Source organism: Cheilinus undulatus, linkage group 3 (genome assembly GCF_018320785.1).
Source record: "Cheilinus undulatus linkage group 3, ASM1832078v1, whole genome shotgun sequence".
Classification (NCBI taxonomy): Eukaryota; Metazoa; Chordata; class Actinopteri; order Labriformes; family Labridae; genus Cheilinus; species Cheilinus undulatus.
In genome coordinates this window covers 37,155,900-37,214,495 of record NC_054867.1, presented here as the reverse complement: position 1 = coordinate 37,214,495, position 58,596 = coordinate 37,155,900, and the positions used below count along the sequence as shown (strand labels likewise).

The following is a 58,596-nucleotide window of genomic DNA, read 5'->3' as shown; positions in this document are numbered from 1 at the left end:
ACACGAGAAATGACGCTCGATCTGACTCCAAATTCATGGCTGGATTGCAGGAAAATCGCACAGTGTACACCCGGCTTAAAGCTAACAAAGCTATGTATGTTACTTGGATAATGTAGCTTACCTAGCTAACATAGCTGGAGCTAACAAAGCTATGTTAGCTCATGCTATTTATGCTAAAGCTTACTTACCCATGTAGCTAGTGTAGCTACATTAGCTTTTGATACAGTGTGCTTACATTAAAGCCAGCAAGATGGCACAGCACTGTGCTTGAGTGAGTGTACCTGAATCTCCTGTCACAGGCTCACATGCTCTGTCTCTTGCACTCTACTTGGTGTTTCACAACACAAAATTGCAATGTAAATTCACACTGGGACACAGATGTTTCACTGTTATAGATAATATGTGAAAGTAAAAAGGCGTGCTGATGGCACGACTTCATAGTGTTGTTGCAGAACTGCAGCCTGTAAGCAGCTACAGCGTCCGCATCGAGTGTCATATTAATCTGAAGTAAACAGAAGATACTTGTGTCCTACAAAGAGGATAAGTGAAGAAAACCAGTGAAGCCCTTGATATTGCCCTCCACATGTCAACCATGCAGACTGATTGGCAGCAAGTGGGAACCCTTCTCCACTAGTGTTTTAATCAGTTTGTCCCACTACAGCTCAAGCCTCACCTCAAGCTAGCTCTCACTACCCACCATGCCAACATGTAGACATCCTTTACCTTACCTACCATACCACAGAAAAGTGTGTTTCCACAATCGGTGACATTCATGCAGTTTTAGTTAGTTTCAACTGATTTTATATATGTTGGTATATATGCATGGTTTGTTTTTTCCAGCTTAGCCTGACATCATTAACACATTCTTTCATTAATTTAAAAGCATCTTTACTCAAAGGCAGGGGTGCTGCTTGTGGAAATGAACACATCCTTAAGGCGTTTTTTATAAACATGCACTCATCACACATCATCTTCTTTATGACAGTAATTAAATAATTATACTCTAGGATATGGTGTCACTGTTTCAACACTCATTCCTTACACTAAGCTACCTAAACAGTCTTTGTTCACATCCTCCAGATTCCTGATGAGTGATATGTCTGGCTGTTGAAAGTAATCAGGAGATCTTATCAAAAACACATTTACACATGTACAAGACAAAATCAGCAAAGAAACTGGTCATACTGCTTTGTTTGCTGGGGTTGGCAAATCTGCATAAACTACAACCTTGTTCAGAAGTTTTAAAGATGTACCCTTAAAGCAAAAATGTCAAACATGGGGCAGACACTGGAATTAATTTCTGCCCTTTTTCATATATGACATTGAATTAATGGTCTTCATGTTTTACACTAATGGTTGGAAAATAAACATTGTAGCCACATCATTCTGGGGAAATGTGACTAACATTTTCTCATTAGTTTCGCATTCTAGGAAATAAACAATCATTTGATTTAGCAGTGAGAATAATTAGAGGATATTAAAAACAGTTGGAATACTTAATGCTAAATGGAGGACAGGCACCAGGCTATCCTCTGGCACACTCACTTGGAGACAACTTAGAATGGACACTACAATACCTTGAAGTACACCCACTGTGTGTTTAAAAACTAGTCTTTTATTCTCCTGCTTCAGTTTGATTTTTATATCAATACACTCTATTAATTTAAAGGTATTTAACTTTATCTTGTCTAGAAGTGAATGGGACTGTAGATAGCATTGTAACTTTACCCTCTTCAGCTTTAAATATCTTAAAGAACACCTGGCTTTCACTTAAAGCCTACCTCTTTGCCAGTATCAGCTGGTAGTCTTCTTATTCAATAATGATAAGTAACTGTTGTTGCCATCGTTGAAGCCTCAGGTGGGGTAGGAACGTTAGATCATTAAAGATAACATTATAGAACAATTTCTTCTCCATATAGAAAAGAGTAACACTTTATGTAGAGCTCTATCCATCCATCTTTTTCTGCTTACCCGGGGTTGGGTTGCAGTGGCAGCAGGTGAAGTAAGTCAACCCAGCTGTCCCTCTCCCCAGCAACGTTTTCCATTTCTTCCTGAGGGATTCTGAGGCGCTCCCTGGCCAGATGGAATAAATAGTCCCTCAAGCAAGTTCTAGGTCTGCCCTGAGGTCTCCTCTCAGTTGGACGTGCCTGGAAGACCTCCACAGGAAAGCGCCTGTGAGGCATCCTGATCGGATGCCCGAGCCACCTTAACTGGCTCCTTGTGAAGTGAAGGAGTAGCGGCTCTACTCCAAGATCCTTCAACAAGGCAAAAAACTCAGGTTGAGGAGGTGCCAGGTTACCTGACTACAAGCTGTTGTACACTATGGTGTCTGAAAGTTCAACACCAGGTGAGGAGATCTTGATTGTGAAGGATTAGCTGCAGCTGTTACTACCCATGAGTGATGGCAGCTGAATTTAAACTTCAGTGGAAGTGATTAAAGTTTTACTCCAAGAGAATTTCATCTGTGATTTTACTCCAACTCTGGCGGTGGCCGGTAATAAATACACTCAAAAAGGAGTTTTTGAGTAGAATATCTGTAAACTCTGGAAAAATGACTCCCATGAATTTCAAGTAAATGTGGATGGATGGACGGATGGATGGATGGATGGATGGATGGATGGCTGGCTGGCTCACTGGCTGATTTAATAAAATTGGTGCTTTATTTATTTTTATTTGGTGCAGCTCCAGTGACACATGTTGAACCCTTGAACCTCATCACTGAGCTGCCTGCGTCTGTGCAGTGTTAAGGGGGCGCTGTTGAGCACGACCGTCATGGACATTCTGTAAGTGTTTGTTTTGGCAGCGATGTTCCGGAGTGCAGAACTTCTGAAACCTTCTCCATCATGACACAGGCTCAATCACAAGGGGGTTCTTGGGCAGGATCCTGGACTGCCTGTGTTGTTTCATCCTTGACATTGATGCAGTCCTCGAGCTTAAAACAACTCCCCCAATCCCTCATGAATACTGTCCCCCGGGTCTTTTTGGGGCTCCTGAACTTTTAAATCCTGAACTTTGAGCTTTGCTACTAATCCAGTCTGATTCGTTAACTGTTTGTGGAATTTCTTATTGGTTTGGGTTTTCTTTACCTTTTTGTCATCTGTCTTGAGGTTCCTCACCTTTAGCTCATGCTCCTGAATTTCCTTCTGTAGCACCTGATTATTCTTTTCTTTAGCTTCTAATTTAGATATTAGCTCCTTGGTTGTAATGACTGCGATTTGAAGGATAAAAACATTTTATTCTTTGTCTGAAACTTTTATAACTTATTTTTTATCTTCTTAAAATTTTTTTCAGTTATATCTATGACATGTAAATATTTGAGAAAGTTATTGGTTAATAGATCTAAAGTTTTTCTTTTACACTATGTTGTTTTTTAAGAGAGTGTTTTTATAACTGTTGCCAAATAGACAATGCCATTGGTTCTAAAGAGAGTGAATCCTGCTCTGATTGGTCCATAGCACTCCTAAAGTCACTTGAGAAATCATGACTTTTCTCTCTTTATTGTCCTCTGTAGTGATATAAAATTCATAAGCCATGAGCTGTGTCATCCAGCTCTGGAGGCCATAAATATTTAACCCTTTCTCTGCCAGATTTTGACTAATGATTTATTAGAAAAGCATGACGGTGGCAGCTCAGTACGCCTGCTTTGCTTGTGCCTAAAATCCTTATGTTCCAGCTCTGAAGTAATTTGCGTAACCTGACCACTGCTGCTGCATCAGGACTTTTTATTTTTGGAAGCTTAGATGAAAATGAGCCAGAGGCAACGTTAAAACACACACAGCGTGATTTCCCGAGTAACAGATTCAGCAGAAATATAAAGACCGATTCATTTATTTCACTTTAACACTGGTAGTATGTTGACATAGTAAAGCAGTGAATCATACTGAGACTTATTGTGGAGGTCTCAGCGGCTCTCGGAGAACAGTGTGGCGTCATTAAGAGGGGAAAATATTAATGACTGTTTCTTTAAGACCCGGCTCAAGCTCTGCTCTGATGGAAAAAGAAGAAAAACAAAACCGGAATTCTGGAGCTGTGCTGCCGGGCCCACTCTCTTCCTTCCTGTCTGGGGCCCGAGGACACACACGCTCACACATACACAAACACAGACACACGAGCGCTCATGGCAGAGAGAACAGCTCCCTTTACTATGGGCCTCAACCAGACGGCCTGCCAGGGGCTCTAGTGGAGGAGAGGAGGGGCTTAGAGAGTGGGTTCAATAACTGCAAGGCTTGACTTTGTGTGTGTGTTCTGAATTTTTTTTCTTTAAGAGGCCATGTTTTAAACCTTTAAAGAGAAGTGAGGACATTGATTTCTCCAAAGTGAGGCATTTTGGTCTGTCCTTGCTTTAGGTCAGAAATATAAAGCGTTTGCTGGAACATCAAGAATAGTTAAGAAAGTTAAAGGCAAAGTTAAGTCAAGGCTCTGCTGGAATCTTGAAACAGTGAAAAAAGTGAACTCTGGAAAATAAGTCACACTGGTGCATTAAACACAGTCTGTTTTTGGGTCTCTCAGAGGGAAAAAGATTGAAACTGTCTTCCTGAATGATGATTTCCATTGTGTTCTGCAAAGTCCACAACATGACTTTTTTTTGTGACTGTGTAGCTCTTCTACAATTTAATCCCAGTTCCAGAGGCCATGAGTCAATGCAGAATCAGTTTTTGATTCAAACCGATTCAAGGCCAAGGCCACCCATAACGGGGGATAAAGAGGAGAGCTTTCTGGGGCCCATGGTGGTCAGAAAAAACATGGTCTATTGTAAAATTAAACTGTGATATTTTATTTTAACCTGAATAATAACCACTCTTATCAAAACGACACATATTTTTGTATTTATCTATGCCATAGTATAAAGCTTGCTTCAAAATGTAGACCCCTTTTCTTAAAACAGAATTAAAGAGGGTTAAAAGTGGCAAAAGAATAGTCTTGAAGTAGCAAAAATTGTTTTAAAATGGCGAAGGTGGGCAGATGAGGTGGTAAAAGAAGATTCAAACGAGGCAAAATTGCACCAAAAGTGGCAAAAATGGGTCAAAAAGGGCAGACAAAAGGGAAATAGTGGCACAAATTGGTTTAAAGTGGCTAAAATTGGCCAAAAAGATGGTGGTGAGGGGTTACAAGAGGCAAAAATCAATTTAAAGGGGCTAACCCAGGCTGAATAGGTGGTGAAATAGGATCCAAAGTGGCACAAATGAGTTCATGGAGGCAAAAATTAAGTAAATAGTGGCACAGTTTGGTTGAAGGTGAAGGTACAGGCAGAAAAGGTGGAGAGAAAGGGTTACAAGTGGCAAAAATCCATCTATAGTGCCAAAAACTGGTTTAAAGTGGCAAAAATGGGCAGAAAAGGTGGTGAATTAGATTCTACTGTTGCACAAATGGGTCAAAAGAGGAAAACATTGATTAACAGAAGTGTAAAATAAGTACAAAGTGGTAAAAGAGATCTAAAGTGACAAAAATGGCCAGAAAAGGTGGTGAAATAGCATTTAAAAGGGGCAAAAATGGGTTAACAGAGGCAACAAATGGGGTTTTATAATCCACACTGAACTCATCAAACTATGTCTTAATAGTTCCTTGCTTTGTGTGCTGGGGTACAGTCATGTTGGAACAGAAGAGGGCCTTCCCCAAACTGTTGCCACAAAGTTGGAAGCATAGCATTGTCTAAAATGTCTTGCTGAGGCATTCAGTTCGCCCTTCACTGGAGATAAGGCACCTAGCCCAAACCCTGAAAAACAGTTGAAGTTCAGAACTCTTCTGCTATGGAACCAGCAGAGCGGTGGCAACTTTTATGCGCCATGCCCCTTAGCCATCATTGAGACACGTTAATAGATGTTGCCAAATACTTTCGTCCAGAAAGCGAGTTTGCCACCCTAGATTACAGAGTTGGCAATTCAAACGCGATAAGTATCACCTGTGGGCCTATGTGGATGCTGAAATATGGTCTGTTTGCCCTGAAATTTGTACTTTACCAATTACAATCATGGTCGATTTGCATAGGATAAATAACACAGACATCCCATGCAATTATCACTAGCTACAAGAGATCCCCCTGAACTGATTTCTTGATCATCTTCAGAGATGTAGAAAAAAATCTGTGCTGGGTCTTAAACCCCCTGATTAATCTTCAAACCAACAGATATGTTGCTCAAACTGAGCTTCCTGGTTCATATTTCAGGTCTCGCCGGTACCTGAGCTGCAGCCCACTTGCGGTTTGAGTCTGGGATTTATTTGTGATGGTTAAAGTTACGGTTTGAAGCTTCAGGGAATGCATTACGTCAAAGAGAATCCTAGCTGTACCATAGCCGTGCACATTAGAAGGAAAGGAGGAGAAAAAAGTTGGAGCTCAAACCGCTGTAATATGTAGCCCATGTGTGGCCAACAAGCGTGTGCGTAGGAGGGGGATGGTGAGCCGATGAGGAGAACATCTGGATCTGTTTTTCTTGGTGTGCTGTGGTCGCTGCCACTGCTTGCCTGCATGTGTGTTTGAGTGTTTTACTAGTTCAGTGTGTCAGGTTTTTGTTCTCTGCTGCTCCTCTTGGCTCTTTGTCTCCTCACACATTGTGTCTTATTTGGACAGATCTGTGAGAATATAATGATACCTGGTGGTTGTTCTGCTGTGCCGTGTTGTAACAGGTGTCACACTGTTTCTACTTTGGCTGCAGTTTGAAATAAAAAAAACCCTGCTTTTCCCAAAACATCTATTTCCAGCGTGTGTTCTTTAGAAGTGCAGGCTGTTCCAGCGTGTGTTATAATTTGTATTTGGTGAAGCGGTGTAGTGGTCACTGCTCAGTGAGCTGAGGGATGTTTTGTAGTTCTAGGAAAGAGCTAAAAGGTGGTTTGGGCATATGAAGTATACCAGCTTTAAGGAACCACAGTAGAAAAACACAGAGAAACCATGTTCAAGAGTTTCCACTGAGTCACAGCTGAGCAGGTGTACTATAGGTTAACAAGCACAAACAGCCATTTATAAGGGTGGACAAAGCAGTGTCAGGATTCAGTATGAGAGGAAGTGTTAACTGTTTGGAAAGATCATCATTAAACACATAAAGCCTTAAAGAATCTGCATCGCGAGTGTCCAAACCATTGACTGTTTCTAAAAATGGATGCGTCAGTCCTGCCTCCACCTGTTGTACAGAAGTGAAGTCAAAGGACCCCAGGCACAGGCACAATGTGCTGATGATGTCATGATGAGCCAGTCCGCCCAGCATAGAGTGACTACCATAGTGATGTTCCCACCCCTTCACCAACCAAAAATACATATCCAACTATTGATAAATCAGCAAGATTTCAAAGCTCAGTCACGTCTATAAAAGATCGATGTTTTTTTTGTATGAAGCAGATGCTGTAATGGAATGTTTAATGTCTCTCATGTTTCCTCCCCTGCACTTTTACCTCTGCACAGATAATCTGGTGTAAAACACAAAGCCCCATTTGTCTACAGACATGTCACTCATGCAATTTTGCACCCTTATAGCATCATGTCATTTCAAATTTGTTTAAAAACCACGGCTGTACAATGCATAAAGCAGTCAATGCAAAAGTACATTTTTAGCTGGGACTTTAAGAGTCATCAGGACTGATATAAATAACTCATTAACTCTTAAATTTGCAGAAAAATGACTGTGTGGAGAACTGTGTGGAGAACTGTGCAGGACTTTTAGGCATGTTTAGGCCAGAACTTGAGGTAAGTCATGGATGTGCCTAGTAAGTCATATGGTCCAAACATCATAGGCATCATAGTATTTTTTGATGCATCAGTTAATTTGTGTTTACCTTCCTCTAGGAATCACAAAATTCTATTGACTAAATGTAGACGGCAAATATTCCTTTTTCATTTTATTAGTCTTCAAATTCTTGTATGGGTTGTAAAAAAAAAAACCCTAAACTGTTGGCAGAGCATCTGGATGGATGGATCTCTGAGTTGGAAACGGCCAAACAATAAACAGCAGCCTTATGTCCAGAGGTGGAAGTTAAAATAGAAGAAACTTGTTGGAGCCTCAGTTCAACACGTCCTTTTTCAATGATCACTGCTGGATTTGCTTAAACTCCCCTGTGCCTCATTTCCTGCCCCCCCATCTCCCCTCCTCATCCCCCTTTCTCTCCCCTCTCATCACCTCCCACTCCTTCCCCCTCAGAGACTGAGCCCAGCTTGTCGGCAGCGGCTGAGGTTTTGGCGCTCTGTTGCTGCAACCCACGCTTCAGCTTTGGCTCCAAAACCTCCGTCTTTTCCATTCGACCCCAGTGAGCATGTGTGGACATGGAGAAAGGTTTGTTTATTCTCCTGCTGTCAAACAACATTACAGGATAATAATTATATGTATTTTTATATTTTTTTATAAACTGACTGAAATGTTAAATTAAGCTATTTTTTCTTTCCCTCTTATCTGTAGAGACTTCTGTTGATTTTATCACATTCTGCTGCTGTAGATCTCCAGACTTGTAATCCCACAACTCAAGTTAAGTATCTCTTCATTTTAAAAAGAGGTCCTTTAAGTGTAACTGCGTCAGTAGTGTAATCTAAATGCCCCATGTCGGCCCCAAATCACACCTGACCTGCTGTGCCCCCGCTCAGGTAACAAATAAAACCAGCTCACACATGTAGGTGTGCAAGTGTGTATGCTGAGAGTTTGAAAGATGACCTACTTTACGCCAGGCCAACCCGTAAAACAAACCTGCTGATAACTTCAGGAACACCCACCCCCTTCAGAGTCTCACCTCACCTCACACTCACCTGTCTCCTTTAAGGTCATGTTCTGATATACACACCCAAGATTAAGACGTGAAGTACAGCTAATACCTCCTTAAACTTTCAGTTTTTGTTTTTCTAAAACTAATTCATTGTTTAATTCTAAAGAATAAAAAGTGCACACAAAGTACCTGCTGTTTAATGTCTACTAATGTGTGGCAAACAAGAAATTTTTGACTCATGCACAGTTAGATAAACACTTAAAATCAGCTATTCCTCATACATCAGATCAGTGGTTTTTAAATGACATGCCTTCAGGCAAAATCTTGGTGTGTTATGAGAATTTGTAACCATTTTCTAGTAGTATTACTTTGTAATAACTAAAGATACTGTAATATGTGATAAAGAGGCCCCATAAATATGGTGTACCATGAGATTTTGGCTCGAAAACAGGCAACAACTGTACTGGACATTTACTTATTTATTTTTTATGAACTGATTATTTAAATGGATAGTAACACATTTCCTGTCGCTTACCGCTCTGAATTACAACCCCAAAAGTTCCTTAAAAACTGGGATGCAGGGTAAAATGTAAAGAAAAATAGACTGTGATACTTGGGGTGTATGCTAGTTATTTATTCATTCATTGTTGATTAGTAGTTAGTTATCTGTTTGTTAATGGGTAACTAGTAGTTACTCATGTGTTACCTACTTACATTGTAAATGTTGTGTACCTTATCCATTTGTTAAGAAATGTTAACTAGTAGTTAGTTACTCATTCATTAATGGTTAACTAGTGGTTATATATTGGTTAATGGTTAACTAGTAGTCAGTTACTCATTCTTAAATGGTTAAATAGTAGTTAATCATTTTAATGGCTATGTAGTACTGGTGAATGGTTATCTAGTAACTAGTTAGTCATTCATAATGGTTAACTAATAATAGTTATACATGCAGCAATGTAAACTTGAAGGTACTCATTAGTTAATGGTCAACATGTAGTTAGTTACTTTAATATAAACTGGTAGTTATAACCTTCATTTAACTTAACTATGTTTTTACACATTTTTTAAATTTAACTTGTCAGTTACTCATTAATTTGTGGTTAACGCTTAATTAGTGATACATTTGTTACATATTAGCTGTTCAAACAGTAAACATTATCTATTTGTAAAGTGAGTTAACTATTGGTTAATTAATTATTAGTTTGTCATGTGTTACCTACTAACTCTGCAAAATCTATGTTCATTATTGTAGTAAGTGTTGTAAAATGGGATTGAAAAACTGAAAGAAAAAACTAAAAGCTATAGGAACTAGAGTGTGTACAACCTTTTTTTTAAGGGAAACAAATACACATCACACAATCTAGTGTTAGTTTGGTAACTGAAATGGAAACACCAGATTTCATGTCATGATTGACAACTCTTTCAAAAAATTAGGGTCCTCACAAATTTCTCTTCAGGATTAGCAGAGTAGAACAGGACAGGGGAGAGGAAGCACAACACAAACTAACAGTACAATTAATGAACTTTCCATAATTGTGAGTGTTTGCTACAAACCAGCTTGGCTTTAAAAATAAGTGTAGTTTTAATAGAGAGATATTCTGCTTTAAAGTTCTTAAAATGGAAGTAAGAGAAGAGCTGTCCATCTGAATATGCAGCCAGTGATTCAAACCCATGAGAGCTCCCCTACAATCCCAGTAGTAATCAGAAAGAGTGCTCCAAAACTGATTTGATTTACTTAAACATTTAATCACATCATTCAACATTTTATTCACAATTGGATTAACTCCACACAATAAGAGAGTGTATATAAGCATTCATGACATGCTGTTTCACACTTCAACACTCTGTACTGAAGCTGTATTTTATTCATAGACAATATCTGAACTCCCCTCAACATGATTCATAAACTCATTTTTTTACACCCACACATGACAATTACATCCCTAAATCTTGGCATTGGGATCTTTTATTTTTATTTATGTAATGGTGGTAGTTATGAGGTCACTTGTGTAAGCCTCCAAAATTACCAGATTAATGGTGTGTTCATGTGCTGTGAGTCAGCTCCTCCTGGAACAAATAGAAACAGAGATCAGCAAAAGTGAAACTGAGTGATGAGACAGGACAGATTGTTCAAGTGTTATTTGGACACCTTTGACCATCTGTCCTTATGGCACTGCCTGTAAGCTGTCATAGTAATAAAATGGGTGAGGCTGAAGGTGTGTAAGTGTGACAGAGAGCGGTGAGGAGCGGGATAACACTCGATGACTCATCTCTGTGTTTTTTACAATCTCGCCCACATCGGTACAGTGTGTTTACTCTGCAGGTAGATAAGATGGAGCAGGAGGGGAGGTGAAGCTTATAGGTGGCCTTTAAAAAAAAAGAAAAGAATTCTTTAAAGAGGAGTTGAACTGAATTAATGTTGCTTTTGTTGTATTGGTTCAGTGATTTACTAAATACCTGCTTCAACTGGGAACAAAACCATCTGAATGTTTTATTTTGGATCCACTCCAGACTCAGGGAGTTACAGAGGGATTTTGAGGACAGGTTGGTGACTCAGTTTTAGGATTTCAACCATTAACTCAGCATCCTTTTCAGCATCCTTAAACAGTCCCATATTGAACAGTGATTGGAAGCATATTGTGAGGAAAAGCAGAGTACTTGGATTAGACTGGGGGAAAATGTGGATTTAGTAAAATAGTGAGAAAATCCACTGATCACAAGGTAAAATATGCAGAATTTTTGCAATTCTTTTTAAAAAATAACTACCTCTATATTATATAGATTTTTAGTTGAATTCTTTCACTACCAAAAAAAAAGAACAAAAAACACTTTTCAAAGCCAGAAAAACATATCAAGCTTATAGTGTTAGTTCAGGCAGGCCCCAGAGTCAAGCGCCGCCATCACATTGAGATCAGCTGGTCAAACCCTCACCAGTTGACAGCCAGCTGATTTGCTTCTAAGCTTGTGCTTGGTTAATCGCACTCAAGCTGTCCTTTTTAAGCTGCTCTGCAGTTTGCTTTTTGCAACCCTCCTCCACCCCAGCTCCTCCTTCACTCTGCATCTGACTTCAGCAGTGTCATTCTGTTGTCATTGATGCCTGCTCTGCTCTGTTTTTCTGCACTTCTCTCCCTGCCTCAGGCTTTCCTTGTGGGCTCAGGAAAGGCAGGAATGTGTGCTGTTCCTGCTTGATGCTGTCCACAGAGGCTCATGGGCGGGCGGGGGGGGGGGGGGTCCCCAAACAGCTACACTACAAAATATAAATAACAGCAGTAAGTGCAAACCAATAAAGCTAAAGCTGCTCATCAAGAAGAAAATGTTTATGACGTCTCTCTCGGCATGTCTCTACTCGTCTCCTTTTGTTTGTTTAATTGAATGCCCCTTGGCAACAGAACTGACACACTTTTAAGCAGGGGGCCAAATGTGGCACAAGGCCCATTTTTGATTGGCCCGCAGCAAATTCTAGAGATAAAATGAAATATGGCCCATGTTGAAACATGAAGCTTGTGCTTAACTGTATTGTACTTCTTTTTTTCAGCACAGGGCAGTGCTACCATGTTAAATCTGTAAACAAACATTTTGACATGAAGATATCTTGATTAATAGCGTCCTGATGGGTTATCACAGCAAATAGCAGCGCCAATAACTTTTCAGGGTAAGAGCCAGTGGTAGTGAGGGCTAAACGGAGCACCCTAAAATCTGACTGGCTCCCCAAAATCCTAAGCATGACTCTCCATTTGCCCTGTCAGCCATTACCTAGCCATCAGGCATACTCAATCGCTAAGCATGTATTAACTTACATTGGATTAGTCTTAATAACTAAAATCCTCAAGACAAGGAATATGAAAGTGGCCCCACCATCTTAATAAATTTCTGTATGTGGCCCTCTGTGAAAAAAAAGTTTGGACACCCCTGCTTTAAAGTAAGGGTCAACCAATGACTGAGGCTGATATTTGCATTTATCCAGTTATCTGTGTATAAGCATTTTATTTGAGAGATAGATAAAACTGATTAATCATAAAGTGTGCTATTTTGGCTACTTTGTCTCCCTCTCTGGCTTTTGTTTTCACTCTTTTCTCTCACCAAATGTCCCACCCACATGACTATCTGATTGAGTAGATATCATGCGAGTTCTAGCCAATCAACACTGATGCCTGGTTGCCACTGAAACATTGAGAGAATGGCATCACTCCCCATTGTTCTGCTGCTACTGTGCTGCTCGTGCCATTTCTCCTGCTTGGAGAGCTAGTGAGAAACTGGATTTTTCTTCATTTTTTAAAACAAGTTAATGTTACTTTTGCCACATTAAGTAAATTTCATTTACCATGCATAGAAAAGCTATGGGCAAAAATGAGCTTAATACATTATTCAGAGCAGTAATCATTCATCTTGAAAATAGAAACTCAATTGATTGCCTGTGAATATAGGTTGCTATATTGGAAATGCTGACTATTCCAACCCCTGATTTTCACTATTCCAACCCCTGATTTTCACATGCTCAAAATGCACTCTGGAGCAAATCGCACCTTTTCTAGAATATCTTTGCAGTTCTTCTGCATGTGCAGCGGTCTGGATCATGTCAGAAGTGCCACTCTGCTCTGTTTCATTTGATATACAGTCATGTGCATGTGTTTAAGGCATATAGGGCTCTAAAGACAGCATCTGTTTTGGCCTTTTCACCCCTGGTAAAATGTGTGCAGCATGCCAGTGTTTTTTTGCACCCTTGGGATATCCATAACACAACCAGGGGCTTGTGGCAACCCTACAACCTGTGGGACAGTACCCTGGGCTGTACTTACTCACCACATCTGCCTCTCACTCCACCCTAAAGGTGTGGACTTAATTTTTTTCAGCAGAATATTTTCCTGTCCCTGATAATATGAAAAGACATCCAGAGTATGTCCGGGGTTATGTCAATCCTCCGTTCCACCCGATGGTGCCCTAGGGTGGCTTACTCACCACATCTCCACCTGCACCCTTAATTTTTGGCCCAAACATGCCTAAAAGTTCTGTACAGTATGGTTCGGTCTTTTTTTTCCAGCAGAGGCCACATAATTTGATATGAAATCACATCTGAAAACTTCCTGATGTACTCACCCATGGTAGAAACAGAAGTGTTGAAGAATAATATGAGTTTATAGTGACTCTAAATATGGAGACTGTAATCCCAAATCTCCTGTGGACTTTTCAGTAGAGATGGGACAAAGTCATTATTTGCAGGCCACAAGTAAGTCTGAAGTCCTAGATAGGCAAGTCCTGTGTCGAGTTCCTAATCTTTGACTTTTGTGTCCTCAACTAGACATTAGCATTCTTCACCAAATCAGGTAATGTTACTTCTCTGTCTTTTTCAGTTCTAAACACTCCTGACAAGGTTGTAAATACAAGTGCGTGTAATGTCTACTAAGACCTTGGCAGCTACTCTCCTGAGCTTTGAAAAGAACACTTTTTGATAGTAAATGTAGTAAGGCAGCAAACTGACTGTTTTCACCAGTGAATACATTAAAAAATGCTAATTAGCAGTTTCATATCTCTGCATTTTATAAAGAGGTTGGGGATGAAGGATGTTGAGTAACTACTCTCACAGTAATTTATTTTGGATTGAATATTTTTTTCCATTATTATAACTGCAGTACCAAGGAAATTCAGTCCAGATAACCATTTGTTCAAGTTGATTCTCATCAAAGTCACTCAGACAGAAATTCAAGAGAAACAATCTCCCTCATCTCTCTCAGTACAGTTGCCTCCATCTTTTTTTCTCTGTAATGCCAGCCTCTCCATTTCTCTCTGTCTTTCTAGTTTGGTCTTTAATAATGAATTCAACTGAGAGACTTCACTGTGGCTCAGACTTCACAGCGCCAGCACGTGTTTGCCGCTCTTCAATACACACACTGTATAAAAAATACACTTTAAAACACACTCAGAGCCAGGCTTGGACTATCTCTAGGATTGCTGAAAAATTCATAGCAGTCGGTGCTCACACACGTAACAACAGGCTCTTTTTTACTCCTGTGAACACTGAGAGCGCCATCAACTCACCAGACGATCCCATCCCAGATGTTAAAGGCAGATATATTTAAGAAAAGATTCAGGTTTTCACTTTTCTACGAGGAGCATCATTCCAGCACCTCAGCTTGTCTCTGCTTGTTGGTGGAAAGACATGTTCTTATCAAACATCCTTACACGCCTCACCATTGACTGCAGGTTTTAAGATGAACATGATGCCAATCTCATATCCCTGCTATCTTTCTGACATTTCAGATATATTTCACTGGTTTTATTTTCATGATAAATATATATAAAACTATGATGTTTTTTTGGAACATGGCAATCTGGGCTTTGCAACTTACCAGACAAAGTCAGGCCTGTCCATGCAGACTTTTTCCCTTCACTTTGGGGAAAAATAAATGTTGCATGGTGACTGATGTCCTTGTAAATTACACAGCACGGGCTGAATCAATTGATCTTATTAATAGTTCTTAATGTTAATTAATTCAAAAACAGCTTTCTGGGATTAAAGACAGCTTGCATGTGTTTGAATACAGCGTCATTACGGTCACTTTGTCCTTATAGAGTATGGTTGTGTTTAACTAACAATTTCTTATACCTAATCGATTTTTCTCAATTTTATTGAAAAGTACCAAAGTCTGTCATTTTGGTTGTTACTGAAAATGCACCCAAACTATAAACAGTGTAAGGTTATAGCTATATAAGAGGAAAACAAGCTTAGTTTTTTAAACAGCTTTTGCCTCGCAGAGAATAAAACCATTCATAAATAATTGAAATCAGAAAAACATTGTTGACTTGTTGTGTAATCCAGAATAATATAATCCAGCTCAGTACAGACCCCACATTTTAACAAATAGATATTTTTATGCTAGTAATATACATTCAAAGTGGTTCAAATGCCTTTAAAGTTATCATGTTATCATTTATAGACAGATAATAATAAAATGATACACATTTTCTTCGCAAATCTCACATTTGTTCTTTATTGGTGAACAATGGACAAAAAAAGGAGAAACTGAACAGAGAGAGATAAAATGTGTGATCCATTTTCCAGGCCTGTTTTTAATGTGTTGGTGATCGGTGTGTTTGGGGGCAAAAGGAAACAGCAGAGGAAATGCCAGCGTTAGCGTGGGAGAGCAAAGGCTACCTCACTCCATCACTGGGGTGAGTGGGTTTAAACCACAGTCTGCTGTAAGGAGATGAAAACAGGACTAACGTGAAGTGACAAGTTTGTTTTCTCTCATAAATAAGGAATCTATATTATAAATTTAATTATATTGTATTATAAATATAATATATAAATATAGTGTACATATTTTGGAGATTTAGGATGTGTCTAAAGACAAACTATTAATTGGGAAAAAGTCATACAGTCAAAATAAACAGAAGATACTTGTGTCCCAATGACAGGAGAAGTGCTCAGTGGAAAAATAAATCCCTAAATCTCAACTATGTCCCCATGTATTGATGGCTTAGCATTGCCACCTTCAACAGACCCATGCTCAGAACATGTAATCCCCAAGTAGTGACAATGCCCATACTACCTGCCCTACCTCAGGGCCCCTCATAGGCCTCCCAACCCAACTACACAGACTGATGGCCAGGGTTGAAATCTCCCCTCACAGGTGTTTCACCCAAATTCTCAGGGAGTCTGGACAGTAAGCTCCGGCATCCAAGAGCCACCCCTCTGTAAGCTAGCTCTCACCTCTTACCACCCACACAAAGACCAAAACTGATCAAATTTGCACACATTTAAGTTCCAAATAAGTTGGTTTAGTCTTGTGAGCAAAAACTTCAAACCTCCACACAAACTTGAATGAAAAGTAATATGTTAAAATGGGTTTGGTGCTCTTCCAATGACAATGAATGGAAGATTTTTTTCTGAGTACTGGATGTAACCCAGGGTGATTTTCCAGGGATATGGGCAGATTTTCTGGTTCAGAAATGATCCGTTTAATGTTATTCATGGGTAAGAAAGCCCAGAAAAGTCCTCAGTGATCAGATTAATCTCCTATTCACTGTTGGAAGTGAACTTTCCTTTGCATTAGTATGCACAGAAGTGGAAATAATACTTCATACCGTAGATACCATGCATATTTTATTGTATAAGACCCACACAAGACAAAAAAGTTATATGGTTTAAGCTTGAAGCCGTCAGTTTAACACTGCATCAGTGTAGCATGTTAGCCTCTAGTTATTTCCTACAACAACTCCATTCAGGCTGGAAAAATTAAGAAAATTGGTGTAATTTAGTGATTCAGTCTTGCTAAACAAAAAGCATTACATTTGAAGAAATTATTTTGTTTTTATCAGAATGAAGGCAGTGATAACTATCAGGTTGACTTGCAAAGATAACTTATCAGTTCTTCACTTTTTATGACAGATGTGTTCAGAGTTGAGAAGTTAATTTTAGCATATGTAGTGGTAGCAACTCCCAACAATTTCTGAGTAGATTTCTTTATGCAATATTGTTTCCCTTTGTGCTGTTGGACTATTAGTCTGGAGATGTACTTCACATGCGTGAAATCATAATGGCTGCCACACATCTGCATTGGTTGCACAGCCAGCCAGATCTTCCTGGTGTGCTTTCTAGAGGTGGCCCCAAGTGATGCATTTTGCGTACAGCCAGGTATATTTACAGGACTGCTTGTGTTGCAGCTATCTTATACACAAATGCAAGGTGAAACAGCGAGTATACACCGTGTTCCAAATTATTATGCAAATGATATTTTTCTCTGATTTTCCTACATAGTTGGTGCAAATGACAGTCAGCAAAATTTTTAAGTCATCATCCTTTAGAGTAGAATTCAAATGTTATGGAACAAACCTCCCAATGATAACTTTTTTTTAATTAAAAGAACTCAAAATGCAGTGTTCCACATTATTATGCACTACAGAGTTTCAAAGCATTTTATAGGCTGTAAAAAACTGAAAATGGTAATTTGTTGAATTTGCAGCATTTGGAGATCATATTTACTGAAATCAAAGCTATTTCAATCAAAAACATCTTAACAGGCCAAGTTACATGTTAACAAAGGATCCCTTCTTTGATATCACCTTCACAATTCTTGCATCCATTGAACTTGTGAGTTTTTGGAGAGTGTCTGCTTGAATTTCTCTGCAAGATGTCAGAACAGCCTCCCAGAGCTGCTGTTTTGATGTGAACTGCCTCCCACCCTCATAAATCTTTTACTTGAGGGTGCTCCGAAGATTTTCAATAGGGTTGAGGTCAGGGGAGGATGGGGGCCACACCATGAGTCTCTCTCCTTTTTTGCACATAGTAGCCAATGACACTGCTCTTCTTTTGTACCATGGAAGAAAGTGGTAGGTCAGAAACTCTATATACTTTGCCGAGGTCATTTTCAACCTTCAGGGACCCTAAAGGGGCCTACCAGCTCTCTCCCAATGATTCCAGCCCAAAACAGGACTCCGCCCCCTCCTTGCTGACGTTGGGACGTGGTGGCCATCCACCAACCATCCACTATTCCATCCATCTGGACCATCCAGGGTTGCATGGCACTCATCAGTAAACAAGACTGTTTGAAAATGAGTCTTCGTGTATTTCTGGGCCCACTGCAACCGTTTCTGCTCGTGAGCATTGGTTAGGGATGGCCGAATAGTAGGTTTAGGCACGACTGCAAGCATCTGGAGGATCCTACAGCGTGAGGTTCGTGGGACTCCAGAGGCACCAGCAGCTTCAAATACTTGTTTTCTGCTTTGTAATGGCATTTTAGCAGCTGCTCTCTTGATCTGATGAATTTGCCTGGCAGAAACCTTCCCATTATGCCTTTATCTGCACAAACCCATCTGTGCTCTGAATCTGCCACAAATTTCTTCACAGTACAATGATCACGCTTAATTTTTTGTGAAATATCTAATGTTTTCATACCTTGTCCAAGGCATTGCGCTGGCAAACTAATTATCACAGGTGTTTGAGATTGATTTCAGTGATCCAAAGAGCCCTGAGACACAATACCATCCATGAGTTTAGTTGAAAATCAAAAAATTGAATGTTTATGACACTAAAATCGAACTTGCTTAATAATTTGGAATGTGGTGTATCTCCTGCCTTTAAGGCAGAGTATAAGTGGTATAGGTAGAGTTTTGCACTGAAATGTCTATTTTAGTTAAAAATTAAGAACTACTGTGTTTCATATATATTTTCTAGTCTGGGTCCGACATCTCAAAAATGTTGTCAAGTTTTCAAAGCCAGATAAAATGCTTTATTTTAATGATTGTAACAGGATGGGTTGTGTCATGGTGGCTACCATTGGTTGTGAGTTCAGTTGCCCAAACTAACGTTGCAGCCAACTTATATGATGACAATTTTTGTCTGTATATCAATGATATACAGATGATGATGATATAATTGTTTGAATTCATTTTTTCTTCCATTAATCTACACTCAGTACCCCATCATGACAAAGTGAAACAGAATTTTAGATTTTTTTAAAAAATGCAAAATGATTCTCTATAGAAGACCTCAAAGCTGACATTGCATATAAGAGCAAAAACCAAGCCATGAGGTCAAAGGAACTGCCTGCAGAGCTCAGAGACGGGATGTTGAAAGGCACAGATCTGAGCAAAGCTGTATATATATAAAATCTGTTGCACTTAAGGTTCCCAAGAGCACAGTGGCCTCCATAATTCTTAAATGGAAAAAGTTTGGCACCAGCAGGACTCTTCTAGAGCTGGTCATTCAGCCAAACTGAGCAATCAGGGGATAAGTGTCTTAGTAAGAGAGGTGACAACCCAATGGTCACTCCAAAGATCCTGTGTGGAGCTGGGACATAGTACCAGAAGGACAACCATCACTGCAGCCCTCCACTGATCTGGGCTATGTGGCAGAGTTTCTAGATGAGTTTGCAAAAAGGCCCCAAAAGGATTTTCAAACTGTGAGAAACAAGATTCTCTGCTCTGATAAAACCAAGATTGAACTGTTTTGCCTCAATTCTAAAATATGTCTGGAAGAAACAATCACCTGCCAAATACCATCCCAACAGTGAAGCATGGTGGTGGCAGCATCATGCTGTGGGTGTGTTTTTTTGTGTTGCAGGGACAGGGAGATTTGACAGGGTTAAGGGAAAGCTAAAATACAGAAGTGCTCAAGGTTCACCTTCCAACATGAATGTAGATAAATGAGAGAAAAATTGACACATTTTTCTCTCATTTACACAATGGTAGCATCAGATTGCAACATTACAAAATGAATACCTTCTGAATGCACTGTAAGTTTGTCTACTTCTTCACAGTATTAACAGAAGAGCAAAGAAGAACAAAGCTTCCAGCAGGGGAAACAGGCAGCATGCAGCTGAACCTGATTTTTGTGGGGAAATTCATGGGAATTTAGTGTACACTGATCATTCAAAAGTCAGATTTAAGGTCATGCTGTGAGGGAAATGTGAGGGAGTGTTGAGAAAAGACGGACTGATTTTAAAGTCTGACACTCAAATTCTAGGACCAGAATCTCACAGTTGGTTGTCGTGCTGATGCAAAATAAACTCTTCACTAGCGTAATACTATTGCTAATGCTGCTGGTGATAGTAAATCTGATGTTTTGTTTACTACTGGAGAGCAGTCGTAGACGAACACACACAGAGAAGTACACACTCTCTAAGAGACCCTGTTGTTGTCCATGAAGGGAGTGGAAACACAAGAGCCCTAAAGTTTGTGAGTGTGTGCGTGTCTGTTTGTGTACTTTTGAATGCATGTGTCTGTGTTTTGTTAGTGAGTGTGTGTCTGTGCGTAAGTCATTGGAGGGGATAAAGAGTCATTGTCTGCAGCTGGTGCATCCCCCACTCCTCCTCTGTGCAGCTGTGAGGAAATCAAACGCTCCTCTTTTCCCCCTCGCCGCCTCTGTCACAACCTGCTGATGCCTTATTAGGTCATTCATAGGGAGATGTAGTGATGACCCACTGATGCTCTGAGCACTGCGACAGGTTCAGCAGCTCCACCGAGCTCTACATTAGCAGCTTAAATACTGAAATTTGTTTAAAGATGATGTTTAGAAACAGAGGGACAAAATGCTTTAGTAAAATGAAGTGTGAATAATAAAATAATAGAGCATCCAACTATCTATTTTCATGGTCCCTTTCACTGTGAAATGTTGGAGCATTGCACCCAAAGACATGGTGGGGAAAAAAACATCTATCCATAATCAGTCAAATTATTATTTAACCACCAGTTTCAACTCTAATATTCATAATCATTGAATTTCTTATCCAAATGCTCATGAACTGTAACTTTATCCAATGAGTATAGTCTTGTGTTACCTTGAGATGTTTGGACTGCTAAGTTCCTGTGGTCTTCCTCTAAAGTCACGTGGTGTTGCTGCGACATGTCTTACCAGCTGATCTTACACAGGTTTGTTTGTCTTGTCATATTAGACCTCTGCAAAAGGAAAAAAACCACATCATGGGCTGGGAAAATGGCAGGGTTATTCACCCAGAGAGCAAGAAGTATCACCGATGGATCAGGGAAGCCACAGAGATTCAGAAACGCGTCCATATGAACAGGTATGAGGGGGCTTATATGTTGTCCCACACCTGGGATGCTGTCCTCAAGAAGCTTTAGACAGTAGGGGCTGTGGACAGGACAGAACCACCAAGGCCCCTGCTATCTGAAAGCTGCTTGAGGCATCTCTATCTCCATTGTCTCTCTGACTTTTTGATCAGTTATAAGCCTCTATATTTTATATCTCTTTGTGTACAAACGTATACCTTACCTACAGTGGAATAAATACAGTTGTTTGACATTTGTTGATATATTCTAGTAGATTAGGAACGCCACTAGTATGATTAGGTATATACACAGCAACCATTTTAATAATCTTTCATTTGTTTATTGGGATTTTCAAGGCAGAAATGACCAGAGTTTACTGCTTTAAATCTGTGTAACTTAGGTCAGCGTTGACGCATTGATGGCTATGGGATTAAGATCAATATTTAGTCCATTTTTTTCAGCTCTGTGGCCAAGTAAAAGCCATCTGCATCTCATGTTATCTAACATTTATCTATTTATTTCCTTTTCAATCCATAACAAGTTATTTTTTCCATGGTTTAGTTCATGTCATAATCTTCAATCTGCCTTAATTTCCTTCAGAATAAAAGCAGGTCTGCATCCAAACAGGAAGTCAGTTACCCTTAGTTCAAGTTAGAATGAACATTAAAAATGAAACTAAAACAGTTTTAAATGTAAATACCAAAATTTCAAAATGTCTTGTCAGATCTGGGAGCATATGCCGGCTTGGCCTTTCACTGCATGAACTGTAGTCCTGTACTACTCTGGACTCTGGATGGCCCATGCCCCATATCTCCAGGTATCCTCCAAGCTGTCCCCTCTTCGACGCACGTGGTTGTCCTCAGTGTCTGGGCCAGCTCACCTTGCACCTAGTTTGCTGTGAGCTGGATCAGGCCCGTGAAAGCCATCCAGGTGCCTGTAAAACCACAGCTGCAGTTTCACTATCAGGCAGCTGACTCTTCCCATCCTCGCTCTCCTGAGCATGGCAGCATGGCATTGCAAACGTAAGCCCCTGTGCAAATCCAAGTCCACGGATGATCTCAACCTGGTAGTCAGCGGATTAACAGATTACACTGCCAGGGTAAGTGAACTTCTCTACAACTTCCATTTACGGACACAAAAATTTGACCCAAAAATGAAATTAATTTCTAAAAAATCGTGTAAAATAAAAATTAAAATATTGTATTAGTTGACACCCCTATTGTAAACTGATTACTTTTGGTAATAGGCAATTTGGTATGTCAACAAGTCAACTTTTATTACCGATTAAACAATCCTTCAGCTGTTGGAAACAGAAACAAATTTAGTGTTGTGCACAATGGCTTAACACACTGGTTCCCAACTCCTGATCCAGGCCATCCTGTGGGGGATTTTCACAAATTCAGTTTCACTGAAAACACACTCACTCGATTATTTATAGGAAATACTGTGTAAGAAAATTCCACTACATATTGAAAGGAAAATGTTCATCATTTCATCATCAGAAAATAGATATTTATCAATGGTAAAGATTCTAATAGATGAATCATGACAATCAGCACACCAGGGAGCTCCTGTAGGGAGGTTTATTTAGTAACTAGTGAGGTTTGAGCCAACACACTTCAGACTTGGCTAAAAACGTCACTTTCTGCTAAATAAATCTCAACGGGGCTTTCTGGTGCGTTGATAGTCATGTTTCTTTATGCTTGTTTTGTTATGCATTAAGCTCCATGTAAACCAGGGGTTCTTAACTAGTGTAGCATAAAGCCTTGCACCACCTCCATCACAACAAGTTGTGACCAAAATTTCTTACAATCTTTCAGTTAAAACCAATGAAAAATGGGGCAGTTTAAGCATAAGATGGAACAAAATATATGGCGGAACAAAATGACACAGACATCTTTCAAAATAAAGGTACATCATAGACTTTCTGCCACTTATTTTTGCTCAAGCAGACATCTGCAACCCACTGAAAATATCTTTGCAAGCTACTTTTGGGTCCTGACCCTTCAGTTTAGAATCAAGGCTCTGAACAATCCGTCTTTTATTTCTCTAAAAGATCCTAATTCAAGGTGAAAATTGTAGCAGTTTTGGGCAGCAGTTGATAACTTTCTGTGCTGGTTTGCTCAGCTTTTATTGGATATAAATCAGAGGGGTTTAAGGACAAAGGTTAGGTCTAACTGGTCTAACTGATCTTTGATTGCATGGTTGATTTGCATTATATCTTTAAAAATTACTGTCTTTCTTAGTAGACCAGTGGAAAGACATTAAATGCATTCAAATCCAGCAGAGTAGATGGGGAACCACCTTGTATACTGCACACAATTCATCCAGACTGTCATATCTCTAAAACAAGAAACATCCTCATATATTTGTATTGGCCTTTTTTCATTGTGGATATTAACTTTAACATAGATTTCCTCACATTTTCTAATATTTCATGATATCAAACACAGTTTAACAACCAAAATGTGCAAAAATTTCAGTAAACTAGACATTGTGAAGCAGCAGCAGCTGTGTCACTGAGAGCCAAACTCGAACAAACAGCAGAAAAAGGCGATGACAGGAGTAACGCTGTGACACTTTGAAAATGGGTCACTCCATTAGCACCGTCGAGTAAGTGGCCAAAAGCCAATTTTCAGAGAGGACCATGCCCAGTGATTGATTGGTGAGCCGATGTGCAGAGGTGTGAATGGACTATAAAAATGTGAATGAGCGATTGTTTGTCGGAGATGCAGGCTCACAGATACTGCATGAGGCCCATAAGTGAAATTCCCTTTCAGGTAGTTAATAAAATACTGTATAATAACACAGGGTGCAACCTGAATCATAGATAAACTTCATTTTCATGCTGGCTGAGTTTATCATTTACCACCACTGTACTGCCTAGTTTTAAGCCTCTGCACTGACAACAACTGAGGTCAGGGGCATTATGTTTACAGGTTTATTCCATCTTTGAAAATGTAAACTCTGGCCATTCTTGAGGACGTGACATCTCAAAAACACTTTGATGAATTTTCTTCAAACTTTGCACAAATGTTAAGCGATGAACTGCTTAGATTTGGAGGTCATAGGTTATGGTCATTGCAGCCTTATGCTCTTGCCTTTAAATATTTTTTCAAACTTTGCACAAATGTCCACTCTGAGTCAAGAACGAACTGAAAAGATTTTGGGAATAAAAGTTAAGGTCACTGTGCCAGAAACCACCAGCCTTTCCTCTTGACCCATGATTCTACTTTCACTTTCTGGCATTTAGATACCATGCAGATGCATATTATTACCAGATAGGAGTTCTAGTTTTAGACACACCTATATGTTAGATTTTAGAAACTTAGAGTCAAATTTAGTAGACTAATGTATGTAATAATACTTAAATGACAGTACTGTTGAACATTTTCTGGTAATCAGAAAGTGAGAAGAGTGAAAATTGAAAGATTTACAGTCCTGTTTTGCTGGAGAATGCCTAATGACCCTTAAAAAAAGATTGGTGAAGTTTCTTTTCAAGGAATATATTTACAAAAGGCTGGAAAGCAGGAGATGTTATTCTCACGCCCCTTGTTTCAGAGGAAGAGTCTCCAATTTTACCCTCAGATATTAAATGTGACTCACAGTTTGAGTTCTTGAGAAGCTTGTGTTAATATAAACTATTCTGACTGAGTGACTCATCAGAACAAAAAGTTCTTAGCTGTGTTTAATAATGGCAGTCTCTTTATTAAAGGTGAACCAATAAGTCTGTACCAACTAAAATGTGTAGTTGAATAACAAAGTGCTTTAAAATTCTGCTTAAACCAGTCCTGTAATCTGAAACACAAATATTGTAAATTACACAGTAATTATTGTGTGGCAACATTTTCTCTACAGTGCTTTGTAGCAGGGGTGGAGCGTAACCAATAACATTTCCTCAAATTACTGTAATTGAGTAGTTATTTTGGGTACTTGGACTTTTCTCAGTACATTTTGAAACCAGTACTTCTACTTCTACTTAAGTTTTAATCAAAGTAACTGTACTTTTACTTGAGTACTCAATACTCTATGTGCTACTGACTACACAGTAGCACACAGAGAGAGAATGATTCCAAATAACATCCTAAAACAGCTGCATGGTAACTTCTGGAGTTCTTCTGCTCATCTTTCTGTGAGATTGATGTTTTTGATGTGAGTCGCATTTGCACTATGAGTGAAGTTATCAACTGAGTTGGAGCTCCTCACCTGTGACTTTAGGTGGGCCTAAGGGATGCATAGTCAGTATTCTTCATCAGTATAAATCAGGGCTGGGCAGTTAATCATAAATTAGATTAAACTGCAATATGGCCTGCTGCATTTTAACAGAAGTTATCACAGAAGTTGCAATATTTCTTTAACTTGAAATGTGTCAAAATACAAGTTTAATAAATCTTTTTTACAGCAGCAGAGTTTTATGCACATAATGCAAATATTCAAGTGTCGATTTTTTATAACGGTTTACAAAAATCCTCCTTTTTGTGTTTTATGTCTGTTTTTCTTTAAAACAATGAGTGACATAAAAATGAAAATCAAAGCAAATGACATCACATTTGCTATATGAGCAAAAATAGTTAGCTCATTCTATCTAAAACTGATGAAGCAATCAGCTGGTAGCCAGCTTCACCTCCCCCACCCCAGCTGCCTCCATTATAGCTTTATGCTTGTTGCACCCCCATATTCAGATTCATGCTACTACGGATTAATTGCGTCTGAAATAATTTCATTGCTTTCAATACACATGGAATTATTTATTGCTTGAATTTGTTGACAAATACATAAGATTAACCTAAAAATAATCACATATTAAATCTCAATATTTGGGGGGGCAAATCATTCAGCCCTAGTATGAATTGCCTTTCTATTGCCATGAGGTTGACCTTCTGCTTTGTTCTGGCCGGAGGAGACCCGCCTCACCACCGATTTTCAAGCAGTAGTGCAGCTCTGTCATACTGTAAATATTTTTTTAAAAATTGTAGTTTAAATTTATGTAGTGTGGCCCAATAAAGCCACTTTTAAAATGAGGAATTTAAATCTATATGAGTTTAATTTACAATATAAGATTCAAGTGATCCAGTAGCCCTCATGTTATAAAACAGGGTGTTAAAATCAGAACTCGAGCCACTAAATTGATGCAAGGTGGACAAGATTATCAACCAAATGGAATAGAACTGAAGAGATTTGGTTTGTAAATGATTTCCTCATTGTCTCTTAGTGCCTTCATACACTGTAAATTATTCTGCAAAATATATAATCTATTGATCTCTGATATCTGGAAAAATATTGAGTTACACCAAAAAGACAGTTAGCTTTATTATAGAGATAAACGGGTTTCAGGTCTTCCTGGAGACAGCGTGTTCTATTTAGAGATAAACTTGACTTTTATTTGCAGATTTACCATCACAGCTGATTTCAGTGAATGGACACGGTCGTTGTGAACATAGTCTGAGCTCTCTCTCTCTCTCTCTCTCTCTCTCTCTCTCTCTCTCTCTCTCTCTCTACTCTGCGCCTTTAAATGAGTGCGCTCCTCCCTCCTCTCAATGACCAGCCCGCACTGCCTCTTTAACACATCCAGTGGAAATGACAAACCAGAGGCACTCCACGGGCCAGCGTGTCAAACACCAACACTAATCATGGGCATTATTAGCAACAGCAACTCATCCGAAACCCACAACCCGAGACTCTAACGAGGCACCTCCGGACCTTTTCCTGTCAGTCAGCGGACGCGTCAGAGTTGGAGCGGGCTCGCCGAATGGACGTCGATGGACAGGAATGACTCCTCCGCTCCTGTCGGACTGAAGGAAGGAGGGAAAGACACCTCTGCATGTTCAAGTTTCCTGCTCAAACCTCAGGGGCATCGCTTCGTGCGTGTTGGATGTGGGTGCGTGTGTGGCGGTGTGTGTTGGGTGCGTGTCTGTGCGCAAACGGAGGAGCAGCGGCGGCAGTGGCGGCGGCGGTGGTGGAGGTGGTGGTGGCCGCGGGAAGGGAAGTTTAGCGCCGTGATTTTTCTTCTTCTTTCCCTCTATTCTGTTGTGTTATTTTCATGCCACAGCGGGGGACAGGCGGATTAACGTTTCCCTGATGAAAATTAACCATCTGTGGAGAGGCTCTGTGATCGTGACTATGATGATGATGTCGAGTAAGAGCGTGGAGTGGCTGCAGGAGGAGCTGGAGTCTGGGGCCGGCTCTCTGCTGCTGCTGGACTGCAGACCCCATGAGCTGTACGAGTCCTCGCACATCGAGTCCGCCATCAACCTGGCCATCCCGGGCCTCATGCTGCGGAGGCTGAAGAAGGGAAACCTCCCCATCCGCTCCATCATCCCCAACAACGAGGACAAGGAGAAATTTGTCAAACGCTGCAAGACGGACGTGGTGGTGCTGTACGACGAGGCGAGTCCGGAGAGGCAGGAGTCCGGGCTGGGGAGCTCCGTGCTGGGGCTGCTGCTGCAGAAGCTGCGGGACGACGGCTGCAAAGCTTTCTTTCTGGAGGGTAAGGTCAAAAGGCTTTTAATTTGAAAGTCCATTTTGTATTCCTAACGAAACTCACACTGGCAGGAATTCGAGTTATTTAATTTCGCGCTGTTTTTACGATACAATATCAAGGAAAAATGCTGCTCTTACGGTATAAATATAAAAAATAAGACCTCTTAGTGTCTGTTTGTTCCTAGAACTTAAAATTTTGCTAATAACCCCCGTAGAAAATGCCGCTTCACATTCATAATCCCTTTGAATTAGCATAAATTATTATTGCTAACTATTTAGACGCTTTTGGGGTTGTTACATCTTTCATGGTAGAGACAAGACAAAATGTTCGTCATATTGGCTATGTCTTAAAATGAGGTAGCCTTAGTTAATGTGTTGTAATAAAACATAATGTTATTTTCAAAGTTATTATATAATGGCTATAAACCACGGTGAGCTCATGCTGAACTTTAACAGATGCACTTCCTTCACCTCTGTCCGCCATGATTTATCGCGTAGACTTAACCTCATAAGAGCAGACAGCCGTATATACACCAGGAATAAAAATAAAGCTGTTTAAAACGTGTTTTTAATTAAATGCGGCAGAAACAGCCCCGCCATGTTGTGCTCCTTTAGGGAAAGACGAGCGTTTTTTTTTTTCATGAATGAACAGGGAAACGACGACACTCTGAATTAGCCTCCAACCAGGAAATAAGCTTCATAAAACGTACAAATTTAAAAGCTACATGTGTACAATGTGACAGCAACGAGGGGGTAGGCTTTGTTTGATTTCTAGAAAGCCATGGAAGTGTTTGAGCGGAGTCACAGACCGAGCTGCCATTCACAAAAAGTCCACTGAGCAGAGTAGTGAGTGTGCTGCTCTGCTGCTGATTCTCCCCAGGGCTCAGCTTTTCTCAATGGAGCACATCTGTCCGTCCGGTCTCATAGTTTATTCACAATGACGCGAATATCGCGTTATTCTCCCATCACCTGTCACATTCACACCTGATGCAGTGCTTCAGAAAACGATGGCACGACAACAGTAACTGCAGTTTTAAACAAATGTACTTTTATTAGTGTTTGCATTTAGAAAATGTTAAAATACTTGGCAAAAATATACCTTTAAGATGTCTTAATTTAATGTAATGTACGATTATTTGGATGTCCTCCACTTTACCTTTACCCTGCTAGTGTACAACATGTAATGAGATATGAAAATCAATAAAACTCAAAACCCATCTTTTCAAGGTTGCAGATTCAGTCTAGCGTACCTCCTTCTGCCATCCTATACACAGTTTTATTCAATGTTTTAACTCATTGCTAACTTCTGTATATTTTTGTTGACTTGTCTTTTAACTTTGCATTGTAAGGTGACCTTGAGTGCTTTGAAAGGCGGCTATATATAACGCAAAATAAAATTTAACATGCAAAAAAGTGCAACTTTTTTCCTCTTAGAAGTCACTGAGAGCCCCCAGTTTTTAATACATTTATTCAAAAGTCAAAAGGCATATGTCTTCATTCAGGTTTTTTGTTCTTGAGCTCTGCAGATGTCACATTCAGCCTTAAATGTTGATTGAGACATTTTACCTCACTCACACAGGGTTCCTGCAGGTCCTTGAAAAGTCTTAAGTAGTCTTTATTTGGACACTTTAAATTTAAGGGCATAAAAACTCTTAAAAGTCCATTAGACATCTAAAATTTCAGACGTCCTTTTCCAATCTTTATTCAACCTTGTACGACTTCAATCATCTTCCTCCTCAAATTGTCCTCCTCAAATATTCTTCATAATTCTGTGAATTCAGTGTTGGATGTTCTAAATTTCTTAGGGGAGGACCCCTGGCCCCCTCTGATTTTATCTGACTCACTGTAATTTATAAACTCCATACTGGTGTACATACTGTTCTGGCCCAGTTCATTAAAATCTTGGCTACCAGTTTGCCAACTAAAAGATTGGTGCAGCCAACCCTTATTTTAACTGGTCTTCGTTGACAAAAAAAGCATTATTTTGCTTTTTAATTGTTGAACTGTTTAAAATCAGCTCAGCACACCTGCCAAGATGCATTATGATAAATATCACCATACAACACATTGATAGAACAGAGCCATTAAATGTGCCAGAAATCTTCAAATGTGGGTGTTACCAAAAATGTCTTTTGCCCAGTATCATTTAACATTCAATAATCTGTTCATTGAATCGGAAAATTCAGCCTTGGTACGGTGTATCAAGAAATTTCATGCCTTTCATTTTTTACCATTAACCATGCTTAAATTAGATTTTTTTAAAGTGTGTAGGAACCCTACACACAGCTATTTATCTGGTAAACTCAGTGATTCTCTCATTCTTCTACATCTTTTCTTAATTATAACACTCTTCTTCTATTTTTCCCCCAGGGGGCTTCAACAAGTTCCAGTCCGAGTACCCCGAACACTGCGAGACCAATCTGGACTGCTCCTGTCCCAGCAGCTCCCCACCGTCCTCCGTCCTCGGCCTTGGAGGACTCCGCATCAGCTCCGACTGCTCTGACGGAGAGTCGGACCGAGAGCCAGGCAGCGCCACTGAGTCAGAGGGCAGCCCGCTCCCTAACAACCAACCAGCGTTCCCAGTCCAGATCCTGCCGTATCTTTACCTGGGCTGTGCCAAAGACTCCACCAACCTGGACGTGCTCAGCAAGTACAACATCAAATACATCCTCAATGTGACGCCCAACCTGCCCAACATGTTCGAACACGAAGGAGACTTCAAGTACAAACAGATCCCCATCTCCGATCACTGGAGCCAGAACCTGTCGCAGTTTTTCCCAGAGGCTATTTCATTCATTGGTGAGTCAAAGGGGGAAAAGATACTCAGCTTGTGCCAATCTTTCATGTTACTAAAGCAGGGCAAAGGTTGTATTAAATCATTTCATACTTTTTGTTCACTTAGACCTTCTGTCTATGAAACATCAAAAATTGTCTGAATAGTGAAAATATCACAGCTCCTTAGAAATGTAGGGGATATTGCCAATGGTGTTCTTCGGACCGTTAGTGATATAAACTAAATATTCAGCTAACTCTGTTAATGACAAAGAAAGTGAACTTTTTAAGTTACCTAGCAAACATTTGGAATGTTCCCCAGAAAACTATTAAAGGTGTCATCTAATATCTAGGGATTTCTTTTTGTCAAGCAAGAAACCAGTCACAAATTAAAATCTAGAAAAGCACTCGCAGACCTCCACCATTAGCCCTATCTCCCAATAGTACAGAATCCTTCAAAAAATTCCTGGATCCAGACAGTGATCCGGATCACTCCCAAAATCTAATCAGTTCTTCCTTATGTCATTTACTGTCATTTACTCTGAACTTACAAACTTTTTAAAGAAAGCTGCAATGGTTACAAATATTCAGGTGCATAGATGGAAGAGTGATGTGTTAAATCAGGGAAGAGAACGCAAAAAATCATTATACTGGAAATGGCTGAATTGATTAAGCCTTTATCAAACTTGTAATGATGTTTTACATCTGCAACTAGTAAACATAATCTGGTCAGAGTAAGAAATAGCAATTCACTGATCAGAGATAGATACAAGGATCATCGAAAAGTCATCAATTTATATTCAGAGATGTAATGTGACGATTATCTCATCCTTAAAGAGAACTCTCTGTTTCTATTATTTTTACCAACACTCAGTTTTATTGCTGTACTACCACCATATTTTGACTACAGCACATTTTAACAGCCTTTAAACCTTTATAGGGCACTCATTAAAATACTTGGAAATTCAAAATTTAAGCCCTAGAATACTATTGGTGGACATCCCAATGCTGTTTAAATATATACATATACCCCTATGTTTATGTTTAAGTGGTGTAGGGTGTTTGAATTCTTGTTGGAGTAGAGGGTTGGGATGAAATGTTAGGGTTATATCACCCTCAAAATGGAGATTTACAGAGGTACAGTCCAAACAGAATGTTGTGGAAAATTTCCCAGAATGCCTTTGGAATCAACAGCAACAATCTAATTTTATAACTTGTTGTTTTTAAATGTATTGTTACCCTTTTGATTTTGAATAAGTATTTTTAAAAATGGCTTATTGTAGACATGTCTGGTGTTGCTGTCATGTCTGTTTGAGTAAATGTTGTCAGAAGGGAAGATTAGTGGAAGATTTCACTCTCTGTATTTCTGTTTCAATCAAGGAGGCACTCAAATTGGAGAGGAAGGGGTAAAACCAAGAAATGAGCCTAAATCTGTTAGCCCATTAATGACAGTTTCCATTATGTGTTAGCATAACGCTAACGTAGTCAGATACATCTGTGCCCATCTTTGTTTTAATCAGATTTCTGTTGATAATTTCCAGGGACTTTTGAATAGGGATTTTCATTGAATTGCACATCCCTAGCACTGATATAACAGCTGATTATTGGTATTGGCTGATACTGCAAGGAATGGTGCATGCACTGATGTTAGTAGCCAGTGTGTGTCTGTTGTGTTGCATCAATCTAATGCCTGTAATCTAGTTCACTTAACTGCTGTGGTCACCTGAGGGGCCATAGGGTCGAGAGTTATAGAAAATGTCAGCAGTGAGTCTTACATCATCTGTGGAAAAGATCATTGACATGCAGTTTGTAAGAAATGCCCCAGTTATCAAGAAGGACAGCCAGTAACAATTTAGATACATCAAGTCCTTTTTCTCATGAAAAACAGACATAATGAATTTTTTAAAAAGTTATGAAAAAAACATCGAATTCCACACTCGGCTAGTTATTTTAAATATAGCCATCGGCCCTTACTTTCATTATCTGTGCATAGTCAGAAACTTATGCAAGATGATCATAATCTCCCACAAGGCCAAGGTATCATTATTAATTTGCATATTTCATCATATTTATAGTCCAGAACTTTAAAATATTCATTGACTAAAATAGAAATGAGAAACTCAGCAAGACATGTTGAACCAAGTGAAACAAAATATCTCTTTTAAACAAAATCACAGGGAAATTTTCTCCAACATGATTTTATTGAGCTGTCAGCTGCCTTTGTTCCTCTCCTCCTGATGAAATATGAATCAAAAATCACAAAATAAAGAGCAGAGTTTGAATAAAACATGGGAACACATTCTTTGAGAATGTGGTCACAAGAATTTCGCTCCTCATCTCGTCCAAGTCTCAGTATTTCCCATCATTCCCATCATTCCTTCTCCCTGAATTCCCAGAGTGAGTAAATTCCCTCAGTGAGTCAGCGAGGGCATTAAGAGTCTGTGCTGCCTTAGATTGTCCAGAGCTCCTGACATTTGTCTGTTTTTCCTTTTTTTCAACCTAATGTTTCTGCTTAGGTGGGAGGAAGTGTGACATATGCCAGAGCCAGAGGTCATGGCAGATTTGGGTCATGCTGATGTTAAATGGTGCTGTCTGACTGGCTGTAATGTGCAGGGATTACATCAGCCTGTTCAGCTAATTATGGGTGAAGGAGGCCCAGATGTTACCGTGTACTGTTCAGTTTTAGAATGAGGATTCCTCAAATTTCTGAGATGATTCAATTAACATGTTTTTCTAATGAATTCAAGATTATAGAGTGGGCGGAATTAGATTTTTCTGGCTATTCAAAGAGTGATTAAAACCTAAGACCACCTTTCTCAGCTGAAAACCTAGGTGTGTGTTTGTTAAGCTGTGTTGTTGCTCATTTAGGGTCCAAATCTCAACATTTGATTGCAAAACATTTAAATTCTGTATTTAGAGTTAGAAACTGCTCTCTACAAGCTAAAAAACCCTGCATCTGAATTTGTCTGTGGGTTGATCTGGTGGCAGGTAATGTTTGTGGTGCCGGCATTTGCTCAACAGTGATCGCCCACTTTTTCCACAACTGTTAACTTCAGTCATAGCAGCCATTCACAGAAATGTGTGTGTAACAGCGAGACATCACTGTGACACTTTTGTGTGTAGTTCTTTTACTTCAGAACAGTAATCATTCATCATGTTTATATTATTTTCATGATCGTCTGAAGCTAAAATTGTTGTTGAAATAGAAACACACTTAATTGCCCATGACTAGCAGTTGCTATATTGGAAATGTTGACTATAGGTTCTTTTCAGTCAGATGATTCTGATGAAGTGTTGGGGGTTAGGAGGTGGGGGACAGCCACCAGGAATGATTGGGAACAGAGGAAAGTTAGTACTTTACAGCTCTAAAAAAATCTGTACGCTGCAATTATCATCCGAAATTTTCTACATACATTGATTATGATTCCTACAATTAGAAAAAAGTTTTTCCACAGTTTAACTGATTTACCCAGCATTTAGGCAATCAATGTCACAAATTACTCAGTTCTTAAGACCTAGCGACACCTATACAGTTAAGGGAGACAACCTTGTACTGCTTGTACTGAGCTACAAGGCTAGCCGAGCTCTTTAACGTAAAAAAGATACCTAATTTTGTCATAAACGTGCTTTAATTGAAACTGTGATGTACTATCAACTGAATAAATCTTCTTGGGTAAGTGGGCAAGTAATGATGTGCCATTCATAAACACACATGTTCTATGAAGTGGCTCTTTTATGTGAGCCACTTTAGCTAGCTTGTATTTGAGAGCCAGTTTCCTTTCTTCTGTCTTTTGCTGTTATTTAATATACATTTAAAAGCCAAACTGGTACCAAGTTCAGAGCTGTTTGGGAGCTGAATAACTAGCTCTAATGAGCTGAGCCAAATGATGTCACAATTTCAAGTCACAACAAGCTAGGCTGGATGGACATCAACCAAGGAAATCACGGTTAAGATCAGAGTTTAATGAGCTAAACAATGGCAAAACTGTAGTGAACAAAAATCGGACGACTTTGTGGAAACGGGTCATACATGAGTGTTGTGTGACACTGCTTGTCTAGGTTTCAGACTTAGGCTTTTTTAACTCCTGCCTGCTGCCGTTTTCTGTGAATTAAAAAAAAATTCTGAATATTCAACTACTTTCAGGACACAGAAGTAGATTAAGAATTTAAAAAGTTTACATTTTTGTACTTCAAACCCTTGGCATAGTCGTAAACAGCCCAAACATGGCCTTTTTTGTAGTGTTTCTCTATGCAGAAATCACATCTTGTCCCCAGGGGGATTTCACTGCTGCTGTGTGATGTCACCTGCAAAGAACTTGTAAGAAAATAATAAATGGTACACAGAGGACATCTCCAGCCTTAGCTCTGGTTTTATTAGCTCAGCATTACAGCAGCAAATACATTACAACACTTACAGCAGCTCTCAAAGGCCAAGGCAGGCTAACATTAGCTCTGTTAGCACCAGTTGGCACACGTTAATGTGATCATAGCAGAGCGTTAAAGATTAGGCTGCTAATCATCACAATGAACAACAGCTATGAGAGTGGAGCAGATGCATGTGAAAGAGCAGTGAGTGGATAAAGTCATAGGTGCAACAGGCTTGTGGTCAGATTTCTCCATTGACTTGTATGCTACTGTTAGCTATTTAGTCTCAGAGTGGCGTGTTTTGGTCGGTGCAGGACATGATAGCAATGCTCTGTGGTCAGAAAAGATGACTTAAATTCATTAGTAGCAGACAATCACAGAAGTTTGCAGGTATAAACAGGCATAACCAATCACAGACATTGCTGTGACTCTGAAGGATTGTGGGTAGTGTAGTTATTCTCCCTGTGATTAAAATTTAACCATGTTTTTCTCAAAATTAGGTTGATATCATATGAATTCTTGTATTTCATGCTCAAATAGCCTTTAGTAACTGTACTTTGGACGTTTATGACATTATGGCTATTAATCAATCTGTAAAAGAATCATAGATGGCATGATGTTGTGTCTGATGGGGGCAGTTCAAGGGGGGGTGGGCATGTTGTATTCCTCTTGCCTCATAATCCTGTGCATGACACTCCAAAGGCAATATTTAAGAGTCGATGCACGTCAGCAGAAATGCTAGTGTTTAGTTACCCTTTAACAGCTGCAGAAAAGGACCGTTGTTTCTTAACATTTTTTTGAGGCACAAAATTCTGAGTCTACATCCAAAATCGCAAGTTCAGATCAGATTAACTGCTGGTAACTCCTGCGACTTCTGAGTCTCGTTTCATTGGGTTAGGGGTTCCCTGTGAGGATTTTTTTGGCTCCTTTTATTGTGGAAAGTGAGCACACATTGCATTTAAATGTAATTTGGCATCAGCTCTGCAGCCTGAGCTCATGAGCTGTCTGACCCCAATCCTACAACAAGAGAGCGAGTGAGCGAGGGGAGGCAGAGGCAGAGAGAGATAAAGGAGAGGAAGAGGAAGAGAGAGAAGAAAGAAAAGAAGCACTTAACTCCTGCTCTAATGGCTCGTAGTGATGCAAAGTGCAAGGCCTCCACCATGATAGAAGGTGGAGGATGGAGCCTGTAAATAATGTAAGATGTCTTTTTATTCAGCTTTTTTCTGCAGGCCGAGAGCTCAAAAGCAGAATGAAAGCAGGCACTCTGCCGTCATTGAGGAAGGTCATTCTGAAAAATGAAAATATAACGTATAGTAATACTTACAAAAACAGATTTCATACTGAATAAATGTATTACTGCAATTCACTTTGACATATACCTGAAAAAACAATCTCCATATTTCTGCTGCACAAATATCTATTTCTAATTTAATTGTAATTATATGCTAATGATGTGCATTATTTTCAAGTAATGCATTTTAGTTTGGAGGCTTAAGTCCATCCATTTCTGTGCAAAAACACATTTAACGCAGCAAGATTTTTTTATAAAATTATGTTTTTGCAATTTCACATTTGCACAAACTGCACACTTCTAGAGAACAGTGAGAAGAGGACAGAAAATGCAGAAATGTGTTGTGTGAAAGTAAATGGTAACAGACTTTGTCTGCAAATTATGGCTGTTTAGAAGTCTCATGGCTTAATGAACAGTAAGAATTATCAGCTTTTAGACATTATTTAGCTATTAATGGAGTATGTTGTATGAGTGCCATTATTCCAGATTCTAAAACCCTGATCCAGTAGCGATGTGCCTCAGTGCCTCTGCAGCAGAAAAGTCCTATAGACTAGGGCTGTCACGATATCAGATTTTCACTTCACGATTATGGTGGGCAAAAATTGTCACGTTATCGATATTATCACGATTTCAATTTAAAAAAAAATAATGGGACAATTAATCAGATTTATCTTTAACTTTATTTATGTTGTGTTCTCTCTTTAGGCAGATGAATTACACTCAAAATACCTGTCTAAGGAGGTACAGCAGCTGCTGTGTCATTGCGGAGGGTCAGTGTTTGTGTGTGAGGAGGAAGGGGGAGGGGTTGTTGGGGTGCTACAGGAGGGACATGAATCAGGACGGAAGAAAATGGGCAGATGTAGAAAACAAACTGTGTTTAAGTGGCACTGGATCATTTACACGGTATTATCATATACACATTTTTAACACAATATCGAAATTTTATTTTTTAATACCACAATTATTGTCAATATCCTACTATAGACCCCACCAGTGTCTTTTGATATCATTTTGTTTATTGGTGTATTTGCTAGGAACCACAGTATCTAAACCACAGAGCAGCGCGACTTATTTACAAGACAAGATAGACTTTAATGCTCCCATAGAGAAATTTGTCTTTGACTCCATCCTGCAGTTACAAAAAAATTAAATGTGCACAAACACCCTCTGGCAACAGTGATGTACTGACATATTGCACAACCTCTTGGTTATTCAGAAATTTAATGGACATGGATGAATGAATGAAGGTTTATGTTCAGTTCAGGCTGGTCTGTGGGACCCTACATCATCTTCCTCTGTTTTATCACAGTTCACCTTTATAAGGACTATTCTGCAAGCAGGGGCACTATAAAAAAACTAAAGAACTATAAAAAATCCTTACAGGAGTCAGTGAGTGATCATTTCATATTTCTACACATAGGAAGAAATGTTTGGATGATAGTGCTGTTTCAGGACATGGACACATGGAAGTTGGGATACAACGATCGGGCGGAGTGTTACAAGAACAGTTTTTGTTCCCACTCAATTGTAAGTTTATCTGTGCGTCAAGCTCAGGTGCCAGACCTCAGGGGCTTAAAGGTATAGTTTGCAAAATTGAGAATACAAGGGATGTCTAACGGTCAGAGTCTAGGTTGCAATGCTTACCTATAGTGGTAACAGTGGCAACCAATGACATTAACTTATTCTAACTAAATACAATTAAAACAATTACACATATTCAGGTAATTTAACACTAATTACAAAAGGCCTACTTATAAATATCAGGTTTTACTTTTACCAAGTTTGTTCCGCCAAATGCTACCAGGCTAAATATTGTGCTCTGCACCTTTTAGCCTCTGAATTAATGGTTCTCAACTTGTGTGGCATAAGGACCCACCACCACCACCTCCTCCTGATTAATTGGGAGCCAAAAAAAAAAATTCACCCACACAAATGTAATTAACAAGGAATGTTACATTTTGGACCTTATGTCCTAATTGCACATGGCATGAGCAGGCGTCAGCAACCAAATTAGCTTGATTACATTGATTCATATTGTAATATCCTGGCAGCAGGCGAGCAATAAAGCACAAACAGCACACCCTTTAATCCCTTGTTGCCCCGTTCCTGTTTTCCTCTCTGTTGCTGGCGTTGAGATGAGCAAAGAACAAGGGAAAAAATCAGTGTCAGACGAACTGCTTTCTTTCAGTTTCCACTCTCTGCAGAGCTTCCTTGTGCTTTTTCTTTTTGCAGTGGACAGGGATAGACTGGGACAGAAATTCAGCCAGGACCTTGAGATAGAGAGATAGGACTTCACTCTCAAGGACCATAGATCATATATCAATGTGCATTTGTAAAGTAGTATCTCATGAAATCTTTCATAGTTAAACTTACAATTTCTGAACATTTCACACATTTAAACACTAAAGAAGAGCATCAATCAGACATGGCTGACTCAGCTTATCAGCTCTTCATTCTCCCTGATAAAATGGAAATTTTGGCAATTTCTCAAGGAATTACTTCATGTGTTAAAGACTTATATATACTCATTATCACTGGAAAACAAAGTAGCATTGAGGATGTATCCCCACTTAGGGTTTCAATATCTCATGCACTTTTGCCCCCCTATTTTTCCAGACACACACACATTTGACCCATTGGAAACAGCTCAACATCCCACTTTTGGATCCCAACCTACCAGTTGAGAATCAATGCTTTGAATTATTCTTTGTCCAGTCAATCACAGTCACACAAGTGCCATAGAACCCTGTTAAATTTCTCTTCCTTGTTATACTCAGCTATATGTATATGCAAGGATTGTCTATGTTTAGGTAAACCAAAGTTTGGGATGTTTGAAAGTTGTTGCTCAAGAATCTTAAAGAATATTGATTTGAAAATCAATCACTGGTCCATTAAACAAGGCTGCTGCAGTGTGTATTTATCGTGGGTTAAAGTAGCTTACACAGGAACTACAGCTACGGAAGGAGAAAAGGGAACATATAGTGAGAAGTGCACAAGCAATGCCCCAAATTGTTTTGTCTTTTTAAATGACTTGGTCCAAGTTTCATATACCACATACTGTAGCCTATGCTTCTGTTTTCTCAGTGTTATGCTATCAGTTGTGCAGAAATGATCACAAACATTAGCAAAAACCTCCTAAACTGCAGGGTTTTTGTCAAGCTCACTCCTCTGATTAGTAAGATTTTACACATGAAGGATCAGGAAAAAAATAGAAAAGCATGTTTTTTGTTTCTACTATATCTCACAGCTTTAGCTGAAAGTGTTGGTTTATCATTGTTGATTCGATTTTCAACAGGAAAATACGTTTTTCCTTCGGGTTTTTTTCTTTTCTTTTATTGATAATTTGAAGTGCACAGATGCAACAAAGGTTTTAACTGCAGTATATTATCTTCTCTCCCACAGATGAGGCACGCTCCAAAAAGTGTGGCATCCTGGTGCACTGTCTGGCGGGGATCAGCCGCTCAGTGACTGTCACGGTGGCCTACCTGATGCAGAAGCTGAACCTGTCGCTAAACGACGCCTACGACTTTGTGAAGCGGAAGAAGTCAAACATTTCCCCAAACTTTAACTTCATGGGCCAACTGCTAGACTTTGAGCGGACGCTGGGCCTCAACAGCCCTTGCGATAACCACTCGACCTCCCCAACACACGACCAGCTCTTCTTCACCACACCAACCAATCACAACGTATTTCAACTGGACACGCTGGAGTCCACATGAAATTTAGACTGTGGACGGTCCCTTGTTTGTTTGAGGGTCAAAGTGGTGTATGTGCCACGGTAACAATCGACTACACTGGAGGGAAACACAGGTTTTAATGAATGTTTAAGCCTCCATGTGGCTCGTCGTCTGAGAGCCAGGTCACAGAGCGGCGTTGGACAGGGACAGGAGGCCACAGATGCCACGTTAAAAAGGCGAACAGGAGTTTATTTAACCCAGAGGGGGGACTGATAGACGGTTTACGATGGTGCCCTCCTCGGAGTTGATTGAAATCGAGGGAGGAAGAGCCCTGATCTTCTTGTTTTGTAACAAAGAACTGAGGAGATTTAAGTGAATGAGAGACTGCAGCAGCTTCATACAAAGATAGAAAAACCTCCAGAGCTCGATTTTCTGAGACGACAACATCCTCTCTGTCTTTCTGTCTCGGCTCTTGAAGCTGAGCTGACTGGTGCCAAGTGGAGAATCTGGGATTTACTTGTTGGAAATCTCGCTCTACTGAATGTAGAGTTTTAAAAACCAAGGAATTAACACACACACACACAAAGTATGTATGTTTGTACTGTATGTATGTTAACGTACATAGCAGCAGCAGTCCTTAACAAATTCAGTATGTCTTTATGCATTTTTTGTATATTTTTGTGTACATTTACGCACAAATCTATACCTTATATAAATATATACGCATAGAAATCTTATCTATCCAATCCAATAATGGCTTAAAGGAATGTAAAACTAAAGAAGGGGAATGGGTGTGCTGACACCAACAAAGAGGAGCGTTTTTGTGATACTTGTCTTTTTTTTTTTTTTTTTTTTTTAACGTTACTTTTTTGTTAGGTTTGTAATGACCTAATGCAGTTTGCACAGTGGTGTAGCCATTGACTTGTTGGCACTTGACACAGGCAGATAAAGAGACATTCAGAGGAGAGGAGGCCGGTCCCAGGCTGCGACGAGTCCCGACAGCTGCACAGAGGAGCAGGGAGGGAGTAGGAACTGGGACTCCGAGGAAACGATAGGGGGTTAGAGGGTCGGGATTGGGGCACGGGGGGGGTCAGGGATTACCAAATGAATCCAGGTCAGGTAGTGGTGAAGTTTCTACATGAGACCAGATATTTTGCCAAGTTTTTTTTTTAGTACAAGTTTCCAGTTTCTACTTCCTTCCTTGTATGACTGTTAATCCAGTTGCCTAACAAGAGGCACCAGTTTTCCACCAGCTGTTTGGATTATTGTTTGTTTGACTTCACTGAGATTATAAATGGAGTTTTAGATTATATCCTGACATGCATTATAAGATATCTGTAAGCCATGTAAGCCAAAAACAGTTTGATAGGAAAAGCTTGCAAAATGTCAGGAATCAGTGTTTTTTCTTAATGAATATACATTTTTAATACATTAAATTTGTAAAGAGTAGTCCGTATTGGTCTATCCTCACATATAGGTATTAGAATCAGTATCTTGAAGGAAATAAGTTGTACCAACATATCTTCTTAACTTGCATGCTTTTTCCATCATAGGATGACTCTGATATTAAGTTTTTCCTAACTTTATTCTCGACACAGTACATTTCCCAACAAGACCGTGTCTTTGCAAAACAAAAGCAAGGGGCAGGGCTGTTGTTTGGGGGCACTTTTAAGGTTGTTATGATACCAGAAGTCTATCTTTGATCGTGAAAATTAAATGATATCAATACAGGTTTCAATACCATGGCTCAAAAATAGAAGTCCTAGGCTTCTAACATTGGGTGATTTCTTGTTTTATTTTCAAAAGATGCAGGAAAACCCCTGCAAACTGTCTAAATTGTACAAGTAATGCTGGATTTACACTGTGTGATTTCAAGCCGACTCTGACAGTTATGACAGTTATGGCAGAATGGCAGCTCATACTGTGCGACTGCGACTCAAGTGTTCACAGGTGAAGTCAGGGTGGACTGTGATAAAAATCTGTGGAGTTTACTTTGAAAGGGCATTAGAAAGTCATTCCTGCTGTTGTCATGGTGATTTCAAATGCTGTCTGACAGTTTACAAAGGAAAAAATATCCCAAAGTTGAGGATTCTGCTCATGGTTTTTCTCTCACTGTGGGAGTGTCTAGAGTTGTATGACCCAAATATCAAACATGTCAGAAATCCATCAGACCAGTCAGGAGCAGCTGGTATGGCTGTGATCAGGTTGTAGTCAGCCATTGTGTACTCATGTACACTGCATGAGAAACAACGTCTGATCCGACTGAAAGTCGGTGTGACTTCCAAGTGAGTCATGCAACTTGAAAATTTCGTCTGAATCGGATGAATTTCACACAGTGTATGCCCGACTTAAGTTGTCAAAAGCCTTGACAGTTCTTTTTTTTTTTTTTTTTTTGGAATTTAGATGCAGTCACCTCTTCTACTTTAAAAGACATAAACATAACTTTTGCATCATTATAAGACCCCAAAAATAATTTTGCCTACCCATGTATTTCAATGGATCACAGTTTCTTTCTCTTTTCTTTTGGCAGCTTTGGGTTAAAAATGTGACCTGCATTTTTTCAATAGCTTTTGTTCCTTTTTTACTTATCAAAATAATGGAGATTGTACTGATTCAAAGCGCATGGTATTAAAAAGTATTGAAATACAACTATTTTGACAACCTTAGGCACTAAGGCAGCGCAAACATTTCTGAGCAACTGTCTGGGCATAAGGAAGTGCCTCAACACTTTTATATCTCCTTACTTTTTTCCACCCTTAAGGAAGTTGTTCAGTTTGTTTCCCTGTCTTTGGATCCACGGGTACAAATTTGCCAAAAACAGGACTATGATTGTACTCCCGCTTCGGTGTTGGGATGCTGTTGTTATATGGACTGGGACTGGCCTCAGCTACAGACTGCACTTAGACTACACATCCCTTAACTGCATTAGGAAACAAAAGGAAACGTGTTTCTGCAAAGGGAATCTCCCATTTCATCAAAGAAAAGTTTGAGTTGATTCACCCTTAAGCCTTGGGTATATAATATAAAAGATATATTGAACAAAAATTGATACATATGAATATATATATATATATGATAGAGTATATATAGTAAACAGATCTACATTATTTTGTATACCTGAGCATGCTGTCGTACTGTATGCTCTCTAACAGCAGATGTAACCACGGGTTTGATGTTGCTTTAAGAGGTGGAAGACGAACGATGGGGACCGTTTTTTTAACTGCTGTTGTGGCTAATTACAGCTGCACACAGCATGTGGCCAAGGAGTTTTCTGAGACCCTGTTCACATCAGAAGCAGCTTTTCAAGGAGAAATTTCTATCCAATCAAGGTTACCTTTATTGAGTGGAAAAACAGCAGCAATGATGGCAGGGGCACAGGTTGTCATGCAAGAACATTTTTGTATTGTTTTAATTCTTTTTCTCTCACTTTTTTAAGGAAGTTCAGTAAGGTGTTTGCACTTCTGATCATTTGCACAATTAGCACATCCAGTTGCTTTAAAAGGTTTCCTGTTTGGCTTAATTTGTGGGCATGTGTGATTTACATAAATCAACCTAAAAAGAGGATCTTGAATGTGTTAGACAAACTGCTCTCATTGACATCCCAGAGATGTCTAGCAGAAATGAGGGGAAATCTGTTTCCTTGAAATCAGAAGCTGTAAATGCTGCATTTAGCTATAACAAGAACAAGGACACAGTTAAGCTGCAGGTATCAACAGCTTTAAAAAGATGTTATGTTTCTTTTTTTTAACCTTTATATTTAAAAGCAATTAAGGATGGTTTCATAATAGGGATCCGGGCCCAGATCTGAGTACCCTTGACACCAAAGTCTGACGCATTTGATCAGCGTGAACGCAAGTGTATTAGACTGGGGCACCAAGCCAGAGTCTGCTCGAAGACCTGGTCTCAGGTCTTATTCATGTAAACTTGGGCATTGTACACTACAGATGTGAATGCAGTCATGCTTGAGCATGGGAAACCTGCAAGCGAGATGAACTGTAAAGTCAGTTCTACATGTCTCCTGCATAGTAGATGCCTGCAGGATGGACTTCATTGTCTGCACAGGTGATATGGTGTCCTCTTAAACTGATTGCCGACTGTTCTGATACTTGATATGTTTCTTTTTATGTATTTTTAAGAACAAGTTCACTAATTCCTCATCACACTTGCTTAAAAGTGAGTATTTTTTGTGTTTCTGTTCTCTTATTGAACAGCACTGAAAATATGCTTCTTATAGTGGTTTTTGATCCAACGGCAGGTGTTTCATGAGCTTTTCCTTCATCTAAGGATCATCTGTAGTTGGTGGAAACCTCAACAGAAAGCTTAAAGCTCATTTTACCATGTCTTAATTTGTGTTTTTGTATGAATGGTTCTTGCGCGAAGCCTGTTTTCACAGAAATGAAGGAAATGGGACATTAAAGCCGACTGATGTGAACAGGGTCTACCAGGAGACACAGCTGGGTTTCAGAGGGGACAGCAGAAGCTGAACAGGGTTGGTTTAAGCTGGCCTTATATAATCTTTCTAACTTGTTTCTAATGCTGACTGTTCAATACTTTGTATCTCACTTTAAAAAAACCTTGTGTATAAAAAGAAACATTTGTTTATCTGTTATTTGAATCAGAATATGGTAACAGCAGACACTGAGCTGTCTCTGTGCCATAACGGGTCACACGAGGTCCTCTTTGTTACTCTGCAATATATCCAAACACCTTTTTGCAGTGTTTTGTAGATCCAAGACCTCAAAGTTTTTAAACTCTTCTTCTTTTGTACTATATCTATTCTACATAAGTATACAACTTGGCTTGTGGACTGAAGTAACATTTCACCTGGGGTGTCCAAAATGTTTGACCATTAGCAGCCTGAAAGAGGTCGTCACTGACACGTACACACAGAGCCAGAGCTGTCGCTCAGCATGCCAGTTATGTTTCACAGTAGATGATTACACCCCCCGGCTTTAATAATTACAAGGTCTTTTTCTGTCTTGTTTTGATATGATGTGCTCTATGCTATTCCTGTGGCCTTTAATATGAATATATATATCTAAGTATATATATGTAATGAATTTATATGCAAAGTTCCTCTCCTATTATAGCATCAGAGATGAAGATACCATGCTTGAATGGACTCCCCTCGTCTGTAGTCACACCCCACTTACAGTAAAGAAATTGTCGAGGACTTGATCACTTGCACCCTAGGATTGAAATATATTTCAGTACGGAGCTTTTTCTGTTTTAAAAGAAAACGGTTGATTTCAAGCTGCTTTCTCGTGTTTTTGTGTCTTTGTAACAATGAAAGAGAAAATCAAGAGTTTTTCTCTGTTTGTAAATTTGCCAGATCATGGGAACGGCTGTTTCTGTGTCCTTAAAACTTGTAGCTACATCTCGGTAAGAATGTGCTTGGGAGGAAGAGACGTGAATGATGAGCGAGAGCGGCAGAGAGAGAGTGGCAGCGTTTAATACAAAGTGAAAGAAAAAGTGAATGATTTTAAAATTGTTACCTCAGTGAGGACTTTTTCAGGGATTTTTTTGACAATGCATCTTGCATCGTGTTACAGCTTCAAACACACGTTGACTAGCTGTTTTGTATTGTGCTGTAAACAGTTTTTAAAACAGATGCAATCTGTCTGTGTATAAAACAAGGGGCATGTTAACGGGGGCAGTTTCACCTTTCTGTCTACTGAAGGAAAAACGTTTGACCCGATGTATTGTACAGTATATGGAAACAACACAAGACATGTTTATACCGCAAATAAATATTGAAATATTTTTTTCTTTAACATTTGTGTCCTTCTTTCATTCTTATCACAATAAAAACATCAAAATCTCTGAGCAGACATGACAATACAAGGAGAAAATCTAGCCCAGTAGATAGGTTTGAGTTATTTTATGCTCATACTGTTATCAGTCATAATTATGGAGTTGTATGTAACTTAAGAGACCAATTTTATTAACAAAAATCATTAATTCTCTTCTTTATTCCATATTCTTTGAGCATTATTTACTAAACGTATGAGCGTAGGAAAAGATGCAGTATGTTTTTCTATGCATTATACTCTTATAAGTACAAAAAAGGAAATAAATATGAAGAAAATAAGGGAATGTACTTCATTAATCCTTTAAGAGGAATCCAATTTTGTCATACTGTTGTTGAGCATACTACAGGGTGGGAAATTAGCACCTGGCACCAGCTGCTGAGCAGTTTCAGGTGAATATGCTCAAGGTATTGCAAAGTTATAGTTAAGTAAAACTAACTAACTAAAACAAAAATTTGAAAATCATTTTACTTAACTGAAACAGAATAAACACTGAGCTTTGCCAAAAAAAAAAAAACTAAACCTGTATAATCTACTTACAAAGCTAACTAAAATAAAATAGAAAAAAAATAGAGACAAAATATCCTTAGTTTTAGTATTTGATACAACCGTGCTGACTATCACCTACACACAAGTCTGGTGGGTGTAAAATGGCCTGAATTGATTGGTCAAGACTTCGCACAGTGGTAGTTTTATCTCTGGAGTTGTATTCAAACATCATCTTTAAATACATAAATGATAAGTGAGGATTAGCTTGTTTGAATGTGTTTTTAGAAATGTATGATGTCCACTCAGCCCTAACATCTAACTAACTAAAACTAACACTAAAACCAATAAAAATGAAACTAAAATGAAGCCTTTTTGCAAAATAAAATCTAAACTAACAAGTCACCGGTAAAAACTAATAAAAATGAAACTGAAATTGAACAAAAATTGGAAATGAAATAAAAATAAAAAGTAATGAAAAATCCCAAAATATTATAATGCTGACGTATTGGCCACTTGAGCATGTAAACAAAAGTAGCCTAACCTAACAGGGATTTTGTATCTGTAAACAGTGTTAATCTGACCCCCTTTTCCTGCTTGTTCCTATTGACTTTATGAGCAAAGCGGAGCAGAGCTCCTCATTCACAGACCCAAAAACCTTGTTGTGTTATGACCCAGCTCGTTTGGAAAGAGTAGTAACATAAAAACCAGATGGTGTTGGTAAAGCAAAGTTATTTATTAACAAAGAAGTAAAATTGTACTCAACAAAAGTGAAGCAAAACAAAAGGACCACCGAGTGCTGCTCATTATTGTATTTTTGTGGCTGTGTTGTTCTAGTTTTTTTATTTTGGTCCTGTTTTGTACTGAGCTTCTGTTTTTTTTCTTTTGTTTTTTTTTTTTGTGTGTGTGTCTGGACGTCCTTTTTTCTGTCTTGATCGTTTTTGTCTTTTGTTTTTTGTTTAATTTTTATTCTCTTTCTTTAGTTAAAAGTTTTACTGTTATATTGGGGAGCCCTCCTCTTCAAGCCCCTAGAGGGTTTTTTGGGGGGATTTCCCCGGCATGCCTTTTAAATTTAATTGCTTATTGGTAATGTCCATCCATTTTTGTTAATGTTGTTATGTTTTGTTGCATTTTAAAAAGTGCAAAATAAATCAAATCAAAAACTAACAACCAAATAAAACAGAATCTAAACTAGTGTTTAAGAACTAAAATCTTACAACAAAAGAACAGCACCCCTAAGCCTGGCGTGACTAAATAAATATAACAAAATCTACGTGCAAGTGTGTGCCTAAACTAAACTACTACCTGGCCCAGTGCATCAAAACAAGTGCCTCACAAACAGAATTACAAAAGTTTTAAACATTAAACATTTCTAACAAGAAGCACAGTGACGAGCTCAAACACCAGATTTAGCTGCACAGACTGTAGGGTGGCCAGGCTTTTTAAAGGGTTGGGCTGATTGCTGTTGTCCTCTGATTGGCTGACTGCAGCTGCTCACTGATCAGCATCACCTTTCAGCCGCAACACAGGTGTCAGGAATCAGCCTAAAGGATTGCAATCAGCAACACACACAAACACACACTCCAAAAGAAAGGTCAGTAACACACAGAGAAGAGAGGGGATGCTGCTGTGGCCCTAACAGTTATCAAATGTTTACAGGCGGCTGTTTGCTGGGATGGTTTGACCCAGTATCATATGAGAGCAGTTCTCCGCTGCAACTAGTTACTAAAATTTGCTCAAACTAATGTCTTGCTTGTGGCAAGTCCAAGGTAGCTAAAGTCTGAATCTTGGTGTGCAGAAATTACACACAGAATGTTAAATTCTACCAAGTCTGACATTCACGATGCAAGAAAATATCCCATGACTTTCCGGTGCCCCTGTAGGAAGCACTGCAAACATTTGCATAGGTGAATATCAAACAAACAGATCGAAAAACAAGGTAAAAATGGCAGGCATGTTGGATCATCTATGCACCAACTTTCTTATTGAACAGTCTAACCTGAGTACTTAAAGTCTGACTTGTTATCTTATACCTTATCTAATAATGCTGCTTGCACAAGTGTGCGGCCTCAGCGCCTTGCTGCAGGTCGCCCCGGCAGAACTCAGGAAGTGGACTGGCAACTCTCTTTACTTATCAGCAACTCTCTGGTTCTCAACCCAAGTCCTTTTAAGTGCTGCCAATCCTGAAAGCCTGTGGTACAACTACTATATCAATGTAGTTAATTTTGTAATATTGTGAGTAAAAGGTCTTAAAATGCCTGAGCCTAACTACAGCTCAAATCTAACTACTGAGAAATAAATTAATAACAACATATTAAACTGCATATGAATCAGTGTTTTAAAGATAAGACAAACATTTTAGGTAAAGATAGTGTTTTTAAACTACCCTTCACTTTTGCCCTTTCAAGGCTGCAGATTTCTGCATTAACCTCTCCTTCATACACACGATCACACAGAGAGTTTGTCTTGACGGTTTGTCAGTGTTGTTTTTAAAGAGTTATTTAATGGTATCTCCTTGCTTGTCTTCCTGTGCACCTCAGTGTCTGTGTGTAAAACCCCAGCCAACTGTGAATCCTTTTCTTTCACTGTTTATAGTGGAGAGCATATTAGCATGTATTTGCATTTCACAAACAGTTACATAATGAAAGGAATATTTGACATTTTAGCCTGAATGCATATTCAGTATTTTCCAACGAAAGCCGACATCTCTCTGATGTCTGCATTGTAAATATAAAGCTACGGTTAGGTACAGGTTAGCTTAGATTAGCACTAGGACTCAATAGAAATGGTTAGCTTGGCTTGGGTCAAAGGTTACAAAATCTGCCTGTCAGTCCACCTGACACTAATCTCCCTTCTTTACACTGAACAAAAAAAAAAATGTAAAACTGCCAAGCTGCAGAAACTGGTTGAAACAACTGGCTAAAAAAAATCAACACAGAGACTATAATGGCTGACTGGAGTTTGTGCTTTGTTTAGTACAGAAAAAGGGAATGGACAAAAAAAAAGACAGGACTTAAAAGCCATAAGTTTTCTACCTTGAGACTAAGCTTTTTGAGCAGGAAGAGTTCACTAGTTAGCTAGCTTACAAGACAGGAAGTGGTTTCCAATGAGTGGTCCAGTTCAGTTTAGTACGGCACAGTACACATTTGAAAAAAAAAAAAAACACCAAGAAATCTTACAGAGCACCTATCTGTCCCTAACAGTGAAGCTTCACACACAACAGACACACTGCAGTTCAGTGATTGGCCAAAATAATCATCACTTCCTGCTTAACAGCGGTACTAAACACAAACACAGAACCCACGATGTTCAACTATCCAGTGGATTTTGATGAGGGAAGAATACGGTCAGGACAGTAGCTGCTTTTCCATTACAGTTTTTCGCAAACTAAAAGCAATATTTCTTAAATTTTCAAGTGGCCAAGTGTAAGGGTGTAAGTATGATGTTAAGAAAAGTCTTGGTCTCTTCTTCTGTTCACACGTACTGCACCATGTTGTCTCAGAATGGTCATGTGACACCGTAGGTTATGTTCTGAGACATGTTAATGTGGAAAAAAGTGTTTCCATTGCACTACATTTCTACATCCAAACTTCTGATAAACCTCCTCATGAGAGTGTAAAAACTTTTTTGCGATATTTTGGAAGTTTTTCAAAATTCAGGTGTTTCCTTTGTCAGTTTTTATTGCTTTATTTAGATTCTGCACATTTCTAAGGGTAATGGGAACGCATCTAGGGACAGCAGGTAAAACCACTCCATGGACCCTGGAGGTGTAGACCCTCCTGGCTATTGTCTGTGATGTGGAGGTGCAGAGAGAATTGGATGGCGCCGTGAGTCACAAGAATTGTTCCAAGCGATGGCATCGCCTTGCCATCCTGCTTACAACGCCACCAACTTAGTGATGTGGTGTCTATGGAAACGCAGAATATTCTGGGTGTTACCATACCAAGCCATTCACAATCAAACCGGACCACCTGGTGGAAAGCAGCTGACATATACTTTATTGGGTTATGTTTCAAACTGTTTCTAGAAGTTGTTGATGGATGCCTAGAAACTGAAAAACTACTCCTAGCAAAAAAGTCAACTCCAGTAAAGCTGATAGGCAGTTAAACTTGACTAACATCAAACATGACAGTAATTTAAAGTCAATATTTGAAAAGGAAGAGAGAGTAAGCTAGCTTGATAACATGATTATAGCTACAATTTTGAACAGCCTGGCTTATGTAGCTAGGGCTTAAGCTAACAAAGCTATGTTAGCTACATAAGCTATGTAGGTACTGTAGCTGAAAACTGTACACCATTTACAGCAGGGGTGTCCAAATGTTTTCCACTGAGGGCCACATAAAGAAATATAAAAGAATTGTGGGGCCACTTTCATATTCTTTGCCTTGAGGATATTTAAGTAAGAAAGACCAATCCAGTGTCAGTTAATACATGCTCAGTGACTGAATACACCTACATGGCTTGTTAATGGCTTAAAAGGCAAATAGACAGTCATTTTCATGATTTGGGGAGCCAATCAGATTTCAGGGGGCCCTGTTTGGCCCTGGCTACCACTGGCTCCACCCCTGAAATGCTATTGGTGCTTCTATTTGCTACAATAATCTATCAGGACATTATAAATCAAGATATTTTCTTATCAAAATGTTTGTTTACAGAATCAACATGGTATTACTGCCTAGTGGTGAAACTAAAAAGTACAATACAGTTGAGCACAAGCTTCTTCTTCTCGTGTGGGCCATATTTCCTTTTATTTCTAAAATTTACTGTGGGCCAGTTAAAAATGGACTGTGGGCCACATTTGGGCCCCGGGCCACAGTTTGGGCACCCCTGGTTTACAGTTTCACAAAACCTCCTAACCCCATATTTTATTCATGTAAAATAGCAACGTAGCTAATGTAGCTAAAGCCAACAAAGCTAAGTTAGCTTATGCTACATTTGCTAAAGCTGAAAAAAAAAAGCTGTATTGCAATGTTACTATTTCATGAATGTAACTGCCAGACTTTTTTAATGAAAAAAATCTTCTGTCCTGACATATGTGCTGTCCCACAGTAGTGGTCTGCAGCCAGACCCCTCTCTAAAGTCCACACAAAATAGGCGGATGGACACTTAAAATGTTTTTTTATATTTTTTATATTTATTATTCATGTGCATTAACCGTGCCCTCACATGACTTTAACTGCACTCTCTATCTCCTAATTAGTGGTTAATAAAGTCACATGTGCACATGAAAACTGACAGCCAGGGAGAGCAGTGAGCAGAATCAGCCAAGTGAGAACGCTTGAAGAAGGGCTGGTGGAAGTAAAAAAGAGCATCTTAGAGACAGAGCTGTGAGCCGAGCTGAGCCGGCTATAAATATCTCCTCCTCATCTCTCTCTCCTCGTCTCCTCCAGTGCTGCCCTCGCTTCTTCTCCCTCCTCCCTCCACCGGCTCCTCTTCGATACGCTCTGACTTCCTGCGCCACCATGCCATCGAGTGAGCCGCTCTCCTCTCGGTAATTAGGACAGGATATTACAGTGGCAGCACAGGTGGAAGAACGGAAATGAGGACCCTCCTGTTTGAAGAGACGAGGGGCAGGATGACTGTAGCTAACCACTGATTACTTTCTGTTTTCCTGGAATACTGATGACACTTTTTCCCAAGCCTATCATCATCATGAATGTTCATGTAATAGAGTTTTTTCTAGCTATAATTTGAGGTAATTATCGTAGAGAATTTCGCAAACTGTGATAGTTATAGGAAATTAACAGCAGCTCACTGACATTTTCATCTAACGGACATACTGCTATTGACTGGAAAAGCAGAAAACATGCCTCACAACACTCAAGATACAAACACTTCTCCATATCCAGGAAGGGGAAAGTCATTATGGAAAAGTTAACATAAATTTGTCTTTAAAAAAGTTCCTTCCCTTTTAGAATACAAGCAGCCATCTCTGGGCAGCCATACATACAAACATACTGTGAGAAACATGATTTTAATGCATTAAAAAGAAATCCAAGAAAAAACCCACAAATGTTTGTAAATGAAAAAAATTAAAATCACAGCTGATGCCTGAGCCCATCAGGTTTTTCTTAAGTTTTGTTTCTTTGTGTCTGATGTCATGATGCATATTTATTTTCAACCATTGTTGGAAAAAAGTGCAAATTGTGTATGGGAAGACAAAATTACAATACAAAATTGTATTTTGTGATTAAAAATGTGGCCATGCAAACTTTAGTTTAAGAAAGTTTTAAATTAGCCTTGCATTATTAAAAAAGTTAAAATGTCAGAGCATTTATTTTTTCCTTTTGTCATTTTTAAGCAGACTTGGAACAGTGAGTCAGGAGGGTGCATGCTACTCCCAAACATGTACGTACGTGCATGGCGCAGGGCCTACATGGAGAGCCCCTGTGGTGTGAGAGGCTGTGGAGGCTGCTTGTTGCACTGGTCTTAGGGACAGGGTTGCCCGGGTGTTTACTTAATCTACCAAAATGCCGTTGCATTAGACACTTTTGCACCATGAGTGAAGTCATTGACTCAGTTAGATAACTCCCACCTGTAGGGAGCACCTAAAACATTATCAGGATGTTGCACTGAAATCTCTGGAAATGCACTTTTCCAATCAAATGTACTTTTGTATTTCACTGTAACACTGATTTCAATTACTTTCAGTATTTTTTCAGTAATTGTACTCAAAAGTATGCTAACCTTGCAGAGCAGATGGATGCACCCGCTTACGTGTTTCTCAGTGGCCAATCCATCTTGCAAAGCTCTCATCTGAACTGTTTGGGCCCGGTTAGAAAGCGACAGGACCAATCAGTGTTGAGGGGCAGTACTTTTGGGGCAGCGGAGTTGTGAAGTATGCAAGCAGCAACAAGAGGCCGGTGCAAGTATGGCGGAAGACATTAGCGTGGATGCTGCTAAAGTTCCAGTTTTATAAGAACTTGACGACATTTCTCTGTTAAAAGAAGAACTAAGAACAGCAGTGAGTTGTTTTCTTTTCAAAAACGGCATAAGTTGTGTACTGCCATGTCTACAGACGCCATGATTCGCGTTATGCAGTCCTTATGGAGTTTACTCCTTCTGTAGGGGCGCAGCCAATAGTGGCTACGTCACGTGTTTTGTTGCTCTGATTGGCCCGTAAAGATGTGACTGACAGAACGTTCATCCAATCACCCTCCGAGTTTTTTTTTCGAAGGCTCTACCCTTTCCCAAACGCCATCTATGGGTGGTTTCTTTAGCTATTTGTAGTGAACTTTTAGGTCTCAAATTTGGTGATTCTTCATGTACAGCTCAGGTCGGGCCGTAGTCGGGCCCTGGTCAGCTGTCGTACCCCTCTATGCGCAGCACAACAAAGGACGCCCAATCCGACTGAAAGTCGACCCGACTTCCAAGTGAGTCGACTGAAAATCTGTGGCTGATTCCTATGAAAATCCCACAATGTATGCCCTGCTTTGGAAAAAGAAACAAGACCTGGTTGTTGATTCATTAATCCAAAATTAGTATTAATTCATAAACAGAATATCTTGGCAGCAGAAAATATCCATCCAGTGTCTATTTGCCAATGGTTATCCAGTTGTATGAAGCTCAGATCAGGAGAGACAATATAAGTGTAACAATGATTTATTTTTACAAGTTTGGAAATGTTTGGAAATGTTTGGAAATGTAAAATATCTTTGGCAAGTAGACTCCATTGTGATGTCTTTATGAGGCTGACAGCATGATAGGAAACCCATTATATGGAGTCTAGACACTGGTGACGATGATGAAAGAAGTAGGATAAAATGAGCAGTGGACTTCTGAAGAGCTGGACCCAGACACTGATGAGATGACTTGGAGGTGGTGATAAAGGATGGCACAAAGGATCTGGACCTGGACACTGTTGAGATGTAACAGAGGTAGCTGGGGTGGAGGAGGGTTAAAGCAGTCATTCTAAAACAACTGACTGACTGCAGAGGAAAGGAGAGTGGATTTTAAAACATGGCAGCAGCAGGATGATTGGATCAGGAGGTGTGGCAGAATGGGATTGGCTCAGAACCTTAGTGAGTAGACACAGATACCAGCTGATTACCAGGGCAGGAAAGGGGAAACATACGAATGAGTGAATATTAATGAATAAAAGGATAAAAGCAATGAACAGTCTTTCTCACACTGAGCTTCATACCGAGGTTAAAGTCCTGGACTCTCTGGTTGCAGGTTCAAATCTTGATACTGGTGATGTTTTGTGTGTGTCTTCCCCTACTCGTCTCCTACATCCTGTCTGTCTGCAGCTGTACTATCTAATAAAGGTGAAAAAGCATTGAAAGTAAGTAATTGAGTTTATTGCTGATAATGAAGGATCTCAGCAGAAGAAACTTTTATCTCAATACTTCTTCTTTCTCTAGAGGAATTGCCAAATCCAACATGCAGTTTTTTCTGGATTAAAAAAAAATCATTTGTAGATGTATAAAAAATAAATGCAGGAATCATCATTGAATAAGTCTTTCTTACTGCCATCATATCAGTGTCTTTAGTGTAGAAACATGAAACATCAATGAAACTCCCTTGATTTGAAATGCTCCTCTGAATGCAGCAGAGACTTATTTTGTTAATGGCCTCCTTCTTCTAGTAGCATCCTCCTGTGACTGACAGAACCGAGACTCTCACAGATAAATAACATCTGACAAGCCGTGACATTGACAACCGAACAAGCTCAGGTCTGCCTGCTTTTATAAAAGCCCCGCTTCTGCTGGTTCCTTTAATGGGCCCAAATAATTACAGTAAATAGCTGCTATAATAGCTGCTGCTGCTGCAGTACTTAGGCGAGCCCCGTCCTCCCACTGTGAGTGGTACTGTACTGTGTTGCACTGTACTCTCGCCGCTCTCTGTTACAGTTATATAAAGAAGCAGCGCTGCACTCTCTCCTCCAAGTGCACTACTTGAAGAGCATAATGAGAGGGGAACTGGGAGGAAGTGGAGGGAGGGGAACGAGTTCATGTTTCATCACGTTAAGGCTGCATACCTGTAAAACGGAAACTTTAAAGCCAGAGGGAGAGCAGACATTTCAACACTGTTTGGTTCAGTTCTGATGTAGTCTGATGTGTCCACTGCAGCAAAAAACAGAGGAAAGATAAAACAGACAAGGCAGCTGTTGGTCTAAAAGTGTGGTCAAATTATGTCTGTATGCAACACAAACTAAGAATTCAGCTTGATAAAGCAAGGGCTATCATGGCTCTGAGAGGTATTGGTAAATATTAAACTCCCTGTAAAGTGAAATTCCAACTTTCTGTCTTCACACACTAGACATGTTGGAACAACGTTGCTGTAAACTTGAAAACTCTGAAATCTGTGTGACTGCATTTTTTATTTAGACCATTAGAAAGTTGTTCCCCTCTTTACTGGTTTTATTTAAGCAGAGCAAATATATAAGCCCAAGACATCACCGGTCTTAAAGAGGAATTACCCACTCCCCCTAATGCTACAATGATATATAATCACAGAGCAGTTCATCTCAATACAGTCTGTTGATAGTCAATGTCACTGCCTTCAAGTTAACAGCCAGCTACATGCTGTTTTTGTTCATCGTGAGGTAAATTCTCCAAATCTGTCAGCCAAGGTGACCTACAGGTAATTGAAGGTATCATAACAGAGCAGTGTGTACCAGAAAACAGTAAATTTAATCCCCAACTTCAGCCTCTCTGCTCTGGCACAGAGCCAGACAGCTGTGCTCTGATTAGGATTTTTTTTTTTTTAAATCTGAGAGGATCATATTTCTAGTGAGAGGGCGTGGCTTCAGCTCATTTAACTGACATGCCCAAACCATCCTAGAGCAGATTTTACTGCCTCATGATTTTGAAGCGTGATTGATAAACTTAGAGATGTTTTTCATGACTGAAACTATGCTTAGTGGTTCATAACACAGTGGCCTGTCATACAACAAACCTAAAATAAAGATTTTTTTATCACTTTATAGGGACTTTAATCAGACCAGTCACACTCTTTAAATAGTTGACCAGACGGCCACTACACTTTCTCTTTTAACCCCTGGATCGTACTATGTCCATTTTGAGGACATTCATCATTTTTATCATCTTTTTTTTTGAGTTGATAGTCACATTTTTCTAGATTGAGGCATCAAATTTGGCCAAAGTTATTATTTTTCTTCATATAAAAAAACTAAACAAACCTGTAGCCCATAGAACTTCACTGACGCGAAATAGCTCCATCCATCCTTGTTTGTCCGAAATCAGACAAATAGACTTCCATTAAAAACATGTGTTTTTACTGTGTGTCTATGGCACCAAGACAACTTATAGCAACTGTTTCTTTGCCGTCACTCAATCACCAGGGATCTAAATTTCACCATTCCACAGTGATCCAGCAGATTGTGCCAGTGCATCATTTTAACTCCTTCGGTAACGCACACACGTTTTTTTCTTCCATGGACTCAGACTGTTTGGAGCGCTATTTCACTAACTAAACATCATCAGAATTAAATGAACCGATTCATGCCACTAGATATGGATGTCTGAGAGTGGGCTACATGTGTAAGGAAAAGTTTGTGGGCTACTACGGGTGTGAATCTGCGTCTTTGTTTTGACATGCCGTGAGTGGAGTGTTTACAGTCGGAAATGTTACTTCTGAGTTCTGCAGTCTGGGACTAAGAAAGGGGGACATTTGGACAATTTCAACTTTGCCCTCACTTCATAGCAAGTGAATGGACATGCATGAGGATGCACGGGTCCTTTCAATCAATAGGTAAGGATTTATCATATCTCAAAGATGCAGTACATTTATATATGCGCGTAATTAGCATATTTGTGGTCACATTTTGGTTAGAGGTGGAAATTAGCGTGTTTGTGATTCATATCCTACCTATATCCTCTAAATTTTTCATGCCTGTACATAAAATAAACCTAACACGAACAAATGTGTTCGCTCGCATATGATTTGGTAGAGGAAAAGACTCGAGAAAAGGATGGTAAAACTTGCATGTTTTTCGCTCTGATAGACTCATCTTTCTAGCATGGACACTATCTCATCATAGGCATAGTGTACAATAATGCATAAAAAGGGTGTAACACTGAATTTTTTTTTTTTTTTAGTGGTCAGGGTTGAAGTTCTTGAAGAGATCTGAAGCAGTGAAAGTTAAAAAAAATTTTGAAAAATGGGTGTTTTGTTAACACTTTTCTGTATGTCCGTTTTCTGGACAAACAAGGACAGATGTAGCTAAGATATGAAATTTGGCACTGCCAAAAAAATTTCAATGCATCAAAATCAATTTTACTCCTCATCATTGACATGGTCCAGACTGTATTTATTGAAAAAAGTTTTTTTGTTCTAGATCATCTTATATGGGAAACGTGGTGTTTTTGTGTTTTTTTTTTTACCATAAAAAATAGCAGTGACCTGGTGTACAATAACTGGCATAAAAAGGGTGTAACTGAGAATTTTTTTTTTTAAGTGGTCAGGGTTGAAGTTGTTGAAAAGATTTGAAGCAGTGAAATTAAAAAAAAATGAAAAATGATTATTTTATTAGCACCTTTCTGCATGTCCGTTTTCTGGACAAACAAGGGCAGATGGAGCTACAAATTACAAGGGAGCAAGGGTTAATAGTATCAGTGTTTGTTTTGGCTGTTCATGAAAGTTCATGAAAGTTGAACCAAAGTTAACTTTGACCTTTGAGTTAACCTGAGCTTGATTCAAGCAGCACATGATTTTTTTTTTTTTTTTTTTTTTTGCAATGCCAAGAGATAGGTATAAAGGAACAAGTAAAACATGTAACCAATGATGCAACAAGATGATGACCAACAACCAAAGACACTGCAAAAAATAAAAATTAACAACAACTACATAAATGAGAATAAATATGAAAAGTATAATTTGAATTTTAATTCTTTCACTTTTAATAGAGAAACATGGCAGACAGAGGGGAAAATTCATAGGCAGTACATATGTGCTATAATACCTGGTAAAGTGTGTAAAATAGGGAATATTAGTTAAATCTAAACCTCAGATTCTACATTGTGATGCTCACCTCTGATGGTGGCAGTGGAATAAAAACAACACATCTCTGTTATTAAGTTCCTTCTGCGGCCCCTTAGAAACGTGCAAGATGCAAAAATCCACGGTTGTAGAGTCCAAGGAATCTCAAAACAAATATTTCTGTTAGTTTACTGTATCACAGTACACTTCAATACTGCATAGAGCTCCTAATCACAGTAGGGTCATATTGTCTGAATTCATGCTCTGCCATACGCACTAACAGGAAGTGAAAATGCTTTTACTGCCTCTGTTTTCTTCTTCTACTCCTTTTTTTAACAGCAAGTTATTAAAAAACTAGAAAAGCACTCGGAGAGCGCAGACCTCTGCCATTAGCCCTATCTCCCAATAGTGAAGAAAATTCCTGGATACATTCCCATGTGCCCCCCTCCTCGGTGGGGTGAAAACATGGTGAGGCAAAGCACTGGCTTCGCTACGGGTGGACTGTCATAGTGGAAGCGCTGCCTGCTGGTGTCAACAGATGCACTGACAGTCTCACCCATGGTCTTACTGGACGACTGAAAGTCATGGC

The 58,596-nt window shown here is 39.3% G+C and overlaps 1 protein-coding gene across 2 annotated transcripts; it reads left to right on the top strand.

The window, feature by feature from the left end:
• Nucleotides 1-20,983: 20,983 nt before the first annotated feature.
• Nucleotides 20,984-40,799, top strand: dusp7 (dual specificity phosphatase 7). 2 transcript variants are annotated; one of them, XM_041783131.1, is made up of 5 exons: nt 20,984-21,197; nt 21,908-22,282; nt 26,756-27,670; nt 30,034-30,462; nt 39,494-40,799. In XM_041783131.1, exons 3-5 carry the CDS (start codon nt 27,262-27,264, stop codon nt 39,808-39,810), a joined length of 1,155 nt encoding a protein of 384 aa, XP_041639065.1. In that variant the 5' UTR covers nt 20,984-21,197; nt 21,908-22,282; nt 26,756-27,261; the 3' UTR covers nt 39,811-40,799. The 2 variants fall into 2 exon arrangements, with proteins under 2 accessions (XP_041639065.1, XP_041639066.1); XM_041783132.1 differs by lacking the exons at nt 20,984-21,197; nt 21,908-22,282 and having other exon boundaries at nt 26,539-27,670.
• Nucleotides 40,800-58,596: the final 17,797 nt, after the last annotated feature.

Coding starts and splice junctions, on each gene's coding strand:
- dusp7 (XM_041783131.1), top strand. CDS start 27,262: ATGAAAATTAACCATCTGTGGAGAGGCTCTGTGATCGTGACTATGATG. Junction 27,671..30,033: donor CAAAGCTTTCTTTCTGGAGG/GTAAGGTCAAAA, acceptor TTTTTCCCCCAG/GGGGCTTCAACAAGTTCCAG. Junction 30,463..39,493: donor AGAGGCTATTTCATTCATTG/GTGAGTCAAAGG, acceptor TCTCTCCCACAG/ATGAGGCACGCTCCAAAAAG.